Genomic DNA, 72,089 nt, shown 5'->3' on the forward strand with positions numbered 1-72,089 from the left:
CTCCTACCCACTTCTGAGTTTCCTGACTGAGCCTGAAAAAAAACCCAAACAAAAAACAACCAAAAAAGATTACTTAAAACTTTATATTATTCTGAGTTCTAAGATGAGAATTTAGAGGGGGAGGACACATGACAGAAGAGACTTTGGCGAAGGAAATTGGTGCACTCAGGTACCCAGGCTTAGCCCAGCATGCTATGGACAAGGTATCACCCCCCGTGTGCCCTGCATGGAGCAGCAGCAGGAAGGGATGGAATCACCTGGGGAGGGACAGGGGCTGCCCCAGGGCCCTGCAGGAGCTGCCTCAGGCAAGGATGGGATGCCCTGGGCTCCCATCACCTGCAGCAGGGGCTGCTACAGGCACAGGGAGGGACCAGGGACACCTTTCCTAAGGTTTCCTGCTGCTGCCATTGCAGATCTACCCCTGTGACTCCTGGGGACACCTCTCCTGGATGGAATGTTCTCCAGTCTCCAGCAGGGATGGCTTTGCCTGAAGTCCATTTGATTCCCAGCATACTCTTTAAATAAAGCAGGGTGAATACTCTGTGAGAAAGGATTTGAATAAGTCTGTTGGTTTATTTTGGTGTTTGCAACCAGATACTTTCTTCAAGCTGTCACAAAAGATATTTAGAAATTATTACTATTAATTAATAATATTGGGCATAGGGGTAGGGAGAAAAAAGGTTGTAAATATGTTCTAGGCAAAAAATTTGCAGTGCAATTCCATGTCTGGCTCCTTTGGATAAGTATCTAAATTAGGGCTCTCCAGTCTGGGGAGGGATTGATAACATGGGGTCAGGTGGACAGTAATTATCACACACAAGTGTGGGAAATATTGCCCATTGCCAGTAGCTTTTCAGCAGTCCCCAAGGTGGGCCATAATTTCATAGAGCTAAGAGGGGATTTTTAAATAAATGTTTTTGTAAAAGGTGCTGAAGTTAAATTGGAAATAATTTTTTAACCAGAGGGGCTGTGACTGTCATTTGAAACATCCATCAGGAATAACTAGCCAAGGTCTAGTTTTGATGGTTTATAAGTTCTGATACAGGCAAGCTTCATTTCTACAGAGGAATTTGCATTTAATCCTCTTTAAACTTCCCCTGAATTTTGTTTATGTGCTGATTTGGGCTGGGGTAGAGTTAATTTTCTTCACAGAAGCTGGTATGGAGCTGTCTTTTGAACCATGTATTTGTATTTTTTCAGGTAGTACCTCTATAATGTGCTTTATTCCCTCACCAATGTTTGTCCCTCCACAGTAAAAACCACACAGCAAACTACATTTCTAAATGCATGTCCTCTGAAGCACTTCCCTAGGAATTTTGCTGAGCTTGAATGTCTTCACTGTGTGTGAGAAAGTAAATATACATGTAACAAAGAGTTCTTCCTTCCCTGGGCAAGAGTGTGTTCTATCAGGGAGAAAACATTATTCTTGGCATGATAATTAAAAAGAAATAACACGTTTGAATAGTACCAGCCCACAAAAGCCAGGGCTTGAAGCTGGCAAGGCAAATAACAGAATTCTAGGTTGACATTTCTTTTCCACTCTTGTAGCAGTTACCTGAGTGTTGTGTCAGGGACCTTTGGCTTTGGTTAATTTCTATAGTAACATTAATTCAAGTGAAAGCATAAAATTTTATTTTAGATGTTAATTCTGCAGGATTAATTTTCTTCTAATTTATTTTCCAGAATAATTTAATGCAATAATTTAGTAACATTGTATGTGTGTATATATAAAATAATAATTGAATAACAGTATGATGTTTTCTATATCTTTTATGTGAGATTTCTTTTAACAACCCCAGCATATTAGAGAGGATATGTTTATGCTCTCTCTTTCCTTGTCCTTGTTTCTCAGTTTGTACCACTGCAAGACTTGTCCAGGTTCCTCCTCTCCTCCCAGGCAGAAAGGCCCTGGCTGGAGATGTTCTGAGCACTGAAGTATCTGCCACTTTCAGGGGTAATTTGCACTTTTATTAAAGATCCATAAAAAAGTTAAAATTTAGAACTCTGCAAGTTAAACATGGAGCCTTAGGGAATCTGTGAAGCTCTAAAACCAAGTGTTTAGCATTTTTTCTTCTTTTTTTTCCTCCTTTTTCTGACACATGGATTTGCACAATGACCTCAGTGCTGGGACATGGGTAAATACCAGAATCTTGCTTTAAAAAGCTCAGTCCCCAGAGAGCACAGCCAGTACCTTCTGTTCCCTTCTGCAGGGAACCTGTTGAGGGAATGGAGCAAACTGCCAGGAAGAGCCAGCAATGTCCCAGCCTCTGGCCTTTTCTACTTTTCTGCACTACATTCTCATGTCCCCCTGATGCAAGTGTGAGCAAAATATACCCCTAAGGGAACATCACAGAAAGGAAGGGGAAAGTATTGCAAGTCAAGCCCATTAATTTCAGAGTGCCCCCTCTTCTCCCAGCAGTGTCTGGGAGCTGGGATGTCCCAGTGGGCACACTGGGGAGGGGAGGCTGGCAAGGCCATTCCCCAGGGGCTCTGGAATGAGCCTCTGGAAGGAGAGTGGCTGGCCACAGCTGCCAGCAGCCTCAGGACAGGCTCAGTCCCACCTGCTGCCAAGGTGAGGGCTCTTCCTGCCCCACGCTGACATCGTGACTCCCACAGCTCTTTATTGCAAGTGGTCCATAAAACAAGAAAGACCAATATGAAACCCTTCTGATGAGGTAAAAAATAGTAAAAATATTCTTCCCCACTCCATTAAATAGCAGTGAATGTGTTGCTGAGGATGCCAGGAATACTGGGAGCAAGAGGAGAGGAAGCCCATGTCACCACCCTGTGCAATCTTTCTTCTCCCTCACCAGAAGCAGGATGAGCTGGGCTCACAGCAGCCTGTGCAGGGCTCAGGACTTCCAAGACAAGGAAACCTGGAGAGGGAGAGCATGAGATGGAAACCTGAGGGAGCCCCTGCCTCTGCAGATGGTGTCAGGGCTGCTGTTTCCCCCTGTGCACCAGGCGTGCACGAGGCTGCTGGGCTCCTTGGGGACCAAGAGCCTTTTGCAGGTCACAGTGTATTTCAGAAGGTTTGCTTTTGACATCATGTGGCCAGAGTCATTTGGAGCCTGATCATGCACTACAGAACATGTCAGGAAACCACAAGGCATAATTTCTCTGTGTGGCAATAATCTGCAGGGAGCCTGGATAGCTGTAATGGTACATTGCTGCTTGCTTTAAGTCTGCCTTTGCATTAACTCTTCAATTTGCTTGCTTTGGCTTCCCTAACTCTTAAATACATACACACAGGATCACTTTGACATAGTAAAAATTCAGTTTCTGGAATTGGCTCCTTAGTCTCCAAAGCATGGAGTTCCTTGTGCCAGTCCTGCTCCCACAAGCTGCATGGGGTAAGTCTCCATCTCACCTTCCTTTCCTAATTTGCTGTGACAGTGACTAATTCCAAAGGCATTGGTAACGAGCTAGGGATTTTCATCTGAATAAAATTTACTATAAAATTTACAGGGACTATTATTAACTGATATAAAATGAAAAATAGTTTTTAAAAGATCTCTCTCTACCACTCCTGTCTTTTCTGTGCCAAACTCCAGCAAGCAGGGGGAAGCCAGCTTTTAAACCCTTTTTACAGTTTTCTACTTTTACAGTCCTCTTCTACTAATGCAGAAGCTTTGGCCTTCCTACCAGGCCTGGAGTAATCCACTCCCCATTTCCATAGTTCTCTCTTTTGATCTTTTAGGGTCAAAGAGACTGGACAAAACCAGGTAGATGAAACACCCAAAATCTCCCTTTGGAAGAGGGGTTTGTTGTCCCCCTCTCCACACAAATCAAGATGATGCTTGCAGGGCTGCAGAAGCACCATTTCTTCTCCCATCCACAACAATTTTAAATAATAGGGTCCCTCAGTCCCAAAAGCAAAATGTAGTGATCTTGGAAATAAGATCCCTGTGAACTTATGGTACTGCAGTAGACAGTGAGTAGTTGTTGCTAGATGTAGTTTTTGTTAATATTTACTGCTGCTTTTATTTAAGAAAATGTGCTTTGTGTACTTTATATTCCTTGCTTTCATCTAGTAAAAACAACCAAAATTGTATTTTATAAATACAGCCTGTAACTTGAAATACATTTTTCTTGAATGACTACCACCAAAACTAAATGAACTTTAAAAATTAATTCTGTACTTTTCCATACCAAAACCATCTAATCTCAGATTTATGATCTCTGTGACTTTAAAATTAGATTGAAGAGAAGAAGTCAAAGATGAACCAAATATTAACAGCAGCAGGAACAGAAACCAAGTGTCTGGCAGAGAGCACAATACATAAACACCTTCCTACCTAACCTGCTCTTTCACCTCCACTCATAAAATGGGAGCTGGCCTGAGAGCTGGGTGACCTGCAGATAAAGAAAGACACAGCATGGGAAAAAAAAAAAATCAGAGCAGCAATGTAGCAACGTATAGCTGAAAATATTTGGTTTGGCTGGAGTGTCAGCTTAAAGCTTAAGCAGTTCTTGATTTTTGTTCAGGTTGGTTTCCGCATCATTAACAAGGACTGTACTCTAGTTAGCTCAGTTACACAGAAGCTGCTCCCAGGATCTCAATATCTTGAACTATGCTGAAGGTACAAGTCAGAATAAACAGACAATGTTTATAATTTATACTTGAAGTGAATAATGCTGCATTGTCAAATCTCAATTAGCCGTGCTCGCTTATTTGGTCTAAGGATTATCTTTGCTATGGACCCTGAGATCTTGGATTTGGCAGATTTCTTAACTGAGATGAAGTGTTGTGCAAACAGGGCTCCCTTGCCCCCAGGCCAGCCCAGCTCTGGGATCTGCTCACCCTGCTGGATCCAGCTCTGGGATCTGCTCATCCTGCTGGATCCAGCTCTGGGAGCTGCTCACCCTGCTGGATCCAGCTCTGGGAGCTGCTCACCCTGTGGATCCAGCTCTGGGATCTGCTCATCCTGCTGGGTCCAGCTCTGGGAGCTGCTCACCCTGTGGATCCAGCTCTGGGATCTGCTCATCCTGCTGGATCCAGCTCTGGGAGCTGCTCACCCTGCTGGATCCAGCTCTGGGAGCTGCTCACCCTGTGGATCCCGCTCTGGGAGCTGCTCACCCTGCTGGATCCAGCTCTAGGATCTGCTCACCCTGCTGGATCCAGCTCTGGGAGCTGCTCATCCTGCTGGATCCAGCTCTGGGAGCTGCTCACCCTGCTGGATCCAGCTCTGGGATCTGCTCATCCTGCTGGATCCAGCTCTGAGAGCTGCTCACCCTGCTGGATCCAGCTCTGGGAGCTGCTCACCCTGCTGGGTCCAGCTCTGGGAGCTGCTCACCCTGCTGGATCCAGCTCTAGGATCTGCTCACCCTGCTGGGTCCCGCTCTAGGATCTGCTCACCCTGCTGGGTCCAGCTCTGGGAGCTGCTCACCCTGCTGGATCCCGCTCTGGGAGCTGCTCATCCTGCCTGATCCAGCTCTGGGAGCTGCTCACCCTGTGGATCCAGCTCTGGGAGCTGCTCACCCTGTGGATCCAGCTCTGGGAGCTGCTCACCCTGCTGGATCCAGCTCTAGGATCTGCTCATCCTGTGGATCCAGCTCTGGGAGCTGCTCACCCTGCTGGATCCAGCTCTGGGAGCTGCTCACCCTGCTGGATCCAGCTCTGGGAGCTGCTCACCCTGTGGATCCAGCTCTGGGAGCTGCTCACCCTGCTGGATCCAGCTCTAGGATCTGCTCACCCTGTGGATCCAGCTCTGGGATCTGCTCACCCTGTGGATCCAGCTCTGGGAGCTGCTCACCCTGTGGATCCAGCTCTAGGATCTGCTCACCCTGCTGGATCCAGCTCTGGGATCTGCTCACCCTGCTGGATCCAGCTCTGGGAGCTGCTCACCCTGGCAGGCATCATCCCAGCTTTGTGTATGGCACAACGTGTTGTTACTCACACAACAGGGTCTCTGCATAATGTGGAGGTTTGCACCTAAATGTAAAATAGGTGCAAGAACACACGTGAGAAATCCATATCACCTTAGCATATGAGAGAGAAAAGGTTTTCCCTTGTAAACAGGGACCTGAATTAGAAGTTTAAAATGTCTTCTGTAAAATACTGACAAAATGTGATTGTTTTTCTTCAGATAATGCAGATGCTTTAAGATGATTAAAAATAAAACAAAAGCAAATAAAACCCTTAAATGAAAAACAAGCAAACAACATTTTTAAAAGCCCTTTCTTGAATTCTGTGGACAGGTATAATAATAATGTTTCTGCAGTGAGAATGAGTTAAGAAAGCTCAGCTATGATGGCTCTATTTCCAGCTCCAATAAAATATTCCAGGGTGTCTTGCAAAATATCCTATAAATGTGGATACAGAAAAACTGAACATTCTTTTACACAGGCAGGTCTTTTCCTCAATCATAAATATTCTTAGTCTGTTTTTTGGAGATAAAGACTATATCATTACCAGACCAATGGCTGGAATTTTTCTTTGAAAAGGAGTCCTTGTAAATACTGCGTCTCTGAAGCCAAAGGCTCATAACTTCCAGTGAAAAATTCACTGAATACTCCATACAAGGGGCAGATTGCACTAACTAGGATTTTTCAAGGTTTATGCAAAGTTAATATTATATAATATTGAAAAAAAAGAAGTTATAAAGCTACTTTCTGATTTTGAGTATTCATGAAATCATAAATGTAAGACTCCTCAAGATTTTTGAAATTATTTATGCACCTAAATCCCATTGAATTACACAGACATTAGGATGATAAATAGAAATATGGTTTTTTATTCTATATTTTAAATTTCAATCTGAACATTTTAACGCTTTTTTTAATTTCTTGACCTTTTTTAATTTAAAAGGAAAGTGACTATGCAAGCAGTCATGTGCTTGAAAACAAATCTACTAGCTAAAATTTCATTAAAAGACAGTCAGTACTACAGCTTATTACTATCATGTAAAATGTATATATTTTATATATATATATATACAGTAATTATAATTGCTGTAGGAGATTGGTTTTTTCAACCAGGGCTTTAAACTACACAGGAAAATAAATGAAAATTCCATCAGATCTGAGTTTTTTAAACTTTTTTGTTTGAAGGTGTTTGGCTTGAGTTAAAGAGCTTTAAGATATTCTCTTCCTTTTCTTATGACAAGCAACATAAAAAAATAAAAGAATTCCCCATATAACAGTAGCTGCTGGTGTCCTGTGTCAGGGTATTAACCTTTTTAACCCTGTCAGTTGGCTGGGGCCAGGAAATATGGACTAGTCTTTTACTACTCTTCTGTGTGTCACAACTTTATTATGCATCACATTTTTGCTCTTCTGAAGTGTCTATAGCAGTAAAAAATATAGTCTTGTAAAGAGAATGCAGTGTTCCAAGGCTGAAAATGTATGTAGGACTGAATATCATGCATTTTATCAAAGCAATGCCCCTCTTCATCCAGAGCACATTATTGTTGCTCTGTAAAACCTTAACATCAAAGAAAGACTGAGGGTTCTGTTTCATATTTTGTAAAGGTGATCTCTGAGCATTTCTCGTTGAATTATCCAATAGTTTGCTGTATATCATTTTGCTGATGACAAGAGAGCTGTCTCATACCCTTACTGGTGTCTGTGCAGAGCTGGCTTGTCTTTCTTTCAAGTTACTATAGAGCCATATAGAGCTGATTAGCAATAAATATTTCAACTGCTTATAAAGAAATGTTAGTTCCTACAGGCACTATTATTGTCCATTGCTTATACAGACTATAATCTCTTCAGGGAGCTTGTACACATCCTCCATTAAGAACAATACTGAAAATTATACAACCACTTAAAAATCTTGTCAAGGCGAGATGGCATCATATTGCAAGGAGAATCAAAGACACTCTTTAATTCACAGACATCCATAAACATTTCTTTATCTCTTAATTGTAAATCTTCAGAGATTTACACATTCTTTTCAGCAAGCCAGATGGTGGTAGAAGAATGTTATCTTCCACTAAATATCATTTTGTTAAATACATAAGAGCTTTGGTCATTAAAGGCAAGCTGCATCCAATTCTCTCCTCGTTGCTGGGGTTACAGCTGATGGAATAACGTGGCTTCCTGCTCCTTCCTCAAATGTCCATTTTTCCCATAATGCCACCCATAATTTACTATTCACTTTTAGGCAAAGGGTTCACCTCCAGGCACTATTCCTTCTGCCAGCCATGGCAGCAACCGGTTGCAGTGACTGGGAGAGAATGTCCTCTAAGCACAGCAGTATCTGCCTGCAGGGCAGGACTCCAGGGAAAGGAGACCTTTCTCCTGCTTGGACACTGACCTGGTGGGGCAGGCAGGTGTCCCCAGTGTCACCCTGGACCAGGGAGAGCTCCAGCCTGTGCCTCCTGCCTGCCCTTCCATTGCATCCCTGCCTTTGCTCGCACCTCTGTCCCTGCTCTCCTCCCCTGGAGCTGGGAATGTGCAAGGATTGAACCCATCTGCAGTGCAGTTTGTGCTCTTTGCTGTAACAACCTGACCAGCCTGCAGGGCACCAGGTGAGCTTCCACTTCCCAGGCCAGCTGGTTTTGTCCCCATGTCTGTGTGTGTGTTCCTGCCTCCTTTGACTTCATTGCAGTGGCACACAGATGACCTGAGGGAAATGTGACATTTATTCCCCGTAACTCTGTCATCCTTCACAGCAGGGTATTGCTGATGGGAAACTTAAATGAGATCCAGGGAGAATTCAAATGAGATTTCACCACAATTAAATGGAATTTTGTTCCCAAAATCACTCTGTTTCTCCTTAGCAACTTCAGTCCTTTAGAAAGCAGTGGCAAAGACCGTGGCAGCACTCCCTGCAAGGCAGTTTTGTGTGCTGCAGTGGGATTTCAGCTCCACTCCAATATCCCTCTGTGCACCTCTGGCAGCCTTTGGTACACAGCTTTTTGGGCAGTGGAAGCTTTGGGGATGAATTCAATCAGGAGAGCAGTAAAAACTGAAGTGAAGGGAAGTTTTTCTATTTGGTGGGATGCTGCAGCACTGCAATAATCTGGAAATAGATGGACTGAACAGCCTTCTACTTGTCTGATTTAGAAGTGAAATAGACAAAATAAAAGAGAATATACTTTCATGAATAATTCTACCTCAGACTTTTCATCTGAAACTAGTTTGAGTTGCTCACTATTCACATTTTCCATTTCTTAAGCTAATCAGTATTCACAGTTTCCAGGTTTTCTTAATGCTTAGTATTCAAAAGGCCAGATTCATAACAAATGCTAACTCCTGATCTGCAATAAGCCACAGCATTTTTCACATTTTACACAAAATCAAAATTCTGGGAGCAAAAAGACTTTTTTCCCCAATATCTTTATTATACTCTTGTAAAAGGTGTTCTCAATCTTTAACTGATAATTTAACAATGTTTTTGCTGTTATAATCTAGTTTGGTTCCTCATCAGTTTGTGTAATAGCAAACTGATCATATAGTAAGTATGCTTTCTTCATTTTTAATTAAGGAGAAGGACTTGACTGATTAAAGGCCTTTTTTTTCCCTTCATTCAGAGTGGGTGTGTCCTAACCCCACCTGACAGCCCTTTACATCACCAGAAGAAACTCCACAGTGGTGGGTTTGTCTCTGTGGTCCAGAGCAGAGCATATGGGTAAGCAGATTGCAAATAGAGATATAATTTAACTGAATCTCAGGAGTACTCCTTAGCCATTGATTTGGTGGGGAGGAAAATTTGTTAACCTTATTATTTTTCTGTATCGTGAAACTTGTTTACTTGGGAAATATGATTTAAACCTTCATGTTATGTTTTAGGTACAAGCGTTCTTAGGTTTTATTGAACACCATTCATATATAAATACTGCCCTATTTTACTATGATAATCAATTTTACCTATGCCAAAAATAGAATTTCCATGATCAGCATTTGTAGCTGAAATAATTTTTTTTAATTTTAAGATTTTGCTTTCATTTTTTAACAAAGTAAGTTTTATGGTGAGAGCAGTTAAAATTGGAACACATTTGGTTCCAGCAGCCCCTTGGATGCAATTCAGGCATTACAGTCCCTTGCTTTGCCTGGCCTTACCTTTCCCTCCTTTCCTTTCCCTATTATCTTTTTTTAATGCAGCAAATAGAATAGATTTCTACCAAATATCACACATGATTTTTTAAAAGAAAATATCATCACTTTTTTGGCATATTTTTCTAATTTATTATGTGTTTGTCCATCTTCATTTTGCTCTTACTGCTGGCATAACTGCGAATTTGGAACTTGATTTTAGATTTTTGTGTATATGCAAGGAGATGCAATCAACTCTCAGTAGTAAAATTTTGGTCACTTAGTTCTAAATGCTGAAACAACATATCCCATTTTAGGGTTTTGGGTTTTCTTCAAGACACTAATATGGTGTTCATTATCAAAGGACAAAGGGCACTCTGAATTGTAATAAGGACTTTCTGGTTTTAAATTCCATTACTTGCATTAAAACCACTTACTGCCACTAAGAAAAATGAGTATAACTTTGTGCAGTTTGTGGCAAATAGGCAGTCTTTTGATATCTTATAGCAGAATGTTTCAGTTAATAGGCCTGTACTTGAAAGTCCCCTTTCACACCCATGCTTGCAAGTATGTTCTGTGTTTTTGTTTAAGTCTGACATCCATGAAAAGACAACCAGGATCTGTTTCTTATTGTGCATTAAAGAGGATTCTTTGGAAATTGCTGAATAACTTAGCAATATGCTCTGTATCATTTTTACTGATGACAAGACAGATGTCATCTCTGGTGCATCTGTCTGGAGTATCCTCTTGGATAACTTCTGTGTATTGCAATCTGCTTCTTTTCTTCACATAGGAAGCACTTCCAAAAGCCCTGTTAATTGGCAAACGCCTAAATATTTCACTTATTTGCAAGAAACATGCTGACTCTTGGGAAAAAATTCCCAATAATAATGAGTATTCCATTTATCAAAAAAAAAACCAGAAAAAAGATAAAACCCACAACACCCCTACTCTTTATTCAAGAGCAAGGCTGCCTTTTTCAACAGAAATGTGTTGAATCATTTTAAGCTTTCAGGTCTTTGCCATGTTGAGCTTAATGACCACAGCTGTACAAAGTTGGTTTCTCTTCCAGTCAAGGTCAGGACAGATGGTCAGACGTGGAGAATTACTTTTATTGTATTTTCATGTTTAGATTAATTTTATTCTGTTTATCGCTTTTGTACTTGAAACAAAAATGGGGTCCTTTACAACTAAAACCCTTTCAGATCAAGCTGTAGGCTCCCTCTCCCACTGCTGAGGCCACCACCTTACCAGGCTGTGTGTGCAGAGCAGAGCCAGCCCCTTTGTGCTGGTTGTGCAGCCCTCCCTGGGCTGTGCAGGATGGGTGCAGGTGCTGCTGAGCACCTGCCTGTGCTGGGAGGCAGCTGGGCTGCAGCCACTGGTGTTTCTCATGGAGAAAACTGCCAGTCTGCATAAAAACTTGGTGTGATGTGTGTTTGAGGGGCAGCCAAAATTAAACAAGAGCTCCAGCTGCCTGCTGGTACACTCAGCATAGAGATGTAGGTGAAAAAAGGGGAAGTTTTCCCACTGTACAATGAAGCTGAATTTGGGAAAACTTAATTAGTTTTGGGAAAATATGAATTTCCTGTAAATATTCCCCTTCTTTAGAAACAGAACAGCACAAAGAGTGGGGCAAAAGGGGAGCAAGAGAGACAGTGGGAGGGAGAGCAAAGGGGGAGCACCTCCTTAAGCGGGCTGTGTATCACCCCAACACCACTGACACTGGCTCAGCTACCGGGGGCTTTCCAGTACAGGAGGGACAGATGGGTGGAGGGCACTGGCAAAAAGAAATCTGCCCTAACTGAGGAAATGGCCTTTACCAAAGGTGAAGTAATGTCTAATGTATATAAGTCAACGGTGCTACTGATGATGCTCACTTGACACATTTGTGTATTTAGCCTGCAAGTGTTTGTACTGGCCATTATGTGGTATCTCAGGCAAGACTGGCTCTTTCCTAATCAAAAAGTCTCAGTTTTAGGGTATCCCTGTTACATCTGGGGTGGGGGGTGCAAGAGGCTGCTTTTCTTTATACACATACACTTTGTTTTCATTTTAACAGTTAGTTCAGGCATGTGATTTTAAGATGTCATCAGAAGCATTTCTTTTAGTGCCTGTCAATTGTTAATTGCTTCTCCTGTACGTTCTCCATAAACGCTACGTGTAGATATATTGGTATCTAATATTCATGTGTTTTATGTTTGTATAAACATACTGCTAATACTGTGTTTCTCCAATAGAGAGCTCTATAAATCTAGACCTCCAGAGATACCTTATAATGACTTAAACATTACACCAAACAAGAGATTCCAAGGGGACATGATCAGGATGTAATAATGGGCCAATGTCAAAAAGGATTTATGATTATTATTCATATGACTCAACCATATGCTCCAGCTACTGCTGTAATCTTGCTGGTCTTGGTCTGACATCTGTAGTGATAATGAGTAAAATTGCATTACGCCACAGAAAAAAAATCAAGACACTTAAAAAATAACTAGTGGGCTGCCAGGAGAAACATTGACCTCCTCTGTAGGGTCAAGAGATGGTTTCAAAATATGCTGGATGCTCCTGACAAAGTTGAAGCACTCTGAGGATCTGGCAACCAGCTGTTCTAGCTTTATTAGAGAAGAACTTAAATATAATTGAATTCCTAAACCATCTGTATTTATCACTCCAGTTAAACACTGTGCATGAGCCAATTGAGTTTACTTTAAAAAAAGGAAGTTACCTGTTTCCTTTTATGTAGGAGGACAAATGGAGATTGGGGAAGAAACTTAAATTATGTGTATTTCTAGAATCACCTGAACAGTGGTACCTGTCTGCCTTTCCTGGTTAAGCTTCAGGTGTTTGAGTGACTACAGTGAAAAGATACATATTTTTGGTTTGTGTCCTTCCAGCAGTGTTGCTCTGTCTTGGTCTTTTATGGAGCAGCCCTCATCTCTGGCTATATCTGAACCTGGTGCTGGCTGGGAAACAGGTTGGAGGATTATTTGTGTCACTTCCAGGCTTCCCTGTTCAGTAGGAATTTAGAAAACATGCAAATAACTTCTGGAGAGATGTGCAGACACTGAAAACTCCTTCCTGCTTCTGGACTAATATATAGTGTTGTGCAAGGTGAATATGAGTGCAGACTTCCTTAGTTTCTGTCAAAGTCCATTAATGTTCTGTTACTGGCTGCAGCACACAGGTGAGAGGAGAAAACTCATTTGTTTTGCATTGAGAAAGAGAAAACTCAGGTGAAATGGCCTGATGTCGACCCCTGTAAACCTATAGTGGTAGTTAGCAGATGGACAGCAAGCAAAAGTCAAAGCAGCTCATGCATAAAAGTGGGCTAAATCACAAACCACCAAAGTTGCTGTAAAATCATGGCCAAACATAGCAGTAAAGGACAAATATTTAGGCAGTGTCAGTCAGTCAGCTAATGTATGTATCAGCATATTAGTGAGGAAATCCCCAGAAGCTCTGTGGGAGTTTTTCTTTTTGATCTGCCACCACCTGCCTGGCTGCTGGCACGGCACCGCAGCCACCAGGCAGGCGGGAGCAGCTCCCCTGGGAACCCAACAAGTTGCTCCTTAAGGCAAAAAACCACTTCATTAATGCACAGGCAGACTGAGCAATCAGCAGCAGGTGAGGAGCAAAAGGCAACCAGACTAGAGGCAAGCTTGTCTGCCTGCCCCAGAATGGTGTCAGCAAAGCTCCTTCTCTGCTTGTGAGCAGCAGCAAATGTTCTTCGCTGCTGTCAGATTGTACGAGCTCCATTCTGCTCACACCAAAATCTGGTGCCTCTCCTCATCCTGCTGAGACCCTCAGCCAAGAGACACGTTTGACATCTGTGAAGCCTGAAGTCTTGGCTCACATGACTAGCATGGGTAGACTCGAGATGTTGTTTTAAGCACCTGACATCCTCCATCTGTCTTCTTTATTTTTAATTATTTCTCGTCTATAGAGTGACCTAATCAAACAAGCTCCCGTCTGATGTCAAGGTTCTTTCTTTGCTTTAATCTCTTCACATTTCTATAAAATTTCTTTTTCCTCTGGAACTATCAAAGAATTTTCTTTAACAAGCCCATCAATGAAAAACAAAGTCTGCATTCTTGAATTCTAAGTCACACATAAACCGTAAAGATGCTGTTTGCTCAGTGTTGACAGAAGCAGTCGTCTGCCCTAATTTACCTTCATCGTATGTTTTTATTAGAGCTGTGGGAGCATGCATAAACTCACCAGGGAGACATGCACATTACAGGGCTCTTTTCTTAAACTCTCAGCTCTAATAAAAACACACAGGCTACAGCTCTGTCCTATATTGGACAGCAATACCTCTCTGTTCTGTGTTCTTTTCATATCAGAACAATTGTCTTTGAGAATATTCACATACTGGAAGTCATCACAACATGAGGGAGGAATGGTCTTTGAGGAGTAATCTTGGGGGGTTGTCTCTACCTTAATGTTTTTCTGCTCAAGAAAGAAGACTTTCTGCTCCTGCAGAAGACCTTAATGATGCTTTACCTCTAACTCAGGTGTCAAGGCTGATGTCCCTATTTTAACCCAATTATTTTTCAGGTCTTTATGGGGAGAGTGGTTCCACTCCACTACCACTAATGAACCTCCAGCAGTAACTAAAATGGCCATATTGCTACAGGTTCACATTATTCTAGAGCGGATTTCCATCCCCACTGCAAAACTTTTGAGGCCCTACTGATAAGGGCCTTTTCTGAGGCCCAGCTGATCAGTATTAGATGTGGTTGTATACACCCACATGCAAACACATCAAATGGAGACAATCTGAGCTCCACAGTAGAGAGGCTATCACTGTGGCTGATTGGGATGCTTCATATTTAACTTGCAGAAATCACCTAGATTAGAGAAAGGTATCATTTGATCTTCCATTTTTCCACAGATGCTGCCAAATAGTTTTCTAAATCAGTCCCAAATGTGGCCTGGTCTCTGTGTTGGGCCAGTGTGAATATAGTAGTGGTTTTGTTCCTCCTTGCTACCTTTTCTTCTCCCCCCACGCTTCCTCCCAGACTTTGGGGCGAGAGTCCTGAGCCCCAGAATATCGCTCGAGTTAGACAAAACAAAGCTCCAATGTATGCTAGATATAATAACCTGCAATGTCTCCCCTGTCATCCCAAATTACTGCAACACACTGTGTTCCCTGCCTGCCTACCTTCCTGCCTGCTGGAGAGCCGTGCTCCCTCCTCCTCAGCCAGGCTGCTGCAGGGTCAGGGTCGGCTCCTTGTTGCCGAACTGTGCTGGCACCACGCTCCGCTCCCCTCGGGCACCACGGGCAGGTGGGGCTTGCCCTGATCACCTGCCAGGACCTTCAGCAATCACACACTTCTCAGAAGTGTTTGGGGCTTGCTGAAAGTTAGTCACTGCCAGCATGTGAGTCAGGCAGACCAGGCTGCCCAATACCTGCCTCTGGCCTCCTGACTGGGAGTTAGGGGGAAATTTTTCCTTCTGTGCCAGGCTGGCAATGCTGCAGGTTTGGGAACTTTGTTTTAAAAATGACTCTTTTGTGGCATGCAATTTAAGCCATTTCTGTAAAGATCCTGATTGTGCATTCAGAAAGATCTCTGCTGTCATGAGGAGATAGGTCTTTGGCAAGTGTCATCAATTGATTGCTTTCTTACTGAAGTTCATTGTAAATCTTTTACCTTACTTGTGTGTTCTGGTGGTTCTTGAGAAACAACTACAGTCAAAATAAACACATTCCTGGCTCTCCTGGGCAAGGCACACATTGCTGCAGTCTCAGGTGCCTGTAAGAGCTGATGTACTGTTTCAGCCTTAGAGTTTACAGTCCTGAAAAAAGTCAGGTCCATTGAAACAGTCTTTGCAGTAGTTCTTTGAAGCATCATCTCAAACATGGAGGAACAGCTTAGAAAGCCCTTGATAAAATGTGCAGCAAGTGCCAACAGCCAAGTCACTACAAGTACTTGAAGATAGTAGACTCTTCCATTCAATTTGGTGGACCAGAATAAAATGCTTTCCAGGACCACATGGTGAGGGAATCCACAGCTGTGGAAGGGGCTAACAGCGGGCCTGTTAGCTAAAGGAGCGAGAAGAAGCTGAGAAGTAAGAAGAAGCTGATGAGGAGCTCTCTCCAAGGCTGTAACCAAGGAGACCAAAAGAAGAAAGATAGAACTTTGCAGCTGGACGAAGCATTTTTAGAAAGTTAGTTAAGTCACTATAACCTTTCACCAATAGTATTATGTTGATTTATTGTGGCCAATAGTAAAGATAGAAGAAGCATAAACAATTGGAAAGTGTATAAAAATCAGCCATGTTCAATAATAAAGTGTTGCCAACTGAGACTGCTTGTGGTCTCTGCTTTATGTCGTGACTGCCTCGACAGCAACACACACCTACTCCTTTATTGCAGTGCCTCAAAGAGGGTTGAGTGTACACAGTGGCACATCTGTAATCTCTCCTGTTGTATTCATTGGCACAGCTGAAAGATAAAGATGGAGAACTAATATTTGGGGTAAATCAATGAAAATATGGTCCAAAGTGGTAAAAGAGATGTTCTCCCATGAATCAGTGAATTGCAACATAACATGAATTTTTTTCTCCACCTATGCATCCATCAGAGGGCTGAAGCCTCAAATAGCTCTGAGACTGTGTACATGATTTTTTTAATAAGTGATGTTTTGGGCTCTATTTCACTCTATTTCACTGCTGCTTTGCTCTTACATTTACTTGTCTTCTTCAGAAAGGTATTGATAGAAGGGGTTTTATTTTGTAGGATGCCCTTTGCCTATCCTTTTCACATAATTTTTCTTCTCTTTGCCTAATTGAAAAAATCAGAAAACATGGCAGAATCCCAAAGGTATGATCTGACACAGAGCCAGCAAAGACCCACCCTCCCAGCAAACCAGGTTTTTTACTGTTCTATCTTGAAGCATGAATATATGAATTTGGAACTCTAAGGGATCTAAAGGGCTTGTTTTGGTTTTATTTGGTTTGCACAATATAATTTTTTGCTTGCAGCAACAGATATTTAATGATGAGCATGGCAGAAGTAATTCCTATGTCAAGCAGCCTCCTGCCAGACACTAGGAAAAAATTTCCTGTTTAATTTTGCTGTGCTTTGTGTATAGGAATGATTGAGTACTGTCAAAGGTGATGGAAGGACAACATCATTTAAAAGTGCATTTTCACACTGTTAACAAAGGTCTTTTGGTACAATTCAACCTGTATTGTTGCCACTCTACCTAAGATTTCAATCCAGGATCAGTGGCCAAAACCATCCAAAGGAAATTACCTCCCAGTGGTGACAGTGTGAGAATAGTCACTGCCACACTCATATCATAGGGATTTCATAACATTTCAAAGATCTTTTTTCCATCTTTGCAGTAGTGGTTTGTGAAACAAATGAGGTCCTGTAAGTGAAAACATCAGTAGAGAAGTGACCTTCATACACAGAAGTATAAAATAACAAATCCAGCATCACGACGAGCCAACAGTGCAGGGCACACAGATGGAACCAGACAAAATAAATTAAAACAATGTTGATATCTGCTGTATTCCTCAGTATCTTGGAGGATATGAAAAGTCTCCATACTTTTTTTTTTCTAGTTGCTTATATTCAGATTTTTACAAGCCCAAAACCAACTTTATAGATGTTTTCCCTGTCATTAGTAACAAATTAAGGGAAGGACTACTGTAACTTCAGTAACTAATTGAGTAGTAATTTGATCATGAGTTAGATGGCAAACATTTTTTGTTGTTGTCGTTTTCAGTAATAATTTTTGCTCTTTTTTGTGCCCTTTAATTTAAGATTAAAACCACTTTTCTAAAAAAACCACCTTAGAACAAAAAAAAATCTTAGAAAAGGAAGTAGATGAATACTAGTTTCAGGATGTTTTTATTAGAATAGTTTTAGAAGAAATTGTTGGTGAAATACTGTTCTTGTAACTCAGTTTTCCTTACTACTGAGGAAAATCAGAAGCAGAAAAGGAGGTGGTTTCTGGTCACACCACAAGCCTACAGAATTAGGGCTCAGTCTGACTGTTTAAACTCGTAAAGTGAGTATAATGGTGTAATGGTGTAATTCAGGGAACTCACCCCAGTGGGCTGGAAATTGCCCCAGCCCATTCCCCCAGGCTCCCTCCAACCAGATGTGCCAGACAGTGTCCCAGCCTTCCATCCCCCCATCCCAAATTTCAGTACCTGCATCCCCAGTGCTGACAGGCAGGAGCTGACACAACTCAGCCACAACAGAGTCATGCCAGGAGAGATTTCTGTGTTCCAGAGATTGATGTGTTTTATAGAAATGTCTTTCCATGTAAATTCTAGCAGTGACACACTGAGCTCAACAGATTTAACCCAGGAAAGAATTTGAACTGCGCATCTAAAGTAGAAAAAGCAGAAACAAAAAACCAGTGGTTTTGGTTACATTTGGATTCTTTTTATTTTTGTTTTACTGTTTTATATGCTCAGTTGACAGAGTTTCTGGAAGTTTGAATGCCTCTACCATGGGAAGAGGACCCAGCAGAGGCAGAAACTAGGCACCTTTGTACACCTGGTAACATGTTTTCACCTAATGCATGTGTGACATCTGACACATAGAGATACACAGCCAGCCAGCTGTGCAAGCAGCATGGCAAGAATACTTTTGCCTTTCGTGTCTATTGCACACCCTTCCAGCATCTTGGGCACCTTAAACCAAAGTTATAAAACTACTACTGCTATGCAAATAAGTCAGAACTCTAAAATGGGGGAAAAGGTAGGGTGCTGCCTTAATTCAACCAGCTGGAATATTTTCTCTCTGTAATGAAATGGGTCTCTCCTATTACAACACTTAACAAACAGCAGATTAATACGTGGCTCAGTGGAGAGCATCCATCTCACTATAAGAAACTCCTTTGTAGCCTGCTTCATGGGGACCAAAACATAGATTATTACAAAATTTCTCTCAGTCTGACCTGAAGATCAGGTTGTTTCCAGCCTTAGCAGTCCCCTGGAATGACCTGTTCCCATTCCTGTGCTACCCAGGGCAGTGAGAGTGTCCTGGGGTGGCTGTGGTACCACTGCACCCCCTGGGCTCACCCCAGGGAATGGGGACAGAGAGGCTGCAGGCACTGGAGCTGCTCAGCCAAATAACCCAATTTTTATTTGGTAGATACTCTCTTTATGCCATGCAGTTTCTTATTTTTCCTGGAGGTATGCTTGTTATTGAAAATGTCCTGTGATTAAGGAAAGGGCTGGAGCGGATCCCACAGGGCGGGCCTCTCCAGCCCGGTGAGCACGCACAGGCCAGGCCGCTCTCAGCTGTGGCACTCGAACCGCTGTGAGGGGCCAGCACTGCAGGGGTTAAATGGCTCCTGCCATGGATTTTCCTAACGAGGGGTTGTGCCTGTGGCAGCTGTAACTCAGCTGGTGTGCACCCACATCACTGGGGCTGTGGGAGCCGCCTCTGCCACCAGGGCTGAGATTACAGAGCAGCTTCCTCCCCGGCCTTGTGACCATGCACACACACGTGCACGTCTCCAAAATAACCCGCTCTGGGGCATGAGGGCTTTTCTGGTGAATTTGCTACAGGACAGAATGTGCAGCAAAATCTTTTGTGCTTTTCAGGGTTATGAGAGGATAGCAATGATGTTCTTCCCATTAGTCAAAAAGTTCCAGCCTCCCTCTATTCCAGTGACAAAAATGACAGCTGCAGTGTGTCACTTGGTGTGCCTCTTCCAAGCCTCCTCTTCTCCAGTCATCCATCTCTTTCCAGAAGGCATTGCTTTCATTTCTCTCACTGCAAAGGCAAAAACTATTGCTCTCTGCTCTCTCTCCTTTCTAATCAAACCTGTTCTTCCTTTCTCTAGAAAATCCTTGCTTCTCATTTCCCTCTCAATCCTTTTAATATGGCTGCTCCTCTGCTTGGACCAAACAAATGAGTGGAATTTGGCTCCATGTTGACCACCTAGACAGGATCCCAAACTCAGGGTTCACAGGGAAGTCCCTCTGAGGATTTCAGTGCAAAAGGCACTCTTTTCTTCTCTCCCACACCATTGTAAGCAAAGGGCTGAATTACCCAGTTACAACAATATTTCAGCCCCAGTGGTCCCATGGTTTCCGTGAAGCATTGGCTGGTGTATCCCTGAATATCCCACTCCTTCACTAAGGCCCCTACACTGGTTATTGTTCTCTTCCATTACCATGATATTTTCATTCAGAGAAGTCAAACCCTCTGTCTTCACTCTGTCTGTCACTCACATGAGCAGAGTTGGCTCATCTGGACCTCAGGGAAAGATCTGGTCATGTTACTTTTTTGGTATCTTCTTCTGTTAATTTTGTCTTCTGCACTTAAGGCTGCATGAAGACATCTGACATTTTAAAGCAATCTCTGTAATATCCCTAAATTAAACACTCTTGTTTGTTAGTTTGGTTTATCTTTGCCATCATGTACCATGAAGCTGCAAGCTCTACATCTTTTCAGAAAACAAACATGACTGACAGCAATCCTTATACAGAGAAGCTGAAGCAAACCGTGCTTTGAAGGATTTTCTGTGGGGATTCATAATAGCATGGAGTTAAAAGAGAGAAAATAGGTTCCTTGGAGCATAAGATCGTAAAATGCTAATTTCAGTGACACAGTGGTGGACTGAGTAAATATAGAAAGGATTTATTATGAAGTTCTTTAGTGTTGTTGGCACTAACAGCAAATTGCTGGGCAACATTATATTGCCAAAATTCAGGAAATAGCACAAACATTGAACCACTGTATTTTCAATGACAATAATGACTGGAGCTTTGGTATTGGTTGGCATCCCCACAAAAGGCACATGTTGGCATGTTCAGGAATGTAAATGATAGATCTGCTGCTTGAAGTTTATAATTATTTAATCAAACCCAGACTGCAGAACCTGGAGGGACACCGTGTGTCCTTAAAGGAGAAGAAAGAGGGAGAAAGAGAGAGAGAAAGAAAAGAAAGTCATACTTTGCAAATGACGGAATGTGTTGGTGCTCTGGGTGTGCCCACCAGGCATCTGGGACTGCTGCAGAGTTTGTGGGTGATCTTTCCTGCTCACCACATCACCATGTATTTAAGTAGCCCTTCAGAAAACAAATTGCCGACAATCTCTTTTATGTGCTGATGGAAGTCAGATCAATTATCTCCATTTCCTTTCATGGAAGAAAGAAAATCTACAGATCAGGACAGGAAACCACTCATTTGATGAACTATTTCTACACTACTGTACACAGACACACAACCTCCCTCCTTCCCTCCTGCAGACAGACACGCACAGAGCTACAAGGCCTCTCTCTTCTAGACACACACAGAGAGGCACCTTATTTTCAGCTCACATTTCACGTTTGGATTACTATTATGGAATTTCAAGAAGACTTATTTTGTTTCCATTTCTTGCTTAAAAAAAAAAAAAAAGAGAGATAATGAACATTCCGTTTTGAGAAATAAATCTCCCTGCACTCTGTGTTCTGGCTGTAAGAGCCTGAGTAGCAGAGCTCTTCTATGTTCCCAGCCCAGGCTTTGCTGCCGACTCAGTTTTCAATTTAGTCCTAGCGTGATGGAAAAAGAAAAAAGTCTTTCAAAAGCAGTAATTGTGTGTTTCTGGGGAGAGAGAACAAATTACTAAATCAAATTAGCATTACATTTCATTCCTAGACCCTAGGAGATTCAAGGATTTACATAATATACTTTCTTAAATTACGTTGTTAGTGTAAACATTAAGATTCTGCACAAAATCCCTGAGAAGTGTTGCAGCGTTAGCTGATGTCATCATGCAATGTTTAAAAAAAGAAAAAAAGGGAAGAAGTGCCTTAGCTCTACATATAAACACATGATTGCACTATTTTTGAAAATAAAGTTCAGGATTTAATTATATGCTGAATAATATAATGTCATTAATCCATTGTCTCTGTATGTTAGGAATACTTAAATTGTTTTTTCCTTTTCTGTCTTCACAGATGAAAATATTTGCTGTAGGGTATTCCTGGCTGTTGAAGATGAAATCCAGGCCCTGCATAAGGCTGTGGAAGAGTTACTATGGACTTCTATGGGGGTCATCATTTGACTCCAAAAGGTGATTTTTTTGGAACAAAATTAACTTATATCAGCAGGGTTCTTAATATTACTTCATTTTGCACCCCAGATTTTCATATCTAGCGACCTTCTTCTTATTCATGTCATCAAATGCTCTGTAATTCTCTCACATTTTATTGATTTCTTTGTAACAACACTAATTTAGGACCAAGTTTCCATGTGGGGCTCCAGAGCCCACTACTCCCCCATGGCAGCTGTGCTCTCACAGGCTGCCACAACCAGCCAGTGGCACCACGCTGGTTTTAGAATTCATTCTGACAAAAATCCCAAAAACACTGCAGTGAGCAAAATAAAATTAAAAAATGGCTTCCAAGTCTGGAGCATGTGCATTTGATAATTATCAGAGTATAATGTAGAGAATATACTTGTTAATTTTATATATTTCAGGTTCACCAAAGCTGCAAGGGAGTAACAGGGAGACCAACAAAAATTTCATTTGTCTCCTAAGACCATATAAAGGATAGGCAGTACTGTTGTAGTTGTTGAATTAGAAATACCCATTTGAGGAGCTAAGCCACAACAGCATAAAGAAATACACAACTTATGTTTAATTCTTTGTAGTTTAAAGATGACTTGAAAAGCAGTACAAAACAAAGACAGCATTGAAACATACACGAGTCAAAAAGCTTCATAATCTTAAAAAACCCCACACTTACTGTGGGGTTGGGATTTTACATTGGGCTGTGCAGTTCTGTCAATCCTAGAATGCTCTGTTTGTATTTTTTGTGTTTCATACAACAAATGCTCCCCACAAATTTGTGCAATAATATATTCAGGAAAACTAATTACTGATGCAGAGTAAAAAAGAAAGTTATCTCAAAAGCCAGAGGGATAGGAACATTTTATATAATGAGAGCTCAGAGTCCACACACAATTTTTTATTTAATATACCCATGCATAGAAGCCTATTATTGAAAAAGAAATAATAATTGGAAGAATAAATTCAGCAGCTGAAAGACATACAAAAAATATGCAAATTGTGAAACATAGAGTTAAAGTTGCAGGCATTTTAAAACTTTTTTACTAACAGCAATTATGAAGGGTGCATTTAGAGTGCTAGCATATTACGCTACCTTCTACTTCCTGGCACATGGGCATTTATATTAAAAGAGAATTAGGAAAAAATGGACAATGACCCCTTCTTCTTATATTTTCTTTTATGTTTCTTTTCTTGACAAGGAATGTGAAATTTGCATTTAAATTTCCTGGGGTTCATCTGTTTGTCAGCGCCAAGGCCATCTCTGTGATTTACAGGTTTTGCCTTTAATAATTTTCTCAAACAAAATGAAAAATTTTCTTTTTTAGTTCTCCTTTTGAAATCTCCAGTACTAACATCAGATTATAAATTGAATACATGAGAAATGAAAAATGTGCATTGATTTTTCATTTCAGAGTCCTTTTGAAAAATAAATTAATTATTTATAAAAACCAAAATAAACCAAAACAAGATCACTTGGGAAAGCCCTCACTCACTGAATAATTTGTAAGGATCAGCTGGACAGGTGAAGGAATATTTGCAATATCTGACTATACTCATATGAAAGACATAACCTATGCACTTTTTTTTTTCACTGTTTCTCAAAATATTTCATTTCCTGCTAAATGTTCTGGGTGTGCTGCTTATCTGCTGTCCTTTCTCAAAGCTTGAATTTTCATGTGAGGCAGATGCATTACCCAGATCCTCATCCTGTCTGCAGCTGACCCCAAATCCAGTGAAATCGAGGGCAGACCATGAGTGAAGCTCAGAGATGCCACCTGCTCATGCTCATCCCTGAAACCAAGGGAGCCACATCACTCCAGAGGGAAACACTGCACAGAGGATGGTGTGAACTGGCTCTTCAAAACTGCCTCTGTTTCTCAAGTCTCAGTATTTGAATCATGTAGAACATGTATTTTGCAACTCAGTAGGTTCATTACTGATGATATATCAGATTGTATCCCCAGTGCTGAAGACACTCCCTGGGTAGCACTAGCAAACCATTAATACAAATCCAGAGAACTTGGGTTTAGTTATTAGCTCACTTTTGTTCCAAAAATGTATTTCCAACTTAATACTGCCTTTTATTCCTTCTTACATTGCCCAAATGACCTTGTTCTTTCCCAAATGCTATTGCAGTCAGTGCCATAGGACAGAGAAGGTCAGGATCATGGGCTGCTTTTTAACAAAAAATGGTGCAGAATGCCTTTGGTGGAAAGGGTGTGAGCATTGGGCAGCACAACCATATTCCTTTACTTAGACCAAGCCATGCCCCTGGCATGGCCTGTGGGCATGTCTCAAATACAGAGTGTAACTAAAAGTGCAGTACTGCTCTGATTGCTTATTGGAAATGCTTTGCTACCTGCTTGGAATGAGCCCTGTTGATAAATTGAGTGCCACTGAATGAACCAGTTTGCACAGCCAGCCCTTGGAGATTTGGGCTGTGCTCTTGCTCTGCAAGGTAGCATTGCATGGAGCTGAGCAACCCAACACTGGAGTGCCAAGGGTATCTGGGAATACCCGGAACCCTGGGAGGATAGATTTATGCCTGGGAGGACAGGATGTGCAAAGCATTAAAAAATCTTGTAAGGTTGCTGTTAAAGCTAGAAAAATACCAAAATTATTGTTGAAGTCCTATTTAAATTCTATTCTGCACTGTTTTCCATTATGCTTGAAAACCTGGTAATAGTTTAGCAGCCTAACTAAGAAAAAAAATTACTTTTCTGCACGTGGGAGTACTGACAAGATTACAGCAGCTGGGTGTCTATTACCCTAAGCTACATTGTACAGAGCTAAAATGGATCTTCGTACAGAAAGCTAATCAAGGTGGAAGAGAAAAATTGTATTCATTAACAACCCCTGTCACTGAAAAGTCAAACCATTTTTCACTCTTTAGTTGAGTCCAATTACAGAGATATTGCTAGAAATTGTTTTACTGTGACAGAGAGCTTTGACAGTGGTTTTTCTTCTTTGGCACTTTTCTTATTGCTCACTCACATTGCACCTATTGCTGAGTAGAGATTAACACCTGTTCCTGTTTTAACAGAAAATGATGGATGGTGCCATTACTGGCACAACTCTCTGTGAACAAAATTAACGTTGCATGCATTAACTTTGTAGTTACAGCAATTACCACAATTGCTTTTGAATCACAGCATTGCACCAAAGCTGAAAAACTGTGGACAGCCATTCTCCCATTTTTTTGGAGAGTGTTGGAGGCAAAATTCAAGTTTGCTCCATGCCTCCCTTGAGCCAAGGGAAAGCTATAAAGTACCTCTGCCTCTTTTTGCCCTCTCAGCTAGCGATTTTCATAACACTCCTCTCAAATATATGTATAAGGTTCTCACATTTCATTTTATAGCTACATTTGACTCAAATATGAAATGGATTTTTCTAAAGCCTGAGTCAAATCTCTAGTGCTTATCTGGGTTTTTGAAACCTGACCCATGTGGCTAAATTCATGGGCACAGTTGTATTTTGGCTTTAGATATATGTATCAGTGGTACCACTCAATATAATTCACCTCACCTGGTGTTGGCTGTTGGAGGTTTGAGTTCCAGGCTAAGCTGCTCATCAAGGTTCCCTCTAGAGCCATTGGGGATCAAGACATGTCACTCCAGCAAAGACAGACTGCTGGCATTCACGGGAGCAGCTGCCATTCAGAAATACCTATTTCCTTCCTGGACTATAGAGGGAGCCAAGACAATTGGCTTGGACCAGGAGCCCAGCTGTTATTTAGGATTTAATTCACAGCCATCTGATGAGGAGAAGGAAAGTTGCCATCCCCAGACAGTCACTTACTGCCTTTGAGCTGGACCAGCCAGGTAAGCAGCTGTCTGTCCCACAGCAGCATCTTCTGCTGCATAAACTTCTCTAGCAAGGTAGAGAAGTCCCTGAAAGTATCTTTTCTTTTTCTCTTGTTAGTAGGCTGAGCTCAATAAAGTGAGGTGTACAAAACTCTCGACCCATACTTTCTGAAATGTGATTCTTAAAGATGTAAAGAGATCTAATAGTCTTTTAGATTATTAAATCTATAGCTGATAAAAACATTAATGACAATTCTCTTTTCTGCAGCTAACTATGAAACTCAATGTCCTTTCTTTTTTTTGTGATGAGACCAGAAAAAGTATCTTTGAGATTTAATCTGATATAAAATGTTCTCTAAAACACTTTACATAAAAACTGTTCTCAAAATATATATATTTTCCAGAAAGAAAAAACCAAAACAATTTCCATATCACATTTCAACTAATTATCCCCATTCACACAAACCAACCCTTATATCTTCCTGTTGACAGCACTGTTTTCTTCTCTTCTCTTTTTTTTTCTAGTAGCATGTGGATCAAAGCCTTATGGATTCTTGTCTTTTCTTGAACCCACAAGCAAAGTAGCAACACAGCCAAGTTTTAAAAGTTTGCAAATCATTAAGAAACAAAACAGACAAAACGCATGGTGTTCCCAAGAGACTTGAGACATGAAAGCATCTGTGTTGTGATGAACGTACACAAAATCTGTTGGGACTAGACTTAGTTGTTTAGTGGGGCTTGGAATGCACTATGATTCAGTTCTCCTGTTGCAACTTTCAGGGATCAGTCTGTATATTTTGCCACAAAACCCCCAGATGCTCTCTCTGCAATGGAATTGAACCTGTCCATTACTCTGAACCTCAAATGTTTGGACACTGATCTCCATCCAGATTTTAAGCATGTGTCTCATAATATGTCTTCTACTTGAAGTCCTGCAGAATTATCCTAGGTTTTGGATTCTTTACATGAAAAACTCTGGTTAGTGGAGTTAGGGGGGCTTTGGCACTGCTATCAGGATTTCTTGTTGCTGTTTCCTTGCCTCTGATGACAGACTGTTCCTGGTCTCCCTTCCTGTGTCTCTGCCTGGCCCTGGTTAGCCTGGCTGCACACAGGAGCAGTGGCAGGCAGGAAGCTGAACATGCCACTTCATGCTGGTGTTTGCCACTCTGCCCATAAACTGTTTTTGTCAGTGCCAGTCCTTTAATCAGAGTACACAGAGGGACTAAGCCAAATGTCTTATGCAAGTCTTACACCTGTGTAGTTGCATTCACCAAAATGTTTGGCAAAACTTACTTTTCCATATAGCCATCTTGACTGGCACCAATTATACTGTCATCCTTTAGTTTTATACCCATTGAAGTCCATATCAGCTTTTCCATTATTTTAGTTAGGACTGATGCCAGAATAACTGACCTGTAATTACTGTGATCCTTCTGCTTCCTCACTTTGGCTTCTGGCAGCATTGCATATTTCTACTGTTCCCTAACAACCTTTGGATTTATAGTGCATGGAATCTTTGATATAAAAATATTCATCTCTAATAGAAGGATTTTAACAGTGGCTTCTCAGACAATGTGATGCAAGGGAATTTATTATCTTTGGGCCATTGTTTGTATCATCTTTTTTTGTCTTCAAATACTAAGCAGTAGAGTATGTTTGTGTATCTGCATGTGTCTCTTACAATATATATTTTTTCTTTCTTATCTATAGTATTAATAACACTTTTGTTTTAAACAATTCTTGTAATCTGTTCATACCATCTTAATGAATTACAAGAGAGACAGTACACTCCTGAAGAGACTTCCTATTTTTCTTAGCAACACGTATCTCCTTAGATTTCCTTGTCATGTCTATATTTCCTTCATTGCTAATTTAAAGTGCCACTGTTTATTTGATAAATGTATATGTACATCTATACAAACCAGAGAAGGTTTTCCATGTTATGCAGCAATTTCGTGGTATGTTTTGGTGTTTTTTCCCAAAAAAGGGAGACATAATCACAAACATTGCTCAAATGTAACCAAAGGATCAGAAAAGATGTTCTGACTGAATTTAATCCATTCTGTGCTGAATGGTGTTATTTTACAGCCCAGAGCATTTATTCCAGTGTGTTCCAGTAAAGACATAATAAGAACAATAAAATAAGATACCCTCTACTGAAACTCCTCTTTTCTTTTTCCTTTTCCATTGTCCTTTTTTCTCTGTGTTTAAACATGATTTGTTTAGCAATTCTACTTGTTCTTCTAAACTCATTCACTTTCCTTCAAATGGTCAGTATACATCTGTCACCACACCAATGCACAGCAACAAAGCAACTTGAATCTTCCCAATGACATCCTGACAGCTGAAGCCTGCATTCTCAATTTACAGGGGTTTGGATCTCTCCTGTTTACTGTAGTTTCACAAGAGAATGATATTTTATAAACACCTGGTAACTTAATTAAAATAAGGAGCTGGACTTTTAACAAGAGAGTGGGGTTTTTTTAAGGTTTGGCATTCAGAAATAAAGCAGATGTTTATTGTGCTTTTTAAATGTCCAGGAGATCTTGTCAAAGTTGTCTGGCTTGTAGAGTTATTTTTATGTTACATCTAAGTGTATATTATTCTTTGGTTTAATGTATTAATACATGTATATTATTTCATAAATGAGTTTTGTTTTCTTATTATGGAGCAGTACTTTTGGTAATTGCCCAAAGCTCTGCATATAAATGTGCTTTACAAAGGTGTTTGGATTAAAGATGTCTGGCTGCAGCTTCATTAAACAAACTGTTAATTAATCTCAAATATTATCTGGATTGCCAAAGGCTTTTCCTTTGTAGACAATGAGGGTTTATCTGTGGAATCTCCAGCCACTGGGGCTTTTCCCCCTCCTGTATGTGCCAAGCCCGTGGAGTTTTTCCCCATACAGAGCACTGGCCATAGTGGTGCAAGTGCAGCCAAGCTCCAAAGCCTTCCCCTGTAACTTTGAGCTGCCAGATCACCTTCCCCACCTGGACTGAACTCCTGTCCTCACATTGTGGAATGCAGACCTCACCTCTAAAGTTTCATCAAGGAAAAACACAATATTAACTTGTCTCTTAGGACATCTTTTCAAGCATTATTCTTAAAAGAGAACATTTGTTAAGAAGGGAAAACTCCAGGAATAGTAGCCATTCCCACAATTTTTTTCCCACTAGATCCTGCAGAGTTCACCAGCTCCTGATCTCATCTCCACTTTTGCTACTGAATAAGCATGATGGACAAAACCAGGAGGGATCAGTCCTTAAAACCCCTCAGAAGTCAAAGTTTAGGGCTAGACTAACCATCTAGTCTACTAGTCTCACTCTTAGTCACATCCTGACCCTGCTTTTGCAAGACTGTTGACTTCAATAATGCTCTAACCAAGGAAATGGCATCTTGAATTTTGACCCATTTTTTATTACATCATCTCTGCTCTCTTTAATCTGTTTTGTCTCAGAGTATGTCTGCTCCTTTTGCATCAGCTACTGAGTCCCATCTGCAGCTTTACTTCAGCTTTTGTTTGCCTCTGATCTTTTTCTCATTCTTCTAATGAGCATACCAAAAGGTGGTAAAAAAATATTTTTTTCTGGAATAAGCATGAATATCATAAGGAGAACTTTAATAGTTCTTTCTGTCTCCTCTAATTACAAAAGCAAACAAATAGAAAAAGTTATGGAGCAGTTACTGGAGGAAAAAGGACAATTACAAGTGAGCCTAAATTTAGAATTTTGAGTTGGAGCCAAAGCCCTCTGAGGACCATGAGAGTCTTTCCAGCCACTTCAAAAGGATGTGGAGCACACCTCGTCCTACCTCACTGCTCAGCACAGCTTTGGACAAGAACTGTGTTAACAACCCAGAGAAACGTTCTTGAACGTTAAACCCAGCTTATTTTCAAAGGGAAAGTTTGACAAATTTTGCCAGACTCTGGACCTTAATTAAAACACTGGAACATTTCAAAGTGACAACTATGTTAAGACCTTTTTCTTCCATATTCCTTCTTGGGTGGATCAAGTAAGTAAAGGAAAAAAGACTGTCTCTGCTGGAAGTTTTTCTTTCATTCAGATGCCTACCCACACCCCAGGCACAGAGAGGAAAAAGGATTGCTTTGACCTCCTCAATATCTTATGCAGACCTAAAATTATTTATACATGTTGCCCTGTTATTACACAAAGAACACGTCTGCTGTCTTTAAAAAAACATTATTGCCAGTCATCCTGCTCCTGTGATGATCTTGTGTATCAGAACTATATTTAGAAGAACCTTCTGCTCCAAATAAATGCAAAATGAGTAAGTATGTAATTACAGTTTAAATCTAATTTAGTGAAAAATTGGTTACTCTGATCCACTATAAAGACTTCAGGTCTACTCATGCTCCCCTTTTGACAGGACCAGCCACAGATACTTTGTACCATTTGTAAGGTGGAGGTGCTGGTGCTTCTTTTGTGTCATTGGGTCCTTGGGGTCAAGACAATTGGAATTTTCTGCTTTCATGAAAATCACTTCTTTTTTTTTTTAAATTAAAATGTTTGGGGGTTGTTGTGCTCCAAAGCAATGACCATTTCCCAATGTTTCTGAGGATATGGGTGCTGTGGAAGAATTCTGGCTGGAAAGGAATATTCCATGGCACTGCAAAGCACAGTGTGCACCTGGGGGTCCAGAAAGCATCAAGGGAGGTGATCTGGATCATACTGGCTGTGCTTCTTCTGCCATAACCAGGTTTCCTCTCCAAAGTCCTAAGCCTGTGTGTGCTGGATTTGTGTCCCTTGAATGCTGGTCTGATGGGCCACCTGGGGAACCCTGGGCAGTTTCATGTTTCAGCTTTTTCCTCTCTCAGTATTGCATGCCATTCCCTGTGTTCTTGAACTTTGTTGTGAGACGTGTGCATGAATCTTGCAGATAGCAATTTATATAAATGTAGATTTTTATACTTTAAAAAAGAAGCTTGTGCATAGACATGTATTTAACTATATTTATATTTAGAACTATTTTCTAGCATTGAGCTAAATTTTCAAGTATTTCTCTCTGTTTAGATTCCCTTTATCACATGTGCAGATTTATTATTTTCCTGGATCAGGAAACCAAAAGAAAAAACAAGAGTTTTTTTTTTTTTTTCTCATCTCACTTTATAGCATCATCTGATAAAATGGAAATTTCTACTCCAGATAAACTGTACAAAAAGTGAGCCCTTTGCCAGAATCCCTAGAGTGCCTGTAAAATACTTAACAGAAGGCTTGTTTTGACAAAAGGATATCACCCCTAATTGTCAAATCCATTCTAAACAAAGGTGGGAGAAGATGAGTGGGTACTGTTTTTTGTCAGTTGTCAGGACTTTGGGAACTTCATTGTGAACCATCCAATCTAATTTTGAACTTTTTGTCTTATTGGTCATGGTTTCATGGATTTCATTATTTGCATGGGTTACTTTTTTCTCAACACTTTAAACATAACATTTGACTGGTAGTGAAGTGGATGAGACAGGGCAGGAGAAGGGCTGAGCTGATCCCCACCAGGTGTGTGCAGGTCTGGCCCAGCCCAGGCTGGACAGGGGCAGGGCTGGGCAGCAGTGACACTCCTGACAGAAAGGTCCAGACCCAACAGCCCAGCTACAGCAAAGGTTCTTGGAGTTTTTGGACTGACATCTGTCAGAAATTATGTTTCTTTACCATCTCGCACTACCCACCAGGCATCATCTTCTGTTCTCTTTGTCTCAACTCCTTTACACTTAGTTTGGAATTCCTTTGAGACTTGCTCCCCACACTCTTTTCTTTCTGCAGTACTGTGCTGCTTAGAGGTATTGTCCTCCTTTCTCTAAGGTCTTTGCACTTTTAACTGGATTTCATGGCATTTGGGCCAGACAGCCAAGAGAAAACTGGATCCTTCCAGCTTAGGGACCAAATTTGTTGGCATTGTACAACAACCAGCCATGGGGATTGTTGAAATAAAGGGAGGCCACACACCCGTCTCTGCCTGGATATTTTAAAGCCTTTATTTTCAAACAACTCTGTTTTTGGAGAAAAGAAAATACCACAGGATACACTTAGGAGGGAAATAATTTCTAAAGCTGTGCCAGATTCCCAGCTTTTTCCTTTGGCCCAGCACTGAGAAGCAATCTTTAGGCTGCCTGCAGAGGACATCTGGTGATCCTGTGGTGTAGGGGAGTCATCATGCTGCTTTAGCCACTTCAGGACATCTGCTCTTTTGAGCTTTTGGAGAGTGATGGGACACAGCCAGAATCTGCAGTATTTTGAAATGGATCTGTCAGCAGGATAGTCCCTGGAGAATTTTATTCCTGTGGTGTAATTTCAGGTTGGTCTGTGCTGTTTTCAAATCAGCCAGAAAGAGCCCAGTGTATCCTCCAGCTGAGAACTCAGAGAGGAGTTTTCCAGCATCTTTTGCCACCTCTGTGGACTCTGTCCAAAAAGTAAGTTTTCAGGCAGGAGACCTCTTCTGAACACTGAATAATTTTTTGTTTCCAAGAAATGTCTTAGCCAATAATAAGGACAAGAATTGTGTAGCTTTATATTCAGCAGAAATCCAGAGCTAGGGATCATCCTGAGCTGTGGAGAGCAGAAGGCAGTTGGTACAGCTCTGAACTTCCCTGGCCATGAGCTCAGTGTGAGAGGATTGCAATTGCCTGATGTGCTGGTGATGTTTCTGTCACAAATGCCAAAGCTCCAACCATCTTCCCCTCTGGACCCTTTTGCCACCTTGTGCTCCACTACTCTTGGATTCAAACCATCAAGGACTTGGTTGCATGGAGTTATGCTTTATTTGCTACAAAACACACACAATAGACTTGGCCTTACTGTTCCTACCTGAAGAAAAAAGCAGAGTAAATCATTCACAAATCAATTTTGATGGAATCAGAAGGAGGTAAATCTACCTGAAAAGTAGGTGGGTCATTAATTAGTTGCCTTCTCCCATTCTCTGCTGCCCTCTCTTGTGGTTAAAGGGCCCAACTTTTACCAAGAAAATAGGATAATAAAAAGATAACATAAGATAAACTCATTTGGCATGATGTCAATGGGGGGTGATACAGAACTCTCCATACCCGCCCATGCTATACATAGCAGATGAAGAATTAGACAATTTATTTTGTTACATTTCTAACAAGTTATTCCATTTTGTAATTCTTGTAAGTGCTTAAAACATCATGTGTTAAGCAGGATTGATCCCCCAAAAAGCCTGATGGTTTTGACTTCTAGACAATTTAGCCCTCTTGGAGAACACACTGTAACTTCTGTATGGATGAGATTGACTGGGACCTATGGAATGGAATCATCTCTCTTAGCTCTAAACTGAGTTGGTGAGTACCAAAAAATTAAACCTATTTCTATATTTATAATCTAGAAGCCAGCAAGGGAATTCTAGGAAAATTGTTTGTAGGATTGTGTCTGACATGTATGACAGCCACTTAGCCCTGTCTTAAACAGATAATTTTTTTTGAATGTGTTTGGTTATAATGCAAAAGACTAGATTTTTCCAAATACGTATGAGGATGTTTTTTGTGTATCCATAAAAGTATGACATTGAAATGAAAAGGAAGAACAATTTGAGTAAATGTGAATTCCTCTTCAAGCTCTGAGAAGTAAACTGAGCTGTGGAATAAGCTGTGGAATATTGACCACTGCCTTCAGAAAAGCTTTGTGTTGTTTATGCAGTCACTGAATTTGGTGCAGAATCATTTAATCCAGTAGATCTGATCTCCTGAAATCTTCTTTAGATTTAAGCCTCTTCTGCAGGTCTTTTAGGGACAGATACATTTCTAGAGACATAAACTTCAGAATTTTAATCACTTTTTAAGACTGCTGGCACCAGTGACATGCATAACTCACAAGTTTCACATTGCAGACATGTTGAGGCAAACAAGCTGTTGCAAACATGTAGCTGGTTACTGTGCACATACAAATCCAGAAGTAAATATTGTTCATACTTCATGCCCAGTGCAAAATGCCTTTTTGCTATTAAAACATAGAGGCAGCATTTTATGATTTCCATGGCCACTTAGAGGTACAAGGGCAATTGGTGGATTTCAGTATTTTTGTCATGATGGAGAAGACCACATATTTTCCTTTCCACAAGCCTTAATTTTTAAAATACATAAATATAAGAAGTGATTAGAATTTGAAATAGAAATGCATATTTTAATGAAGTTTCTTCTCTGCTTTCTGTTCCTCAGAATCCAACATCCCCTTCCTGAATTGACTAACAAATCCAGCAGAAGTTTTTGAAGCACTTCTTGTGCAAATCTCAACCACAAAAGAGAAGCAGTCACCTTTCCAGGCCCTGAACTGCCTCAAGGAAAATGGAAACATCAACATTTACAGGTGAGGTGATGCAAAATTTTTATATAGGGAACCCCTGCATTATCAAAGATCCCTTTGTGTCTGCAGTGCCAGTGAAGGGAGACAAGATGCTGGTTCTTATTCTTTGTCTACTGCTCCTTAGTTCATTTCCATTTTTCTGCTTCACAGCATTAACCATTACATGGAGCAACAAACTCTCCCTGTGCTTCACACATCACAAAGAGCCACCCATGCTTCTGAGAGATGCTCCTGGCTTTCATGGCAGTGCAGGGCAGCAAATGGGACAAAAGACTTCAAAGTAAGCAAATTAAGAATGATCTCTAAGATAAACATGTATTATTCAGTATGTCTGAAGTCCATACCTCTTACTTTGTGTTGCCCAGAGCCTGCTCTTTGTCTGCTGTCAGGTTTTCAGTGTACCACTGGGGGGGGACTGATTTTTCCATTCATTTCTAGGCATAAATATTTTCTCACCATTCAGTCAGGCTTTGTGACATTTGCATGAATTCCACCAGGTCTGAGGAAGAGAAAGATGTTGCACATTTCCAGAGAAACAGCCCAAGTCAGTATTCTAGTATTTCTGCCACACTCCACCATCCCAGTCCAAAGTGATCAAAAAATTTTACCTTTTGCACCTTTATATAGTCTCAGTGATACCTTCTATACCTATTGATTCACTATTTCTGAATTTTCCTTTATTTTTCTATTTTATATGTACACTCTTCCTGTTTAACAAAGGAGATGGAAGAAGGAAAAAAATAACTGCCTTCAGTCATTCTGCTGGGACTGAAGATGAGTAAGGTCTGGATTTTACATACCAGAGGCATCAGAAGGGTGCAAGGAGCATGAAGATTTCATTTATTGAATATGAAAATATGAATGATTGGTATAAAGCACAAGTTTACTGCAGTTATCACTTGAGTGAAGCCCACTTTTGACAAGGCTCAGTGAGAGGAGCAGGGGAACCATTGTTTACCCTTTGGGTTTTTTCCCATTCATAGCAGAAAAAGATGAAAATTAGAGCCCTGTCAAACACAGGAGATCCATCTCATGCAGGATCTTGAAATATGGCTTTGTTCCAAACTGGAACAAGCTCCCAAATTTCCAAATATTCAATGAAGAAATTTGTCAGAGAAAAACAATCTAACCCATGTTCACAGAAGTAGTTCACTTTGTCAGAACTGAAGTGCTCTGTTTTCACTTTGATTACCTCATATTTTTTATATAATGCATCTAACCTGATGCTAAATAAAATACCTCATGCAAAACTTTCAACTCCAACACTAGAAAATGGCATCATCCATGGTTACCAAAATCTTCATGGATGTGTGCTGAGATGGTTGAGAAGTGAATTTCAGTCCTTAATTAGTTTGTACTTGCCCATTCAGATGAGCAATATTCAACCATGTTGAACGAGTCACCCATCATAAAACACCAAGAAGCAGGGAGGCCACCTGACATACACCCAGCCCTGCCCAGCAATTCCATCCCAGCCTTAGGAACCCCAGGAAGAAGTGAGGAGGGGTCATCACAGCGTGGACTCTGTGCCCCCAACCCACTGCTCCAGGTCCCAAACCTTTTCAGATGAAGGATGGACAGTCCTGGCAGAGAAGGTTAACAAATTCCCTTCACAATTTGAGTCCTGATGGACTGTAAGCTGGGTTTCCATAACCTTGGAAGATACTCCTGCCAATTAGCTTTGATTTGGAACTAGCAGGAGCAAGGTCGGCAGGTGTGCCCAGCCCACACCAGGTGGGATTTTATGTCCCCTAGCCATTGGCTATAATGAAATATTTAATGGCTCCATTATCTTTTTTGTAATTATTTCCAGTACCTGCCTGGAACATAACCTGGGTGTGTAAGTGGGAATGTGTGTTTGGAAACGACTGGAGCCAGCCCTGGGAAAAGGGCTGTGCTGCCCCTGCTCAGCTGCCAGCGTTGATCCTGTGGGGCTTGTTGGGTTTTGTTTGTTTAGTAATCAAGCAGGGACCTTTTAGTCATTGTGTAATCACTGGGGCACAGCTTGCTCAGATGTGGTCGTGACACAGCTCCCTCACAATCCCTCCCTGCTGAGCGCATGAGGTGTGACCTCAGCACAGCCTTGGGGGGCATTGTTCACCCCTGTTCCACGCTGCTCTTACAGCTCTGTCAGTGCAGTTTAATCACTGATCTGTGGCTGTGGGGGAGCTCAAACCACCACATTGCTCAAAGTAACTTGGTGGTGGAGAGTAGACCTCTAAAATGCAAAGCATTAGGGTGGAGAGTTGGTTGGCTCCTGCCATTCATTTATTTTTTACAGAGCATTGATGCACTGAAACTCCCATCACAAGGAACTATCATTAACTTGTGCACATTTATTTGCTTAAGGAGCCTAATAATCAATCATCAAATTTTTCCACTTGTTTTCTGGCATTGTATTTCATCACTTGGTAAAGTATGAAACATTATCATTCTTTACACAAGTTTGTTAACGGAATATTTATTTGAAGAAGTTTCAATATAAATAAAGATTTTCTACATATATTCCTTTAAAGAGATTTATTTTCATTTCAACTATTTGCTTTCCTATGAAAAATTTATGTGAAAAAATAATCCAGAAATGTAAATGGCATGAAAATGGAATTATCCATCAGATGGAAGGGGTGATCACTCCAAGCCAGGTATGTGGGTTTGGGTGGGGTACAGCAAATGGCTTCATTGGTTTATATGTTTGGGGGATTTCTCTGCAAGCCCCTCTATCCCCACTACTGTAGTTCATTTATTCTTTGGGAAAGAAAAGGAAGGCTGGTATAAATTAGGAATGGTAATGTAAAAGCTTATACCCACTGCATAAAAGTTTTTTAAATTATTACAAGCATTAAATTGCCAAACTTTTTTCCATATACTGCCAGTATTAAACATGACATGCCTCCTAGGGTTGGTATAAAGTTTTGTCAACATTTTTGGCGTACGAGGTCTCAGCCTGGGGTCAATATTTTCTCGACCAAATTTTGTTGTTTCAGTTGCCTTTTTACACTCATATATTGTAACTCAAACATTTCCAAAAAAATGAAATTTGGCAGGCTATTAGTCCATAATGTGGTCTGATGCCTTTGGGTATTTTTTTAAATGTAAATCACTGAGATATTTAAGGTTTGAGGTTTAAGAACTGTGCACACACTTTAACAACTTCTTTTAAAAATATTTAGTATGCATATTTACTACATATGTATCTTATAGAGACTAGAGATTAAACTGGAGATTACTTGCTAAAATGTGCAAACTGCTATCCATGAATAAACATCCTCATGAACCCCTATTGAAAGTTTCTTATTAAAAAAAAAAAAAAAAAGTTTAAAGCTGCAATAAAAGCAAAGGGAAGTAAGAAGAGGGGAGAAAAAAAAATCAACGTTTAAATAATTTTAATGGTTTAACTTGGCCTCAGAAAATAAAGAAGTTCATTTTTTTTCTCCTGGGATCTAATCCAAAGCCCACTGAGGCCAAAAGAAGGCTTTCCACCTATTCCCATGAGTGCTGGATCTGTTCTCTGCTCTGCTGCTCCCTCTCTGTGCTGTGCTGATGGACTGAAGCAGCAGCTCCCACAACAATCCCCATCCATCTGCCTTATTCAGTGCATGAGCTTGGGGTCAGCTACTGGTGGCACAGGAACTCTCCTCTGCAGTGCCCTTTCTCTGTATATTTGTATCAGATTTTCACTTTTGCTTTAACATATTAGTGCTTCAGTCATTTGTTACAGTCCTCACCCAGTGAAGAGTGGGCAAAAATATTTTAGAATCCTGCAAAGGCCCAAATGTCCCTGTGCCCACATCAGTGTTCTGTCCCACAGAGCATCCCCAGCCCAAGAGCCCTAGATATTAACCTCATTTCAAAGTCATTTTTAGCATCAGCCTGGGAACACATTCCATAATTTTTGTTAGTTGCAAATGACAGGATTTGTGTAATCAACCAGCACTGGCGCCATCGCATGCAATGCTCGTTAGAGTGCAATTCCTGCAGTTCCTGGACAATCTGTTCCTTATGGGGATTTCTGGGAGCTTGGAAACTCTCACTGAGATGCTGGCAACATCAACCAAACATCTCAGACACATTGTCTTTCTGAACCTGAACTTTTTTAGTGGTGGTTAAACATGTTGTCTGCTTTAGTTTCCTGTCTATCTTCATCATAAGCCAGCACCTGTTTCCAATAAATTATACACAGAGCTGTATCAGCAACACCTTGGCAGCAGCTGCCACCCTGAAAAGCAGAATGCCCTGGAGGACAATACACCTGTGAACACATACAGTGTTTATTTAGCTGAAAGGCAAAACTTTAAGTTACATAAAGCAATTATCTAAAGCCTAATGCATGCCCATTATTAACACAAAATAACCTTGTTCTTTCAAACCAATAAAAATCTATTTAAAGGCTTTTCCCAAATCCCAGGGAAACATGTACTAGCACCATGGATCTGCTATTAGCCTAGGACTTCAATGTCTGATGGTGGGAACACGTGTGGGGGAGGCTGCATGTGCAGCTACAAAGAAATAAGGCACAGATTTGGAGTTCATTATGCACAGGGATGAGAGAAGAAGCCGAATCATTTTCAGAAAGACTGTTGAACAACAGACTTTTTTTTTGGTTCCACATTATAAAGAAGCATTTTGTTGCTGAAGTATAGAACTACTGTGTTTAAAATAGTGTTTGATCTTTCCATCACTATGAGACAGTAGAAAAAAGTAGTTCTGAGAAAAAGGTTTTCTTATTATTGGAACAAACCTTTCATTTCCAGTTCACTACCAGCACTGGCCTTTCATGTAAGAGCAGCCTATTTTAGCAGCAGTAAGTAGACTTGGTTGTTTGCAGCAGATCACAGGATAATGGAAATGAAAAAATCTTATGATTAAAATAAAACACCAGTCTGAGAAAAGTTCTCAAGTTTTGATAAAGCAAGAAGTAACACTAGGAACTTTTTGGTTCAAGTAAAGTATAACATACATTTTCAGTTTAACACGCATACTTTAAAGATTACTTGGCACATGAACCTTATAAATCATTTAAAAGGGAAGACATTTTCTACCTGGTGTTTCTAAAATTAGCATTAAATATGAAAAGTTTATATGTGTGCATGCATGTATGTATCTAATGTATTAAATGCCCATAAAATGCTTACTTTTAAAGGCATACTTTAGAATAATTTCATTTCCTGTATTATGCCTCCTGATGCCATTTAAGTGATCAATAGGAATGCTCTTAGGTGAAAATGTGTTTTAACACTTCTGTTTGGCCAGAGCTGAAAGCTGTGGAAGGACTTGCTAATGGCTATTACAGCCTTCTTAAGTGTCATTTTCCTAAGCACTTACAATGCTGAATACAAACTCAGGTAGAGTGGTGATGCCAGCATGTAGATATTCTCCCACCAATAATATACCGGAGAATTAGATCCCGAGGGTTATGCCATGTTTTATGAAATGTAAATAGAATTTCAAGAGAATAGCATTAGCTTAGCCTCACAATAAATACCTTGTCTTTCAAATGTTTCTAGTAGACCTATTTTGTTTCATATGTTTTTATTAGATAATCCAAAGTTGACCATATCTATATTTTTGTACAGTTGACTTCCTTAAAACTGTTCTATTTTCATCTGAGAGCAAGCATAGTACGTTTCAGAGATCTGAGCTAAAACATATGGATTAAGTCAATGATTCAATTTCTAAACCTCCAAATGACTGTTCTGATTACTCATGCAAATCTATTTTTTTGCCAGATTTCCTAAAGACTTTAATATGAGCAAAATTAATATGAATATATTTTCTTCTCCTGATGCATGTGAGAACATGATAGAGTGATGATCTCCATGCCCAGATACAAACCTGTGTCTTGATTCCAATTTTCTTGGCTGTGTTTGATTCTAATTGCATATAAATGCTATGAGCACCCAGCTAAGATTCCAACCAAAAGGAAATCCAGCTATGGCTACAGAACAAAAACTATTTATTTTCCCCTGGAGTGTCTAGCTTTTATTAAATGTCAACAAATCCAAATGCTGGCTTTACTAATCTATGGTGTGCATGGGAAATAAGTCACAAGCAGAGTCACCGAAGATAATGTTTGCTTTGGTTTAGATAAACAGGTTCCAGGGAACTGAAATCTCACACAAGCATTTAAAATCTACTCCTTATTTTCCCTTAACATTTGTGAGATCTCCCACTGGTGCAGAGGAATGCCAAGATGGATGCAGTGTGGGGGCTGGAAGCAGAGCTACATTTGGGATTGTTTACTGCCCTGTCTGATGAGTTTATCCATTAGTTTCCTTCCTGTTGACTTTCATGCATGCTATTAGCCCAGGACATTACGTGTTCTTAAACAGAAAATGGAATTACAAGTGGAAGATGCTGCCACCTGCGAGGTCTGCCTTTGTTCTGCCCACTGGGATTGCCTTGGGAGAGAGGGCTGCAGATGGAGCCTTGTGCTGGGAGCTGCAGGGCCCCCCCACCTTCCCACAGAGTGCAGGGCTCCTCCTGACCTCACATCTGTGTTCACACATGTTTGGCTGAGACTGGGACATTGGAGTGGGGATAAACCCTGCAATATCAGGAAATGTTACAAAATGGAGTTCACAGCCCCTGGGCACCCCTGGCATGGCCTTTCAGAGGTTCAGGGAGGGTAGCAGGAGTGCAGGGCCACGTGGGTCAGGCAAGTCCCACCCTAGGGACGCTGAGTGGGGTGTGATTTGGTGAGGAGGTTTTCTAAAGCTGAGTTACCCTGTGGAGGGAAGGGACAGGGCAAACCATGACTGATACGTGGCATTGCAGCTGCTCTGGCCAGGAGAGACATTCTGAGACAAAGGAAAGTGGAGCTGTGGAAATCTGTCACCCTCTCAGCAGCATCCTTGCTGCAGTGTGGCCTCTTCTTTGCATTGGGGTCACCATGGGATTTCTCATGGTGTGGTGACATGGAGCCAGCTAAATGCAGGGCTTGGCTTTGGTCTCCAGTCAGATGACATGCAAAAAATAGATATCAAAAGGCAGACACATCTTTCTAAAAAGCCAAACAGAAGTACAAATGACAAGACAGTTTGGGTATGGAAGACAAGCAACCACCAATAAGGTTGAGTATGTACCAAATCATCTTGGAGAGCCTTTTATCTCAGGCACAGTAAGGTGGCAAAAGAGCCACAGGAATGAGTTTTCTTTGTTGCAATGCTTCTTTATGATTTTAATTAAGCTTCTTTCCACTCAAGAAGATACAAAGAACAATAAAAGAAAGCAATATGAAAGTTTACAGTATGCAAGATTCATCTTGTATTCACAGGTTTTGTGTAACTCATTTTTAACTGATGTTTGCTTGTTTAAGAATGCACACCTGCACATTACCACTTGTGGTAAATAAGTTTATTAGCCAAGGAATGTCTGAATTCCTACTGGAAAACCCATATAGATGCAATTATGTTTTCTTTCAAGATCCCATTTTGGTAAAACATGCTATCCTACTTGCATACTCCAGAGGAAAAAAGGCAGTAAATGATGTACAAACATGCAGGAGAGATGCAGGTGAAAAGATTCACAGGGCTTAAAACTGTCACATGCCTTATGATTCAGTGTGTCTTTCCATGTATAATTTAAGTACTTGGTTTCATATTATATTCATGTCAGATCAAATGTTCCTTTCAGAAACTAGGACTTTATTAGTGTCTCATTTGTATTTGTTTTTACTTTGAATTAAAACCTAAAGGTGGTGACAGAAGAAATTCTGATGCTTGGCATAGGATTAATACTTGAGAGCCATTCAACTTTGTTAATCATCCATTTGAAGAGAATTTCCTTATGCAAAGTTTGCTCCACTTTGGACAAAACAATTTTTTTCATGTCTGAACTCTGAAAGAGCAGAAGGGTGGAAAGAAAGTGAGGGGAGGCAAAGGAGCAGAGGGAGATGGAGCAAAGTGTGAAGCTTTGATCCTTTCACAGAGAGGCTGAGGCAGTTCAAAATGAAAGAATCTCTCACCATTAAAAAAAAAAAAAAAGAAGAAGGAAGAGAAACAGAGAGAGCAGTATGACAGGAGACAAAAAGTGAAGCAGGAAGAAAAGCCTCAAAGTAAAGGAGTCATGCCAGGCTCTGAAGGGGAAGCTTAGCAAGGAACAGAAGGGGAAGCACCTTGGCTTTCTAAACACAAAGAACTTCCAAGAGAAATAAAGAAATAACAGCAATTAGAGATGTTTAAGTGACTTCTGATTTTGCATTTCTCATTATATTTCTTACCCTATCTAAATTATAAAATGACAGCGGCATAACTGACTGAGCAGTCTGGACCATTAGATATAAAACACACCAAAGCAATTGGGCCAATGCAAGAGGAGCACTGGCTCCAAAGCCTTCAGCAATGGGACTGAAAACCCCCATTTCTAAAGCAGAGAGATGCCTGGGTGAGTGGCAGTTTGGGGAGGGTGCAGGGCTGGGTAGGTTATGTTGAACCCAAGAGAAAAGTGATGTAGCAGCACGTCAATAACTACTGTGTGTAAGTAATTATAAACAGTGCATGAATTCAGTGCCTGAAGACCTGCCATCTTTTTTTTTTCTGCAAACAGCAGTCACTGTTCATGAATTTAAGTAATAGAAATAGAATGCACACCTACCCACTGTAATTTATGTCATCCATTTTCAACAAGGTGTCCTCTTTGCAAAAAGAAACCTTGAAAAATCCACGTCAATCCTTCATCTCTCCTCTGAGGAATGTGTATTTATATTATTCCTGAGCCAAGAATGGATCATCATTCACAATTCAAAAGAAACATTATATTACTTACAGAGTTTGGCCAATCTTGTTTTATTCTTTCTTCTTCATTTTTGTGCAGAGTTATACATTAAACCAGTGCCTCTGCTGAGTTTAACAGGAGTACCTAGAACCTTTCACAGAAAGGGGTGCTAAGAGACTGGGTGCAAAATTCTACTACTTTTATAAAGGAATAATGTAGGGAGAGGCTTGGGCAAGTTATAGCAAGGCACTGGTTTTCTGAATCCTTCTGGAGATACTATTTACAAACAAGGCAGACCTTTTCTTTGTCTCATTCAATGTCCATGCTCAAAGAGAACAGGGTTTCACATTTATTTTGCTGTATATGTTTGTTATTTCAAGGAAAACTCTCAAATCATCAAAAGGTCTCCATACATGAGGTATTTTAAGAAAGCAGACACAGGCACACCAGATCAAAGGTACAGAATGCAGTCTGATTAGACTAATTCTTTTAAAGTGCATCCGAAGAAATTTTCTTTGATTCAGGGAACATGAAAACCAAACTACCTTTGAACAAAAAGTTCCAATGAAATCCAATATTTTTTTATAATTTAAGAAATTCAGGGGTTTTAATGATTCTTTGCTTTTGCCTTCTTATATGTCAATTAGAGTAGGACAGAACTGTTGCATGAAATCTATATGGGGTCAAAGCCTGAAGCAGAGCCATCAATAAAAACGTCTGCAGAACATCTGAGTTTTTTTGAATTTCATGCCACTTTAGAACAAAGATACTTTCAAAAGTCCCAGCAAGCACTGACATTTTAGATTGTTTATTAAAAAATAAACAGAGGCCAAACCTTAAAAAGGTGAACTTTTTATACTTTTACAGCTACACCTTTTAATTAATTTGGAAACTTCTGTTCAGCATTTATCCTGTTTTGCTACCACATGGCTGGTCTCACTTAATTCTATCCTGCCAGTCTCACAAGACATAAAACATCTCCAATACCCAGGACATGAGAAACACCATGGAAAAAGCACATACAGATTGTGACTTATGAAAGCAGTTAGATATTAATCTTCTTATTATTCTTCTTAATATTCTTATTAATCTTATTAGATATTAATATTCTTACATAAAATATCTTATTTTAGGTAGAATCATAGTATCTAGTCAGTATGTGCTCAGCTTTAAAAATTAGCTCCATTCCTCCATATTCACATGCTGTTTCTTACCCTTTTCAATGAGAAAAAAACAAAGAAACATCCCTGAAGATCGGGGATTTTTGTCTTTTCCACTAAAAAAAGGCAGCTAAAGGCTGAAAGTACCCAGCCCTCACAAGCTTTATTCCTGAGCCATGCCAACAACAGCACACTTCATTGAGTTTCAGTATCTACTTCTATGGGGTAGAAACTCCAATATCTTGTTTCCAGGCAGTCTGGGAAACAAGTGCTGTCCTCCTAATTTATATTTATTTTTCTCCTGTGAGAAATTGCCTGTAAATTTTTTGTCTCTCCATCAGCTTTGATCTCCTGTCTAGCTGGGTTTCCTCAATCCTCTTTCATACTGCTCAGTTCTCTTGTCTCTCACTTCCACAGCCTCTCAACTTTCTTCTTCAAATGAAGGTCCTGAGGATCCTTCAGAAGTTCCTGAATTCTCTGAACAGACAAGCCTTTCTCATGGCATTTGTACATTCCTGAACCCAGCTCCTGCTTACTGGTGAACACTTCTTCTGCACAGATTCTGCTTCTCTAGAATTAACAGTATGGTGCCTGTTGGAAGTACTGAATATAAAGTCACCAAATCCATCTATTTTTCTACTTTCTATGCATGCCCAGATCTTGTTTTGAAAAATGTTAAGTGAGAGCCAGGATTATGAGAAGTTTTCCCAGGAGCAAGTAAACTTTTCTGGTTATGCTTATAAAGATGTGATAACTATAACCATCATGAAGGCTATGAGCTTTCAGCACTGGCAAGCACAAAAAATGCAGATGAGTGGGTGTCAGTGGCTGCTAATGGATTTCTTGGCATAATGACAGAAATAAGAAAATGTCTGTTTAACAGTCTATTTTACCTATTTTATACATGTCCAGTGACAGTCACCTTGACCACCTGTTGTGTGTTCTTGCTCATTTCCAGGACATTGATGCAAACACAGGCTTTGGACTGTGATTGCAATAATCAAAAACCTAAAGACTCACCAAGTGATTGAGTGCAAAGGGTCTGAAGAAGCTGTCAGACATTCCCACGTGCTGTCTGTGCTGTAATTGTTTCCAGTGGTCAGCAAAACCCGAAACAGAACCATAAGGTTTTGAAGATTAGGCCTAATGTCTCCTGCATAGTCTCGTACATGATATGGCCCTTTCCTGGAACACTGCAGCCCTGAAAGAGAGTGATGAAGCAGAAGAATGGGCACTATGCCATTGCATCAGATGAAAGGGACACTGGTGGATATTTGCCATGGGAATACTTGACTGGAAAGCACTTGATCTACTGTCTGTTAGCTCATGGGAATGGAACTAGTAAACTTGGGAAACCTCAACTAAATTCCCATTGTATATATAATATAATCCGAAACAGAATCTTCTCAGGAACAATTGCTAATGATACTGGAAGTCATCCTTGTTTAGTGGAAGAAGAGACAATTTTGTGGTATACATTTCAGTACAGACTTTTACATTGAAAAAATTTACCCAGTATTTACAAGATTGTTATTAGTGAAATCTTCTTTCTAAGCACCAGCTTACCAGGGGATTACAAAAAATATCTTTTAAAAAGCTTGTATCTGCCACACTTGCAATGACATGAAGAACTTTTAAAATTACCTAGATGATAAATTACCATTTCAGAAGAGCTCTTGAATGAGCTCATCTTTGTACCTATCCACCATGGTCATGGTTTCTGTTACAAACCAGATGAGCTGAACATTTACCTTAGATCTTTTTTCTAATTTATGAAACAAATGTGTAATAAAGACTAAGCTTCACATACAAGCATTTTCACTAACATCCAATGATTTCTCAGAGAATCCAATGATTTTGTCACTGTATGTTCAGAGATGAAATTATTTAAAAATTCTTCCTTTGTCCAAAGTTTTCCTTAGCCTGTAAAGTTTTTTTCTAATCAATCATCTGCAGATGCCTCACACTGAATAAGTCATGCAGTTCTAAATAGCTTTCCTAGAGGGTTTTTATTCAGTGTTTAATAGAAACCATCAAGTGACTAGAATCAGAATACACAGCTAACATATTAAGAAGTCAGGAATAAAATAATTTAAGTCAATCTGTAAAGAATTTCTTTTTTACTTACTAGGTCCCAAACTATGAATCAACATAGATCAGTAAATGATATATCAAATATAACTCATTTATAAGATACATATAAATACTAAAATAATGTGGTACTGCCACTGGGGACATGAAATATAAAGAAATTTTACAGATGTTCATTTAGAAAGTAAAGCAACTGGTGTAAGTTTAATAACTCTTTTCTGTTATAATAACAGTTTAATAACAATATCATAATAATTTTTCTCCCTTTCAGATTTGCTCATTTTAAGTGTTCTTCTCTAACCCTTGAAAGCAGGTTTCTGTACTTGCTGTCTAAAATCCAGTATCTCCATTCAGATTTTATCTCAAAACATCTCTTTTTGCCTGCTTCTTTTACTTTCACAAGACATAGCCAGAGAATAATGTGTCTCAGCTGCCACAGAATGCATTCCACCAAAAGAATGCACCCAAATTTGACCCAGGGAACAAGATACACCCCACAGTATATAAAAACCTTAATACTAAGTTGCCAGAAGGGTATCTGGCAAGCTCCAAATTAAATGTCTTTTCAGACAACTCTAGCTACTCTGTTACTCCATAACCTTCCCATGGCCCATTACTTCTATGTACTTAAAAAAAAAAAAAATCAGATTTTTGGAAAGACAAGTCTTCTCACAATAAATCCAAGGTGCAGGGGAAACTCAGTTTTCCTATTTAAATTATACTCAATTTTCATTCCCCTCTCTGTCTACATTCTTTTCCCTTTCCCTTTCTTTTTTCTGTTCTTATTTCCGAATGGATTAAAATTAAATTAAACTCTTTAGAAAAGAAGGGAGGAAAAAAGACACATGCATGTCTTCTCAGCTGTTTTTCTAAAATTCTCTCAGCCCTAATAAAAATACTATATACCTATGCATTGCAAAACAACATTATTTTTGCTGTAAAAACACCACGTGTATGTCCTTAGACACGAGTCCTCTGTGCAAGATCTTCTCACACGTGGAAAAACAGCTGACATTTCATCACTTTCATGAAGGAATAAATAGAGGAATCATGGAAGAGAAATCCACTGCTGTTCTTGCCTGTTTTTCTTGTCACAGATGCTGCTTCTTCAAGGTTCTGCATGTTGATATTAATCATGAAAGTCATTTTCTTATATAGTTTCTACTCCAGCATCTGTTGCATCAAAATTTAAATTATTTCAGTGTGCCCTGCAGTTGTCACAAACCTCTTACAAAATGAGGAGAAAAACTCATTTCCTAAACCTATCTCCTGCTGACCCTAATGCAAGAGCTGACCACTGTCTTATTTCAAGAATCACAGAATGGTTGAGGCTGTGTGGAAGGGAGTGTGGAGGCCATTTCACCCAATCCCCCTGCTCAAGCAGAGCAACTGAGGGCCAGTTACCTCAAACCACGTCCAGATGGCTTTGGAACTCCTCAGGGGATGGAGACTCTGCAACCTCTCTGTCCAGCCTGTGCTTGTGCTTGGTAGAACTCACAGGAAAGGTGCCTGACCCTCCTGTGCTCAGTTTGTGTCCATGCCTGTCCTGTCACTGGGCAGCCCTGGATCTTCTCTAACCCACCCTTCAGAGGTTTATTGAGGGTACATCAATGATGATTTATTATTGATGATATTGCTCAGTCTTCGTCATATGAGAGGTGCTCCGGCCTCTTATCAATCTCTGTGGGGCTTCACTGGTCTCTCTCCAGTATGTGCAACATCTGCAAGTAAGGATGGGCTCAAAGCAAAGCAGAGCCCGTGCTAAACACACTTGAAAAGGTAGTGAACAGAAAACAAAAAAGCTGTGCAAATATAAAATATCAAAGCTAATCTGTTACACCTTGGATTTTGTACATAAAGCCTCAACACACAGGACTACAACTTGTGTGGGGCATGTTATGTTTTGTTTCTGATGGGGAACAAAGAGGGGAAGCCAGGCAGTACAGAGAAGCAGGAGGTTCAGGGAGAGAGCAGAGGTGGTTGGAGGAACTGTGCATCTTTGGGTGCACATGTCCGTGTGTCTGTCTGTGTGGGTGCCTGCAGTGCCTGCTACTGCTGAGGCTCTGAAATCTGATGCAAACTGTTTCATATATTAAAAAGCTGTAGTAGTAAGAAGATCTTTTCAGAAACAGACAGATGTGGTATGTATGCCAAAAAATGACATTGCAAAGGGATTAACTGTTTAAGTGGTCAAATTAAACACGACAGAAATAGTTAGCTTCCCTTGGCCTGTAGCTGCTCTGCATGAGGCAGCTTGTCTCAAGTTGCCAATAGCTCATTGCTGCTAAGGCTAGGAGACAGTAATGTTAGGAATTGGGACATTTCCCAGTCTCTCTCTGTCTGAACTTATGCCTCATGTTCTTATCTGTGCTGGGGCAGGATCCCCCAATCTCCCTGTGCCTAAACCTGGGCCACAGCAGAGTGCAGCTCCCAGGGCAGCCCTTTCTGGAGCACTGTCCCAGCTCCTGGCACAGGGATGTTTGTTTTGGCAAAACTGAACTTCTGCTGCGTAATATGGGGGAAATAAGCTGCCCTGGTGAATACAGAGTTTTGTCATAACTAAGTCCACAGGAGGACTTCTGCTGACACAACAAGGGATAATACTCATCAACTGATACTGTAGTTTGTAGTGGAAATCTGGCTTATATCCAGGGCTGGGACTTATAACAGGCTTATTATTATTATTCTTATTAACAGCCTTATTCAGATTAAAGTCCTGGCTTGATACTTGATTCAGGATATTAGGAATAGCAATGGGAGCAGGGGCAAGCAGAGGTGCTCCAGCCAGATCCACGACTGTCCCAAAACCATTGTGGTGTCTCTTGCACTTGGCTTTACTCTTTCAAAGCTCAGCTATGTTTGGACAGTTCTCCATAAGATTAATAAAAGATTATTAGTCAGTGTCAGAGAACATCAGCAGGCTGGGCTTTTTTCTTCTTTTCAGTAGGAAAATCCTGCTTTATAAATACCTACCCAGTTGCTTCAGTCTTCAGTTCCACAGCAAAGTATGTGAGATGTGCTTTAGTCCTACATAAGCAATATCAATTTGTAGCATAAAATGAATGAAACTGTTCTTAAAGTCAGCTAATCATTCCAAAGACTGTACCTGGGCCTTTCTCCTTCCCTGTTGTCCAACTATTTCAATTTTTCCAGCCTCTCTGTGCACACATCCTGTCACCTCACTGCTTGAGGTGGCATCTTTCACTGGGTTATCAAATGCCCACACTGCCATCATTTTTCTCCTTCCAGCTGGGGTAACACTTCTGCAGCAAACCTGACCTGAGCTCACATTTCCTGGGCTGCTCCTGCCACAACCCAATGCCAGGAACTTTGAACAAAAGTGTCTCTCTAACTTATCTAAGGTGTGTCCTGGCACAGCTCTTGGAGCATCTTGAGTGATGTTATTCAGACTGAGTCACTTATAAACACAAGGGCTTCATAACCACGGGAAATTGTTCTCCTTTCCACCCCCATTTAACCTCTCATCTGCAGCAATCCAGTGCCCTTGTGGTGGTTTAGGACAGACATGAGCATTTCCCTGCTTCTCATGTCCTAAATAGTTCACTGACCCCACTCTGGACCACATATAACCATCATGCCAGAGAGATCAACCTGAGTCTGCCAGACTTTTTACTACTAAAACCTCCTGCAGCTCCTGAGCAAAATGCCAGGGATAGTTAAAGGCCCTAACTAATGAAAATTGGCTTTGCAACCACTGTAAATTGGAAAGGGGACAACAAATGAGCTGGCAACACTTGCTGCTGATACAGGTTATGGAAAATAAAAGCATTTTCAGAGGAATTGTATGGCAATGAGCACACAGTCCCACAGAGAGCAGAAGAGGGACAGTGAGGTTCTCACCAGCACTCCCAAGGAATGAGATCTGGGGCCATAACAGATGTGTTTGGGAGAACACCAGTTCACAGCAAGCCAGACCATAAGGAATTATTAGGAAAGGAAAACAAAACTGAGAACTACCCTGTGCTTATATTTGAAATACCAGGTACAATCTTGGTGTCCTACATTGCAAAAATAGTGGAACTATTTTTGTAGAGATCTTTGGAACTATCTTTGTAAAGATCCATAAAAGGGTACCAAAACCTGGCCAGTCCTGTGAAGTGGCAGGGACAGAAATAAGAGCTGTGTATGGCATGATCCCCTTGCTGTCAGTGGCACAGGGTAGCTCTTGCTGGATCTCTGATCAGCCTCTGCCTTTTGGAGTTTTTAACATGAAAGTCCTTCATGGAGTGAAATCTGCATAGCCTTGAGACAAAATGTCAAGAATCTGTGCAAGAGCCAGTCAACACAGCTGGTAAAAATGTTCTGGATAAGGAATTGCAGGCAGCAGAAGTGCTGAAGTGCAGTTACATTAAACTAGAGCTGTTCTGAGCAGACTGACAAAAACATGCCTGTACAAGCAGTATCTTCAGTATCATTCACAGAGCTGCTAGTGTCAGTGAAGCTGACTTTACCCAAAAGTATTTGCATTTTTTTCTTTTTTTATCTCGATTTACAAAAATAGCATCTCTGATCTGCTCCAGTGTCTATCTGGAAGTCAGCTGGACAAACTGACAGGGATTCACACATGTAGCACTGGAGTTGCATCCAGAGTCTGGTAAGCTACAGCAAACAGAGCAGCTGCAGAGCCTGCCATGATCCAGGGACTGCCCAGGTGTCAGATGGCCAAAGAACTAATACAGCAAATTGCTGGGAAAATGCTCAGCACAATACACCACTGATTCTGTGTTATTTGTGCTACATTTCTCATTCATGGTGTCATGTCTGACTATTGCTGCAGCTTTGATCATAGAGGGACCTGGCAAAGGACCATTCTAACTCCAGTGTGGATTGTTCTTTCTGGGGGCAGGCTCAGCATGGTCATATCTCCCTGTGCAGGTTGCCTGTTTGCCACGTGGCATCCCTATATACAGCCATATATACACACCCATTAATAAGTTAATTCAACACAAGAATTCCATGGTGAGACAGAGGACCCTAAGAGGAAAGTTCTTTCCTGTTGAGATAAAGCAGTCACTCTGTTAGCTTAAGTCAGCAGAGACTTTTTTTTTAATGTTACCCAGAATTGCTTAGACTGAGATTTTCTGAACATCTATGCATTCGAAAAAGACTAAACTATTTGAAAGGAGCTATTAACATGCATGCTTTAACTTCACTTCTTTTTCATGTTAGGCTCTTACGGAAAAATACCAGATTTTGATATGAACATCTGTTTCATGTTTTTCTAAATGTGAGCTTAGTATGAAAATTAACCCCTGAATTTTTGGTTCCAGCAGCCTTCTAGCTCTTCAGAGTGCATTCAGGAGACTTGTCTTCCTAGTACTGCTAGGATCTCAGCTCAGCCTGTGGCTGTGTTGTCTTCTCAAAATAACTTGGCCAACACTGGATGTGTTCAGATGTTTAATGAATTTTTTTTCAATTAGTCTCCATTAGCAGTTGCCACTTGTGTTTTTGCTGAGGCATTCCAAGAGAAGTTACTCAGTTCTCAGTCTCATGCAACCTCATTTAACTTTTATCCCAGAAAATGCAGGGATATAACAATCATATTTGCTCTTTCCAGAAATGCTCCTTCCAGTGTTTCAGTTACCACCAGGCCCAGCAGATGTTTAGCAATTGGGAAGACACTATAGAGAGCACAACTCTGAGCTTCATTTTGGGCAATTCTTTTCCTCACCCCAGGGGATGAAGGCATTAGACACCATCATACTTTCACCTACCAAAACAAAGGCAATTTTCTATCCTACCAACTGAGGGGACATTAGCTAAAGGTAGTGACAACTGGCAAATGTCCCCAAATGCACGAGTTCCTGTCAGTGTGGGTGAGCACCCAAAAGCCAGAGGATTTTCTGAGTTATCCAAACTCCCACACCAACAAAACCAAACCCTTGGTACTTCCTGCTCCAGGCTGGCTCAGAAATTGTTCAAATGTGCTTCCTTTTTGACAGATCAGCAGTTCCCATTTCGGGTTAAAGGGGATATACAAGGGGGAAGAAGAGAACTAAATCAGACGAAAATATTTTACTCACTTTAAACTCTTCAGAATGCTTGACCTCAGTCTGGGTGAATTTCAGGTACCATTCATCTCTCACAAGTTTGGCTGTCTGAGATCATAATGAGGTTCTGCTTCACTTTATGAAAACTGTGAGTACTTTATTTTGTTACCACATAAAGAAATATTCTCACCAGAGTGAGAGAGTTTTGAACACATTTTCATTGAGAACCTAAAAACTCCAGTAGTGACACCTTTCAAAGCTGCTGAGACACTCCTAATTTCCCCTTCAAATATATGGGTGATGTACAGGGTTTGCTTTTAATACCTGCTCATGTATTTTATTTTTTTTACATGCTACCATTGTATTTGTGAGGCCATCAGTGACATCCAGTGGCCAACTAGATTAAGCCTAGACATGTTTTATAGACATCTGCCCACTGCTTTCCTTAGTGAAAAAATATCAATATCAATGTTAACCATGCAGCTGACATTTTTAGTTTAATTCTCTCACAGGTGTGATGGGAATCTTCTTGGAGAAGACTCTCAGGGCTGGATGCTCACTCTGTTTCCTCCCTTTGAGATGGTGAACCCCATGGGAGGCACAAGGATGTGATTCCAGCTCTGTGTTCTGTGCCAGTATCAGTCAAAATTCAGTTTCTAAGGATTTGAACTGGTGCACAACTATAAATAGGTGGGTTTTTGTTTTGATGCAGGCAGACATGAATCTAAATACAATTGTGTCCTGTCCTCTCCACTTCATTCATGAAATTTTAGTTTTACTAGTTTATTTTAAATTAGCTACTCTAAAAGCAGCTGATAGTAAATGCAAGAGAAATAAAAATATGTACTCTGCCCAAATCATACATCTGAATAATAAATGAGTACAAAACACTGCAGAGCAGGTAGTCATTCTGTATCTAACATAAATGAGTGTAAGAATAAAGTCAAGTGTGATAACAAATTTTCAGTACTGGATTCTAAGCTTCCTTGCAGCGAGTGACTGTGCTGTCAGCTCAGTTAAAAAGCCTTTACTGGGTTACAAAGAGGGCTCTGGAGGAGGTGGTTGGTGATGTTCAGTCCCTCCAGGGGGGACAGCATGGGGGGTGATCTGGCCCTGGCAGTGCAGCCCTCCAGGGGTGGTGGGAGTCGATGTCACCCCCTCCTCCTGCCCCTCCCTGGGAGCTCAGGGGAGCTGCCTCATACTCAGGGGAGCTGTATCACCCTCAGGGGAGCTGTGCCATCCTCAGGGGAGCTGTATCACCCTCAGGGGAGCTGTATCAACCCCAGGGGAGCTGTATCACCCTCAGGGGAGCTGTACCACCCTCAGAGGAGCTGTACCACCCTCAGAGGAGCTGTATCACCCCCAGGAGAGCTGTATCACCCTCAGGAGAGCTGTACCATCCTCAGGGGAGCTGTATCACCCTCAGGGGAGCTGTATCAACCCCAGGGGAGCTGTATCACCCTCAGGGGAGCTGTATCAACCCCAGGGGAGCTGTATCACCCTCAGGGGAGCTGTATCACCCTCAGGGGAGCTGTATCAACCCCAGGGGAGCTGTATCACCCTCAGGGGAGCTGTATCACCCTCAGGGGAGCTGTATCAACCCCAGGGGAGCTGTATCACCCTCAGGGGAGCTGTATCACCCTCAGGGGAGCTGCATCAACCCCAGGGGAGCTGTATCACCCTCAGGGGAGCTGTACCATCCTCAGGGGAGCTGTACCATCCCCAGGGGAGCTGTACCATCCTCAGGGGAGCTGTATCACCCTCAGAGGAGCTGTACCATCCTCAGGGGAGCTGTATCACCCTCAGGGGAGCTGTATCATCCTCAGGGGAGCTGTACCATCCCCAGGGTAGCTGTATCACCCCCAGGGGAGCTGTATCATCCCCCATCCCCAGGGGAGTTGTATCATCCCCAGTGAGAGTGTCACATATGGTGAAAGCCAATGGGGCATCTTTGCCCTCCCCTGGGTAGCCCATGCCAAGTGCAAAACCATTCTATTTTCATTGGTAAAAGATGTCTTTGAGTAGAAAAGGCTATGAAAAGAATAGAAGTTAAGCACCAAAACCTTTGGTGTGCAGTTCCTGGGGCACAGGGTTCATTGAGCTGCTGGCTCAGCAAAGCACAGGCAGCAGTTCCATGTGTGCTCCCATCATGTTCCAGCAGTTCTTGTGCTGCTCACATGTCTGTTCTCTGGTGCCTCTCATTTTGTAGTAGACAGTCAATTTTCCTGTGACCTGACACAATAAACTATTATGTCTGCACTTTGCAAAAAAATTAAAGAGCTAAATGCAGTGCTTTGCAAAAGGACATTCATGCCAGCTATTACAAACATTGTCATGTTTGTGATTTATTTTACCCCCATTATCCTTTTTCCATAGCTGGCACAAACTAAAGAAATGGGGCTGCCTATGAAAAGTAGTTGCAGTCATCAGAAACAAGGAGAAAAAATAATAAATTCCAGAACTCTAGTTTAGAATAAAGTGGCTCACTTCTGGGAAACATAGTATAAGTATGAAGTAGCAGTGACTAAAAACTAAATGTCTGTTGTTCATTAGTCCACCAGATAATGAACTAACAATACTTCATGGATTAGGGCATGGAAGATGGAATCTGTGCTCATCTGTTCAACTAACAAGGGGGAAGAGCATCAATGAAACTAAAATTTAATCCCCATTTAGGCTGACATTGTTGGAGAAGGAACCACCTCTTCAATTACAGTACTTTTAATTCCTTTAAATACATAAATAATATGCATTTAATTGGTCTAGAAAGGCCAAATCCAAACCTGTGGTTTCAAAAGTGCACTTCTACTTAGTGCACTTACATATTCGAAGTGCACTAAATAGAATAATTCCAAAGATAAATGATGTTTACTAAGCTTTCTTGATTCTTTCCAAGGCTGACTTACAGGACAGACACTCAGAGTGAATACTCACCTTCTCAACAATCCTGACTACACTTCTGCCTCTTCTCTTTCCACAGCACCCAGCAGCCACTGAAATGGCAGCCCTGTGCACCTGGCTGTGAGCAGCAGGGGGGGACTGCAAACACGTACATTTAAACACTTGTAGAGAATTTATATATTTTAATATACATATATTTTATAGTATATATTATATAGTGGTCAAATTTGCCTCTTTTCATGCCAAGCACTTGTTCAGAAAGAGCACTTTAATGAGTCTGTTGAAGGTGCCATTCCAAATATCCTTGTTCAGTTCCAGGCTATGAGTGCCTTCACTTTTCTCAGTGGGAGACCAACAGCTTCCTCCAATTCCTCAGCAAAGTGAAAGGGAAAAGCTTGAGAAGCTGCTGCAAATGAAATATAGAAAAATGTTGTGGATCATTTCTGTAGTAATTCCCTGTGAAAGGCAGTAATACATTTAGAAACTTGCAATTATACATGCAAGGCATCCTCACTGGCAAGTAGCACTGCAATGAAAGGCTGTACAGTTGGTCCTGTGGTCACTGACAGTTTGCTCTGTTCTGCTACATGGTTTCCTTTTTATGTATCAACTAAAGATATTTTGATGATGTTTCACCACTGTAATATACAAACAGCATTTGCTATGAGGCAGAAAATTAAAATCAAAGGTGGATACCCAAAGGCATTTAGAAAGTGTGTTAGTTTCTTTATTTATGCAGTTATTTAAAGAATCTCCTATGAAAACTGGCATAGCTAAGCCCAGAGTATTCATTTGGATAGCTGAGCTCAAGGTCTTCAACTCACTATCAGCTGCATATTCTGCTCATTGCAAGAAGCTTTTGCCATGTTTGCTTTGCTGATAACCCACAGTGTAAAAATGCCATTTCTTCAGTCAGTGTGGAGCATTTGCTAATTTTTTCAGGGAAACTAATCATAGCTGCATTCTGAAAATCTAACTTTCAAAAGGCTCCTTTGCACTTCTGACGTTGGGGTTCAGGTCTGCTGAGCTCCTTCTTGTTCCTCAGCCTACTTTCATTAACATTTCCTGGCTCCACAGAGAGCTGCTCACAGCCCTGCCAGCACTGGGTTTCCATCTAAGGCTTGTCTCAGTTTTGGTCTAGGTTAGAGCAATTATGGAATTAATTATTGGCTGTACAGCTGTTCTCCCTGCAGCCTGCCAAAAGGCAGCCTAGCATACAGCCTTCCCTGCAAAAAATGCTGGTGACAAAGCAAATCTGGTGTGCTTAGTCTGATACAGCAATCAGAGAGCCAAACCAGTGTCACAGACACTGCTTGCCAGGAATGCTGCCATGCCCCCAGCATGCCTGACCCTCTGCAGGCATTGGGCAGGGCTCCTGAACACATCTCTGGGATCTGTAACATGTAATAGCTGAGGATCAGAGATGCAGACAAGTCTGTACTTGAAAAGTTTTTGTCCCCTGTTTAGGCCACCAGGTCCTCCATGCAGTTATCCTAATACTGAACCTGCTTCATCTTTTGTAGGAGAGTTATTTCTCAAGTGCATTGTTTGTACTTTTGATCCTGTGCATTTCAATATGCCAATAGACTCCTGTTTGGTCCACTGCCTTTATTGACATGGACACTTTTTCTCTAAGAATTAGAGGTAAAATTAGCAATACTTCAGCCTAACTGGTGGCACTTTCCCCTTCCCATCTGCTTCCCCACATCCTGCCCAACCACCAGCCCAACACCATCCCTCATGTGCTTCAGCACAGGGTCCATTATTGCTATAAAACATCTTTTAAAAGCCTGACTAATAATGAGTGTCCTTGGAAATTCATGCTCCAGCATGGTCCAGCATGATTTAATTTCTCTTGCAAGATTTGCTGCTGGGCAGCTGCTGCTCTCAAAGCCACATCTTGCCTGCTTCCCTTCTTGGCACAGGGATTATGAGCTAACCAAGTGAACTTAAATATTGGTTTAATCTTTAAATTGGTTTGATTTAAATTGGTTTCATTTAAGTGATTTCCAGCCTAAATCTAAATCCATGAGGATTTGGGTGATTTCACCTCTGCTTACAAACCAATGAGCCATCCTGTGCTGTATGGAAACTGCAGTGAGGTGCCAGGAGGAGAAGGGAGGGCAGTCTGGGACAAGTGTGTGGTGTCCTGGTGCCAGGGCAGGGCAGTGGGGCTGCACAGCCCTCTAAGCTGGCTGCCACAAGCTGCCACAAGCTGCCACAGAAGTCCCTGGCCCAGAGCTGGTGCCCCCAGTGTGCCAGGGCTGCCTGTCCCCAACCCTCAGAGCTCCTGTGCAGTGTGAGGGTGGGCACAGACCTCTGGTGTGGCTCTTGTTACACGCCCCTGGTTCCTCTGCCTTTGTCACAACAGCAAACACTCAGCTCTTCCTGCTAAAACCCAGCAGAAGAGGCAACTTGGATGCTCTAAGCAAAATGCAAGAGGCTGTAGGAGAAAACACAGCTGCCATGAAGGAGTAACCTGGGCTGAATTTAAAGCTGCATCTTGAACAAAAGTCATCTGCAATGGCTGCAGTTCAGCAGGGCTCTGCCTATGGTTCTTCCTCAGCACAGACATCATCCCATCCATAGTCCCCAGGGCAGCTCAGTTTAAAACTCAGTTTAAAAGCCTCCACTGTGCTGCACGCTATTGTCACCATTGGAGACTTGGAGAGCTTGAGGCCTGCGAGGATGAGTCAGACTCTCAAAGATAGCACTAATTCTCCATTGTTGTGCTTGCAATTTGCAATTCATTGGATTACATAAATCACCCATTAGCAACCCGAAACATTGCTGGATTGCTTCAGAAGCCAACCACACCAAGGCTTCTGACATTTAAATAGTGAACCCTTACTGTAAATTGCTTGTGTGCTATTCAAAAAGCAAAACAATATTTCAAAGAAAACAGCAAGTAATTTTTGACAAATACAATGGATAATTTTTAAAAATCTGTGAGCCAAAAAATAACTTGTTGTAGTTAATACTTTCTGAACATCTGAAAGATGTTCTTGAATACTTTCTGAAGCCTGAACATCCTCAAAACCAAGTCCTATAGCCAGGTGTTTGCACTCTGTCTTCCTCACAACAGCTTTACTCCACAGCTAGCAGAATTGTCAGGATTGGTTTTTATTGTTTTCATTTGGATGCATTATATTAAATACAAAAAGCAGTAATAAGATCCTTTTGGAATCATATATTTATTTCCTAATGAAATATATTTATATTGTTATCATGCTCCTCTGTAAGTGAAATCTGAATTGGCCCTGTAATATCTGTGAAACTGCTTCCATGGTGAACCCTCACATTGATTTCAGCTTTCAGTGACTTTCAGTAAATTGTCCAGTGGCTCCCTGCCAATCTGAAAGTCTCTGTAAATGCAAAGCAATTCTCTGAGGAGCATTTTGGAAGCACAAGTGAGTTTGGTTTCAGTAATAGACAAGGCAGAATCTAAAAAACATTTTTGGCTATTTATTTATACAGTATAAATGGATATAACACTGTGTATGATGCTGTTGGCATTTTAATTCCCAAACTACATCTTAGAAATTCAGAGCTTTTCCCCTCCTACAGCGAAGCCTGAATGTTGCAGAAACAGAGAGAAAGAAATGAGATTTTTTTTGAACCAGATGATCTTTCCAGTCCCTGCCAACCCAAACCATCCTATGATTATCAATAACTGAGCTATCCAATTTTACCCCTCTGGCACACATAAATCTGAAGAAAGCTTCAGCTGTGTCACTCCCAGACATATCTGACACTGGAATTTTGCTTCTCCATGATGTTCATCAGCTGCTGTCCTACCTGTGCTCCTCACTGCAGGCACAGCCAGGAGCACACAGCTCCCCAGGGCAGGGGACCTGCAGCCTGAGCACTGCTGCAGTGCAGCAGAGCAGAACAAGCTTCTGAAGCAGTGGCAGGTCAGCACGGGGTGTGCAGTCCCCACTCCTGGCTCAGGCAGCCCAGGTCCAGCCAAGATCACAGGTGGGGGCTGTAGGTGGCAACTCCTCCTTTCTCTGGGTGTTTGTAGTGGAGGACTGGACAGCAGGGCAGTTAAGCCTGGGGTTTGCTATTCTGGCTTAGCTTAGAGTGGTTGGGTTTTTTCAAGATTCTGAAGTATGTTAAAAATTTGCAAAGCAGAACTGGGCAGGGAGTTTGCTGGAAAAACAGGAAAATTATAAGAATGACCAGATGTTAGGACTGAATTTTCATCTACCCCAAAACAAGCAAGAATTAAGTTGGACAAAATTCTTTCTTTGGGGCCAGACAAGTTTCATTCCAACTGAAGTGTTCAGGGGCTTGTTTCTATTTTGAGTGGATTTATTTCTGGCTAGCTTTTATTGACCTGAATTTATTTTTTTTTGTAAAACAAACCGTCTAAAAACTTCACCCACCTCAGCTGTAGAGGTCATTTTTACACAAAACTGCTCACTGCAGAGCAGTGGAAGGTCATCTGTCATTTCTCCTCACCCACAAAAGGGAAATGGTGGATCCCACCGTGCTTGGGATGGAAATGGCACAGACTGTGTGAGTCTGAAGAGGTGTGAGCACAGACACTTGCTGTGATAAACAGAGCTGGGCATGCCCCCCCTGCCCTCTCACTTGTTTTTTCAGTCATAAAATACTGTACCATTTTCACTGATCTCAGATAGAATAATCTCTCTCTAATCCATGGAGATTCTGGGACTGAAAAGCAGAGGTAGGGATTTTTCCCTAGCATCCACTCACACCCAGTCCTTGCTCAATTAATCACACTATCTTCTCTGAGGTCTACTGGTTGAGTAAATGCATGGGATTGCATCATCACCTTGAGTAAAGGGATATCTGACCCAATGCTTTTTTCCTAAAAAAACCTGTGAGAATGTATGTACAGAAAATACACAAATACAAAAAATGCACTGAATACACAATGTTTTCTTCTTCACCAGATGACACACTGCCCAAGCTGTCACTGGTGTAAACAAATATAAAAAAATCAGGAGACATACAGAGTTTGTTCTCATGCAAAAAAGTTATTTGCCTTCTAAACCAATTACTAAAGACAGGGATCAGTCCTGACTGATGATGGCAGGAGACACAAGAGTAGGTTGCACTCAAAGCCCACCAAGGAGGATGATAACTGACCTCAGAGGTGATTCTCTTTGCTTTGCCCTCCAGAATGACTCCACAGGCATCAATTATAATAAACCAAATATTGGTTGTGCTTGCCACACCATGTCAGATAGCAGGTGCATCTTAAAAGACAAGTAATTATAACCTTCCAAGATTATTGGATTAGCAAAAACACAGCTGCAAAAGAACTTAGAAGCAAATTTAATTACCATGATAATTTTCTCTTGGTATGAGAAACACTGACTATACTCCTGTGATTCCTTACTTTATACATCAATCAAGTCTTGCCACTGCTACTGTTTAAGTTACTAAAGCACTTAAAAATATGGAACTGCATTTCAGGTGTGAAGTTTTATGCTCGAATAGCCTGTGAGTATTGTGCAGTCCTAGGATCTTAAAAACCTGATTTTTCACCCTTTTTAGGGCAAACAAAAACTGAAGCTGCTAAGCCATATATAGCATACAAATATATTTGTTCAAACTGTGTCTCCTATTAGGAAATTCTGACGTTTTTAATAATTGATACAAAATTAAATAGTTTTGTAAAAAATCTGGCTATTTTCTCCTTTGCCAATTAGCATTTCAGCATTGCTTATAAAAGAGTCTTTCTAATGAAAGGATAGAAGAAATCAGCAGGATATTCCTAAGAAAATGCTCAGACTGGGCCCAGACCCCTGAATTTACTGACACTTCTACTAAGAAAAAGAGGAACTTGACACTGAGACCTGTATGATTTCAATCATTCAGTCTTTAACATAGAAACCCCACAGCTCTCCAGATCTTCAGTGTAATGGGATCACAGTTTAAAAAGAAAAAATAAAGAAAGAAAAGAGTGTCTGCGCTTACTTTGCTGCCTGATAGATGTAGACAATGCTGCTGATGGGAGATTGGAAAATGTCATTGCTCAGGTACCAAAGGAGACTTTCAATCAGGTCCCCTAGAAGACAATTCCTTTTAGACATCAGAAATATCTACAGGTCTTTTTTTTCCTGTTCTGTTTTAGAGATTAATATTAATACCTCTTGTTCAGTTTATATTTACTTTAGATAGCAAGAGTTACCTTTAATTTTTATTTGAGAATATCTGCTGCAGCTGGGACTGGTATTCAGGAGCAAGGAACTGTGTAACATAAACCTTCAAGAAACAATCTGCCCTCAGATGTTCATGGACAAGTCCCACTGAAGCTAGGGCATATTTTCATCATATAAATTGGTTTTATCAGCAGCATAATGTTTCTCTATAAAGTGTTCTGGATTTCTGGAGCAAATGTAAAGTGCTATTTCTGAACACTAATGCTATTTCCTCCACAAAAGTAGAATATGCTTCAATTTTTGGCAGGAAACTCCCTCTCTACCCTGGGATACATTGCATGAGTAAAAGAAACAAGCCACTATGAACTGAATACTCTAAAAAGAAAGAAAGAAAGAAAGAAAGAAAGAAAACTCTCCTCCTGGTTGCAAACAGAAGATTGGTTCATTTGAGCATGCTGTGCAAAACTTGCCACAAAGTCCTTTGTACCATCAGCATGAAAAGAATCCTTTGCCCAGGCGGGAGATTAGGGTGGCCAGCGGGAATCCCTGCACCCGAAATCCAGATCAGAATGGGTAAGTTCATGGGAAGTTGGAATTTTAAAGGGATTGTTCTGATGATGCCAAAAGAGCAGCAGGAACAGCCAGCTCTCCAGGTCCATCAAATCTCGATTTTCTCTCTCAGCAAAGGCTCAGTGCGGGAGCGGAGCGGGAGGGGCTGGCTGTGCCCACCTCCAGGTGTGTTATTTGTGCAAGAGTGAGCCATGGCTGTGCCAGCAGCTACATGGGCACCCCTGAGACCCCCAGCCACAGCCTCTCCTCCCCTGCTCCCCACAAACCCCACAGGGATGGTGCTGGTGGCAGCTGAAGGCTGAGGGTCCTATTGTAAATGAAAGGCAGCTCCAACGAAGGGGAGAGAGAATGATGCATCTGACTCCATCATCAGCAGGCTAATGAATTACTTTATTATATTATACTATGTATATTGTATCTAAACTGAATCTGCCATGCACTCACTCTTGCTCACACTGCCCTCCTCTCTGAGTCTCCTGTGACTGTCCTGTGACAGTCCAACACACACACACACACACTTCTTGGCCCTGATAGGCCAAGGGAACAAAACATCCTCCCTTTGGGTAAACAATCTCCATATTGCATTCTACTTTAGCACAGCACAGGCACAGCAAGTGAGATAAGAATTGTGTTTTCCTTCTTTTCTGCTTGTCTAACAGCTTCTCTCTGTTCAGAGGGCATCTGAATACCACAGACTCCCCCACAGCACAATCCCTGCATCAATCTGCCTTACAGTGGGCTCCTGTTGTAGCTGCATCCATGGCATCCATGCCCAGCCCCGAGCAGGGCACCAGCAGCTGAAGGCTGAGGGTGCCCTGCAGTACAATCCCTGCATCAATCCACCTTACAGCAGGCTCCTATTGTGGCTGCATCCATGGCATCCATGCCCAGCCCTGAGCAGGGCACCAGGAGCTCTGCGGGCGCAGCTGCCGCTCCCTCCCCTCCTGTGCCTTCAAAGAGCTCCAAATTAACCTTTTCACTGGAAAAGAGACTGTGGCCCTATAGAAAAGTATGAATTCAGAGCAAAGCCTTTCTGCAGGATTAGTCCATTAGAGGCTAAAGAGAAAGGGGATTTTTTTTTTTTCCTGCAAAATATAAGTGATTACAGGATTTAAATGGTCTGTCTATAGTAGGGAATATCAGTGTTGGAACAATGAGTGCTCTTATCCTCTGCCTAAGTCCTTGTACTGCCCTTATCTCCAGCCCATCGGCCTGGCTGCCAGGAGAGTGAGCTAAGAGAGAGATAGAGTAACCACTGTCCTGTGTGGTCCTTCCCTCCTTCCTGCCTGCAGAGAAAAAGGTGGGTGAGAGATGGGGATCTGCTTCGACACAGCTTTTTTACAGAAGGGGAGGGCCGTGCTAAGATTTTATATCAGAGGGGAAAAATGTCCCCTGTTTCTGTGACAGAGTTTCTTCTTGTTTACTTTTTCACCTTATTTTGGGTGGTGTTTTCTTCCCCCATCCTCCTGCTCTTCCAAGTTTTTCCAAGTCAGTTATTCATCCTGTTAATAACCAAAGAAACACCAGCTGCTGATCTCAGCTTTGGGAGAACAGTAAAAGACTGTGGACTGCAGATTTATCATCACCTTAAAAACAAAGGATTATTATGTATTTTCTTTTTAAGAGATCCATACACATATACATGTGGTTAGGTACAAAGGATTTTTTTTTTGTCAATTAACTGGGGGGGCATTTTCAGTCTGGTCACAAATCTGAACAACCTTAAAAGACCAAGAATTTTTTTCTGCCCAATGGCTGAAGAACAGCACTTAATAAATAGGAAATCTGTTCCCTGATCAGTATCTGGTAGAAAGAGTGAACACCTCTCTTTTAATTCATCATACAGCCTTAAAAATGTGGGGTTCCTATAGGCCCCATAGTAACTAAAGGTGAAAGTATTTCAAACTTCAGGCCTTGCAGCCCTTATGTCAAAGCTGTTTAGTCCAGGCCTTATGATCAGACTTTCAAATAGATTCTGATCTTTGTTTGGAAACCATCTGGCCAAAGAAAAATAGCCAACTGTTTCAGCTCTTTTTCATTTTTTTTTTCCTTTTTTCACCTCATCCCAAAAATATATTTTGCGAGCAGCATTGCACTTTTCATCCCTATGTGTCAAATGTGATAAAGGACTTTTAAATATCCAGTGCATGTTCTTTATACATAAAAAAGTTTGTGTAATCACATGCTTGCAGCAGTAAAATTCCATATTCCTTCCCTTTACAGATGGTGCAGTAATTATCATATAGCTCTCAGAATATAACTCAGGGTGTGGAAAAGACACACAAAGTTTACATGCATGCTAACCCACCCTTTTACAGAATTTCAGATGTAACCAGTTTTTTGGTTGTATGGTCACATTAAAATTCCCCTTTTGCAACATTTCATACAAAAAACAAACACCTGGATTCAGAGTTTCCTAAAGGAGTCATCTGAAAATAGGTACTTTCTGCCAAAATGTCACAAAGATTTATGTGCTTACATTCATGGATTAAATTGAGGACAGGTGGGAGAACATTCAAGTATGAGAAGGAATGATAGTAAATTTATGTGAAAAAGGCAGGGGGGAGGAGGGCAGTTATTATGATTTCTGGTGGTTTAGATAAAACAGACATAGATTTTGTAAAAGGGAAGGTACCATGCCTGGAAAGCCATCCTTCAGCAGTGAAATAATTACCTATGGGATTGTATTTCCTTAAAGTGAAGAGAGAGGCATTCTGGAATTCCAAACACTCTGTCTCACCCTCCTGCACGGCGCTGAGTGGCACTGGGACCTGCACTGGGCACAGGAGCAGATGTTTGGGGGGTGGATGCACCGTGCACTAGCAGGCACTGAACCCCCACAGCAGCAGGGGAATTGTGCCTCTCCCCTAGGGACACCCCCTTCCCCCTCAGAGGAGATCTGTGGGGTCTCTGTCCTCCCCTGGAACCCCTCTGAGCCTTCTGCAGGGAGCCCCAGAACAGGGGAGCCCCAGTGCAACACCAGGGCAGGGGACACTCACACTGAGTGAGACAGCAGCAAGAGCACCAAGATGTTTGTCAAAATTTGGGTTTAAAGCTGATCCTTATTTCAGACACTTTTCTAATCTCTTAGTCTTGAATTAGGACCACATGATTCCCAGTCTGTTGGGAAGAGTTGCTGGATTCTGATAAATTTTTCTGGATTTTAGAGGGGGTGGGGGTGGTGGCATCCATTAAAAGCCTGTGTTGGGCCTGGCTAGCAAAGCTGGGCCATGCAAACCCACAAAAAGCCCTGCTGTGCCCAGATCTGATATAAGACACTTTCAAACTAAATTTTACCCCAAAGAAAACTGGAACATAGCTCAATAGTCAGCCAAGCCAGCTGCCATTCTGGCCTCTCTACAACACCATCCCAACTATTATTGGGATCCATAGCTAAAATATATTGTAAACCAAGCTGTTCAGTGCTCACTAAATTCCTTTCAGACTAAAACTAACTTGATTCCAAACCATGCACCCAAGCTGGCTGTGTACACATTATCATTCCTTTAAAACAGTGATGTAATGAAGATCAACATATTCCCACCTTTTAAATCACAGGGGATGATTACATTGAGACAAATGAAAACTGAAGTACTGGGGGTTTTTTTCCCCCTCTGCAGGAAATGATTGTAGAGGTAGGCAGCCTAGTGTTTAACAGAAGTACTGTGGCCTGTGTAAATAAATATATAGCTAGGAACAGTCACAGAGGTTAAAGGGCATCTGTAAAGAGAAAACTATGATTCCTAGCCTCTCTTAAATTTATTTAGTAGAGGTACTAAAGAAAGTTTCTGACTGGGCTGTAAGGTGCTAATAGCCCAACCAGATAAATGTTAGCTTCCCAAGTGTGGATGCCAGAAGAAACTGTAAATGGCTAGGAGCTGACACACAATTCTTCTATCCAAGAAAAACATGTTATTCTGCACAAAAAAAATAGGGTATAGAGTATTATATCTCAGTATAACATTGATGTATTATTCTTTCTCAACCTCTGGCCTTCAGGAGGGTGCAGTGTTATTGTTCTATATTAATCCTCCCATGCATAAATTTAGCTTTAAAATTGTTAAGTGGAAGCCATCAACCTATGCTTCATAATTTAATATTTATTTTTATTCACTGTTGCCTAAAATTACTTCTTAGAAATCTAAAGCTGAATTAGATTTCCTCTCTGAATTTATTTTTCCTATATCACACATGCATAAAGATTTATCAACACAGAGCACTTGCATGCTGAACTACCAGAATTGCTTTTCTGTATAGAACTGAATTAAATTATTTATACAGAGATGGTGACTTTTGGATTAGACCTTAATTACAGCAACATTTCTACAAGCAAAACAAGTTGAATTTAGCAAGCTTATAATTGATAATCACCAATAACAACCTGCTCAGTGAGTATTTCAGAATTAGTTTAACAACATGCTTCAGGAGGTGCTCCAAACACAGGGGTATTTCTGACTCATCAGTTACCCTGTAACCACAGAGTTTGATTCCTGACCATAATCAGGGTAACATCATCTGGATCTTTCTATGAAATCTGAAAGAAAAGTTATTTTAAAACCATGACTCATCATTTCATCTTGTGAGGTACAACTGAAGCTTCTAGAAATTCATCATTCCTCAGATAACACTCCTTGTTTCCGGGCTATGCTTCACCAGTTTAGCACAGCCTCTGGACATATTTAAGTTCCACTAATATGTTATAGCCATGTTGTTTGCAAAAGACCCTTTGAAAAGTGTCAGATTGAATACATGCTTTTTTCCCAGCAGGACATTAAATTTTGGTACCTATTTACATGGTTGGATCAAATTCTGTCCTCATTTTCACCTGTGCAGCCACACTGAAACCAGTGGAAATAGGCAAGTGAAAAAGAAAGCAAATGTAAAGTGAGGTCACTGTTCCCTTTTTCTCAAAGAGAAGAAGTTTTCACATGGCAGCAGCCTTGGGAAACAAATCATTTTAGACCAAATTAGTCCCAGTGGTAATGTTGATTTTTAGCAACTGTCTTACACCAGGGATACATTTAATTCCACTGTTCTTTTTTGTTCTCATTAATAAGCCACCTTATGTCACTCAGTCTGCATGCAAAAGTATAATTACTGCTATTTAATTACTTTGTTTTTGAAAGAAAAACTACCTCGTTGGATTGAGTATAACCAAATTAAAGTTGTGCACTCCAATCCAAATATTTTTTTCTTTGTTTCTGCACATATAATTACATGTAATTTTTAGTTATATACAGAATTTTTATGATAAAACTCCATTAACCACAAATTCATCAATGCAGCAAAAATCTATCCAAAGAAACGTGGTATAATGTTACAAACATAAGACATGTTTTAGGATGGAAAGAGGCCAGGATTCCCATCTTCATCTATCCCCTAATGTTACATAAATGACTAAGTCATCATATCCGTGGTTTTCACATGGAAATATAAACACCACTGAAATTCCATTCACTAAGAATGGCAATGACTCTCCAGTGCTCAAAGTTACCAAGAGAACCACAAGAACAGGGTGCACAAAATCCACTGAAGGAGAGAGCAGCCAGGGCAGTGCTGGCAGTGGGTGCTGCTCATGCAGGGCACAAATTGCCACCCAGGCTCCCACTCCTGGCTGTGCTGTCACCTTCCCTGTGCCCTGACACACAGGTTCTCCAGATCCCTGGATATTCAGTTTCCCCAGCTCCTGAAGTGGTTTTTGTTATGCTTCTGTCACTCAGATTAGCTCTGAAGGCCTGGCACACATGCTATGGCTCCTGAGAGAATAGGGGCTCAAAGTTTATTTAGCTCCTGAAGGCCTGTTCTAGCACTAATTAAAAATAACCTTTCATGTAGGGCACTGCAGGCCCAGCTCCTGCACAACCCAGGAGCTGAAGTCAGGGAACTTGCTGTGTAAAGTGTAAAGCAGCATCCAGGTGAGAAAAAGTTCTCTCTCTCTCTCTGTGCTTTTGCAGCTAAACCAAAGCCAGCCAATATTCCAATCTAATTATAGTCCTTAAATCAGCAGTGTGTTACCAGCTCAGGGTCTTTTTATCTTCAGAGCCTCAAGAAGACAATTCATAAACAAACAGTGGTTGTGAAATCCAGTCAGGCAAGAGATGCCTCTGATTTCAGAGCAGAAATCCATGCTATGTTGATGGCACTACTGGCTCAAATATCATATTTACATTCTAGTTTTTAATGGCTTGCAGTTAGGAATCAGACAAGCTGTTCTGTAGGTGGTCTAAATTATATCCTGTGTGCACGCTGCATGCAGAGAGGAGTTTGCTGATCTAACAAATGATAAAAGGCTAAGCAGTCACCCACTGTAAGTCCAAATCTTTACCCTGGCAAAGCTTACGCTGATTTTTCATAGGGGTTTGCCTGAGTAATGGCTGTAGAATTTGGCCCATTTTGACCACACCAGTGATTAACAGTCAAATACCAGGACCCCTGTCCCTCTGGTCCATTTTAGGTATTTAGAGCTGATTCACATTATTGCAATAACAAAGAAATCTCAATATCTTCTAGCCTTTTTTAACCTCAAATTTCTCTGTGATGAAGATATTTTCTCCATTTAATGTAGAAGTTTTTATAGACATATCTGATCACCTAAATATGCACATGTGTGACTTGTGGGATTTTCAAGAATACTGGAGTGTCTGTCTCACATTAAAATCAAGGAGAACAGCTAAATGTCTTTAATGAGTGATACCAAACATAAAAAAGCTTTAACAAAGCAGGATATTTATTCTGCCACCCCTTTGTCAAACCACTACTCAGGTCCCTGCATTTGACTTCTGCTAAGACAAGTCAGTCTTCTTTTTCTTTAACTCACATTTCATGTCCTTTAAAGAAGGGGGTATCTAAGATATGACCTGGTCTTTCAATTTGTGCATAGCTCAGCATCAAAGATCTTAAACCTGATTGAGACTGGAAATTAAAGAATCCCAGAACAGTCTGAGTTGGATGGGACCCACAATGGGCATCCATCAGCCCAACTCCCTGAGCAGATGGCCCATAGAATCCATGGGTCACCAGCAGCATGCTCCAATCAGCTGAGCTGATCTCAGTGAGCTGGATCCATTTAGCTCCAAGGAAAGGTAAAACATAGAAATTGTAGTGGCACCAGTGGAGAGCTGACACTCCAGTTTTGGCTTTAATATATTGGGAACAAAATGCTTACAAGGGAGGGTTCTTATTAGGGAGGGTGGGTGAGTAGAACTCAAACAACAATTCTATGACAAGCCCCTAAATGATATCAAAAATTAACACCTTTGTGTGATAAAGGCAGGAAAGATGCTCTGCTCCCTCCCCTGCAGCAAGGTCTGGCACACCTGAGCCCTTTTCCCTGCAGCTGCTGAGGGCAGGCTCAGCAGAAGGGAGGCTCCTGTGCCCCAGGCTCACTGGCTTCCATCCCATGGGCTCCAGAGCAGCACTGGCTGCTTCTCTGGGGAAAAGGGATTTAGCTCCAGGACAACCCTGTGGCCTGGGCTCACAGTGATGGCAGCAGCCCAGGAGGTGTCTTGGAGCACATCTCCCAGGAATTTGTACTCTGGTTAGCAGGAACAATTGGGAGATTTACCTCCAAATCCCAAGTAACATGAGACATCATGTAAAAATAAGATTAAAATGATTAATTTGAGGCAATTGCAGGAGAAACAGCCCTTCTTTATGTCACTTTTTCATAAGCCTGAAATAACCCCTGGAAGTAGGCAAATTTGAGTTTCCTTCAACACCTGCTAATATGTTTGAGATAAAAGCTGTAACCCTTATTCCTCTTTCCTGTATCATGCTGGACTTTTGGGGAGAGATTTCTGTCTCTGTTCTTGAATAGAGCTTAGAGCAATGAGTAAAGTCTACTCCCAGCACTCCACCAGGTTTAGGAACAATTTAACAGATAAGATGCTTGCTTTCCCACTGCATCCCATTGCCTTCCTCCTGAGCCAGTAAAGAGCAGGGATTAGGAACACCAGGGCCACCTCTTCATTCTCCATAAAACACTGCTGTGCCTGTGAATAAGCATGGAAGGGCAGGAGGGGATTGCCAGGCCTGATGGTCAGGCAGAGGAGGGAGCTGGTGGGACTCAGTGGGCTGGGGGCAAGGGGAGCAGGCAGCAACCCCTGTACAGGTCTGTCTGTGGGAGCTGCTGCCACAGTTCATGAACAGGCCATGGAATGCAGCTCCCAATCCTTCTTGTAGCAGCTATTAGCAGTATAAGAGTTAATATTTTCATTACAGGCAAAAAATTACTCTTTTTTTGTTGTTGTTCTGCAGGAAAAGCACTACTGAAAGCTGATGGTATTGATCTGAATGGTATTCTCCACCTGAGTGCAGCTGCCTTGGGGAAGGTGGGACACCTGCACCATGTCAGGTGGGTGCTGTGCTACAAGAGGCTCAGAGCCTGTGGAGAGAAGGAAAAGCTTCTTTTCCTGAAGCAACACCCTCACCTCCATGCCTTGCAGGCCCTCAGCAGCAAAATTTCCAATTCTCCATGGTCATGCTTTCCCCCCTTTCCCCTCCCTGGAGGCTGCCCACAGCTCTGCCTAAGGGCTGCAGGACACTCCCTCCCTCCTCCCAGTGCCCTGGATTGAACCATGAGCTGCTGAACTCTCCAACGGGCTCTTTGGTGGGTGCACACAGTGATGTTTTGTCTGCTGCTCCTTTATCTTGAGTTCATTTGTCTTGGTGTTTCCCACAGATGGTTACAATAAGACTGAAAATGGTTTCCCTGCTTTATTAAAAAAAAAAAAAGAGGCAAAAAAACTCCCCTCTCTCCTTTCCATTTTCTTAAGTGAAACTTAGATGTCTTAGTTAGGAAGTAAAGTCTGGATATTAACTTAAATAAACTTGTGAAGTCATTTTAGTTTAGGTCACCTGGATTTTTAAGCAGTCAAATCTCTTCTGGCTGGAAATGTTCTCTCTTTACGACCCAGGAAAGAAGAATCTGTTGTGCAGTGTTTTTGGTGGTAAAGGCTATAGATTATAAATAACAACATGGTCCTATTTTCAACATTACCCTTGGTCATGGCATTAATCATTCCTATGCATAAAGGTAAGCTTTGTGATCTGCATATATATTGTTCTGCGTATTTGTTCCTCATTTGTGGGTTTTTGGTTTTTTTCTCATGTAGCTTGCCAGATTGTGATGGGATAACTTCAGGAAATCCACAGCCAGATTCCCTCCTGCTTGCACTGACTGCTCTGAACAGCAGAACAACCACTCCAAACTAATAGAAGAAAAATAAAAACAAGTTTTCACTGTGAGAGGTTCCTTTCCAACTTCATTCAGACTTTCTGGGAGAAGGGATGAAAATAGCTTTTGAAATATAAAAGGCTGCTCTAGCTGACTCCTCACTAGGGTTTGTCACATCCCATTAGCAGTGATCTAGAAATATCAGTCATAACTTGCTGGCAATCACTCACCTTCACCACCATCATGTGAATGCCCATCCATGGTAAGGTTCAACCTGCCCTCAAACAGCTCCAAAGACAGATTGTGTGACAGGAGAGATGTTGATGCATACAGGCTTTCCTGGGATGAGGAAGAGTAAAGGAATAACCTGCTCTATCCTTTAGAGTCAGTGCACACTAGGCAAAAAATCATCCCCAGCACAGGAGCTTTCACCACTTCTGAAGGCTTTATGTTTTAGATACTATTTTATCTCCATTAAAATCCCTTGCTATACGTGTTATTTCATGCGCATGGTGTTTGTTGAGGTTTAGATCTAAAATACAGCCTCTTTGCTTAATAAAACTGCAATTTTTTATGCTTGTGTTCAATTTCATTACAGAAACCTGTATGTTCAGTCATTGGAAGGGATAACTATTTTACATTCCAATAAAAAATTGTTCACTTTAAGGATAAACTGAGTAGGAATTTGCTTCCAAAGTATTTTCATCAATACTGTCAGCTTAAGACTGATACCTTTTAATTACTTGGCATTTTTTTCTGGAGATTTATCCTTAAGTCTCTCAATAACCCCAGCAAAATCTTCATGTCAGCTAATGGACCAGTCCCCTTACAGTGCAACTGCATCAGGCCAAGAAAAAGATCTAAACAGTTCCTTTCCTTTTCCCTCACTTTAATATTGTTAAATGGGAATTGAATGTAGGAAATGACAGTCCACAAACAAGAAAACTCCCAGTAAAAGACACTGGGTTGTGTGTATTCCTGTGAACGGAAAAAAATCAGCTGCAAGCCCGTGGCATGCAATTTCATCTTTCAGGAATTTTCTTCATATTCACAAATGAATACACATTATTCAGCTTTTGTCTGCAAATGATAAAACAAAGCCAGCACGAGTTCAGACCAGGAAGCAGAGCCAAGCAGAAGAGTAGCCTTGAACGCGGAAGAGCGCGCAGATGCGAGGTGGCTG

General features: G+C 41.2%; 1 long non-coding RNA gene across 1 annotated transcript; it reads left to right on the forward strand.

The window, feature by feature from the left end:
- Positions 1-32,792: 32,792 nt before the first annotated feature.
- LOC143694985 (uncharacterized) lies at positions 32,793-44,543 on the forward strand. The gene is made up of 4 exons (XR_013183816.1): positions 32,793-33,131; positions 34,005-34,152; positions 34,300-34,429; positions 44,439-44,543. It is a non-coding gene; the product is annotated as an uncharacterized LOC143694985 (long non-coding RNA).
- Positions 44,544-72,089: the final 27,546 nt, after the last annotated feature.

Source organism: Agelaius phoeniceus, chromosome 11 (assembly GCF_051311805.1).
Source record: "Agelaius phoeniceus isolate bAgePho1 chromosome 11, bAgePho1.hap1, whole genome shotgun sequence".
NCBI lineage: Eukaryota > Metazoa > Chordata > Aves > Passeriformes > Icteridae > Agelaius > Agelaius phoeniceus.